The 72089-nt window shown below is 41.4% G+C and overlaps 1 protein-coding gene across 1 annotated transcript; it reads left to right on the top strand.

Moving 5' to 3' along the window:
- The first annotated feature begins 34715 nt into the window (after positions 1-34715).
- Positions 34716-65893, top strand: LOC126285172 (odorant receptor Or2-like). The gene is made up of 5 exons (XM_049984482.1): positions 34716-35572; positions 49907-50006; positions 52390-52491; positions 54610-54765; positions 65837-65893. Exons 1-5 carry the CDS (start codon positions 34716-34718, stop codon positions 65891-65893), a joined length of 1272 nt encoding a protein of 423 aa, XP_049840439.1.
- The last annotated feature ends 6196 nt before the right edge of the window (positions 65894-72089 follow it).

Genomic DNA, 72089 nt, shown 5'->3' with positions numbered 1-72089 from the left:
TTAAAGTTAAATAAGGCAGAAGGGATTGATAAGATTTCGTCATAATTTCTAAACTCACTTTGCAAAGTGACGTAAAAGCGATTACTGACGTTGGTGGGTAGAACGTAGTATGCTGGAGATAAAAATCAGAATTTCGGGAATACATCAACCACATAATTCGAAAGTTACAAGTGTTAACAAGTGTGAGAATTATCGCACAATCTGCTTATCAGATCACATATCCAATTTGCTGACAAGAATGATATACAGATGAATGAGAAAGAAAACAGACGATTTGTTGGACGATGATTTTGGCTTTAGGAAAGGTAAGACCACCAGAGAGGCAGTTCTGACGTTACAGTGGAAGCAGGAAAGAAGAAAAAAATCAAGTCACGTTCTTAGGGTTTTACGACCTCGAAAAATAAGTCGACATTATAGACTGGTCAAGATGTTCGAGATTATTAGGAACAAAGGGGCAAACTGTAAGGAAAGACGGGTAATATACAGTACGTAAAATAAGCAGGAGGGAACACTAACAGTGAAGGACCAAGAACGAAATGGTCGGATTAAAAAGAGTTTAAGACGGGGCTGCAGTCTTTCCCCCCTGTTTTTCAGCGTATACCTCGAAGAAACAATGACGCGAACAAAAGACTGGTTTAGAGTGGAATTAAAATTCTAGGTGTAAGTGTATCAGTGTTAAGATTCGCTGATAGCATTACTGTCCTCAGTGAAAGGAAAGAAGAATTACAGGATCTGTGGAATGGAATGAATATTCTAACGAATAAAGGCTGAGGGTACATCGAAGAAAGACGAAAGTAATCAGAAGTAGCAGGAATGACAACAGTGAGAGACATGTCGTCAGAATTGGGGATCACGAATTGGATGAAGTAAAGAAATTTTGTTACTTTGGCTGGAAAATAACCTACGTCGGACGCAGCAAGGAGGACAGAATAAGTAGACTAGCATTGGCAGAAAGGGTATTCCTAGTCTAGAGAAGTCTAGTAGTATCAAACATAGGTCTGTAATTTGAGGCAGAAATTTCTAAGAAAGTGCGTTTAGAGCACAGCATTGTATGGTAGTGAAACATTGACTGTGGAAAAACTGGAAAAGAAGAACATGAAAGCATTTGAGATGTACTGCTAAAGATGAATGTTGAAAATTAGGTGGAGTGATAAGGTAAGAAATGAGAAGCTTCTCCATAGAATCAGCGAGGAAACGTAATATAGAAAACACCGACAAGAAGAAGGGACAGTATGATAAGGCATATGTTAAGACATCACGGAATAACTTCCATGGGACTGGAGGGAGCTGTAGATGGTATTAACTGTAGAGGAAGACTGTGATGGATACATCGTGCAAATAATTGAGGACGTAGGTTGTAAGTACTACTCTGAGACGAGGAGGTTAACACTTGAGAGGAATTCGTGGCGGGCCATATCATACCAGTCAGAAAACCGATGAGACGAAAAGATAATCTGTCTCTGCCTCTGTAAATACTGAATAGTTGATCACTAGCTGTTATGTAAAAATAAAATCATTCTGCATTGATGCAATCTCTTTTCTTTCAAGTATTTTTTCCAAACAACGAACCCCGAGGTAATTTCCCATACCTGTTTTATCATTATTATTATTCTTATTATTTGATCCTTCCACTATTAAAGTTATTATAAGATGAACGAAAGTAAGAAAAAATTTAGGTATCATTGTTTAGGGTTCCGTCCACCAGTCAGTAAAATAGTACTCTTATAATATCCCTTTTTAGTCCGTCTCTCTGTTTGAATCTCTGTCCGACTGTTAAAAATCTTTTTTGTCAGGAACCAGTAGACATATCAAGTTTTAATTTATGTCACATGTTACATCGCATGTTAAGGTCTGCGGTCGCTTGGCGATGTAAAAAGTGAAAGGTCTAAGGCAATGCAATCAAAAGATACGCCATTTATGTCACATATTTTGATATTCGCAAACTCACTCATCAAATTTATAGATTACTTCCAGTCGGCGTAGACTCATGAAATTTGGCAAGAAGCTAAGTCTCATACCAAAACCACAGGAGAAAAACCAGAAAATTGAAAATTTTTAATCATATCACACGATAAAAAAATTTTGTTTCTTTTTATGTCTGACTAACTGACCTTCCATCTGTTAAGACCCATTTTCTCAGGAATGGGTAAAAGTATCAAAAGGGAATTCAAGCCACCTACAAAGGTCTTTGGTCACCTGATGGTATAATTAATGTCAGCTTCTAAGTCAATGCAACCATACGATATGACCATTTAATTATCATATTTTGATACTCGCAGACTGTCTCATCAGAACCTACAGCGTTCTTCTCACTCACACAGAATCACGAAATATCACAAGAGTTGAGGTTCCACACTACAACCAAAGGAAAAAAATCCAAAAATTGAAAATTTGAAATTACAACAAACAGAAGTTGGCTATGCGTTTTTCTGTTAAGACTCCTTGTTCTCAGTAACGAGCAAACGTGTCACGCTCATTTTTATGTAACGTACTAAGTTGTATGGTACCCTGGCGAGATGAAAACGTGAAGTTTCTAAGAGAATACAAGCAAAAGATTTGGTCATTTATGCTTGATATTTTGATACTCAAATACTCACTCAGGGCTGTGGGTACAGATTCAACCCCCGGTGCAACCACTATTTAAAGCGGCGTTTGGGGCTACAGTATAGACAGGGCAGCTACTCCGTGAGGTCTCGGCCAAGTGTTTATCTTTTCCTCAAAATTTTTGATTAATGTAGAACCGCATCACGTGTAAATAATTGACTATTGAGTTTCAATTTTAAAGAGGACATGGAACAAGGCTGCTTATGATATTCTAAGGGTACTGTAGTTGGTTTTACCTTGATTACAAACTTCTTTAACCTACTTTCAGTACCAAATTCGTTTTTATACCTAACGTTTCTGCATATTGGAACTGCGTGTGAGAGCTATATTTTGGGGCCCCTGAACTCACAACACTCATAGGTTGTGATACAGGTGAACCTTGTTAACATCCTTTCAGCAGGAGCTCACAGTGCCTTGGCTAAGCCGCTTAGAGTGGAAACAAAAGTGGACCTATGATGCCAGTTTCGGTAGAGCGCGGTTCCCACAAGTGTACACCCGATCGCGAGCAGACAGCAGTTGCGAGCCATGCTAGTTATCCAGAACGAAAGTGGAAATGGAGACGGATGACCTGAACAGCAAACCAATATTCAGCTGGGAGGCTGCAGGACACCACTCTAATCAAAAGAATAGGGCCTCGAGACTAATCCGTTGAATACAGCCTTGGTTTCTTCCGTGGGAAAGTGGACCAGTGAAATTTTCCGTTGACATTTCCAGAAATCTTATGAACAATGCTGACGACCGTCATACCGTGGGAACCTGGCCAGCCGGCTGCTGCTTTGTGCAGCAGTTGCGGATTGGTTAGTCTGCATTTACCAGCCTATCGGGGGCAAAATTTAGTTATAATTCGGTGTGACTTAAAGATCGCTTCGGGGCTGCCCTACGATTGCCCGTAACGGAGGGACGTGAGCGCTGCTCCAAATTGATGTGGGAAGCCGCGGAGGCGAGTACCAGCAGGAACGGCAAGTGATTGGCCATTTGTGTTGTAAGTCTATGAGTTTTTTCTTTCGAAACGGTATCTGCCTCGATGGAGCGCAGAGTCTGCAAGGGCTGCCTCCGTACGGACAATGCTGCACACGCGTAAACCAGGGTACGTCGGACCCTACTGGCGCGCAGTCGCCCACAGCGCACGAAATGTAACGGTGGTAATACGAGGGTTGGAACTTAAATATTGGATACTATTTATTCGCAACCGACACAAAAGAACTATATGCTTGCACCTGTTATTGGCCTTCAAAGTAGTCACCAACGTTGTGTAGAAACCGATGCCAGCGTTGTGGAAGCGGTAGTATACCCTTAGCAGAGCCTGTTCTGTTGATTGTGCTAGTGGAGCGGTCTACTGCCTGTCGAATCTCTGGAACAGTTCTGGAGCGAATGCCGCGAAGAGGTTCCTTCATCTGTGGAATCAAATAAAATTCACAAGCAGTTAAAATCCGGGGAATATGGTGGATGGTACAGTACCTCCCAGTCCCGTCGATCAACCACAGGTTGCGCTGTATGCCCCCGCTCATTGTCGTGCAAAATGGTCCGTGGGTTCCACAGAAAGTGTCGCCGCTTCTTTCGCAAAGCTGGCGGCAGGTGATGCTCCGATAACGAACAGTAAAACTGTCCAATGGCGGTCTGCCCTGAAGGAACGTAGTGCCTTAGGACAACACCGTCCCGGTCGTACACGAGAATCTCCATAACTTTCACCATACTGGGGCTCTGACGCACTTTCGACTTTCGCGGGGACCAATAATGACGCCATTCGTCTGATTGGCGTTTCAGTTCGGGCTTCGTGGCATTCCCCTTAGAACTGTTCCAGAGATTCGACAGGCAGTAGACCGCTCCATTCGCACCATCAACAGAAGAAGCTCTGCTAACGGTATAGTACGCCTGGTCACGGGTTCTACACAACACTGGTGACTACTTTGAAAGCCGTCCAGTGTGGCCGACTGGTTCTAGGCGCCTCAGTGAGGAACCGCGCGTCCTCTACGGTCGCAGGTTAGAATCCTGCCTCGGGCTTGGATGTGTGCGAAGTCCATAGGTTAGGTAGGTTTAATTACTTCTAAGTTCTAGGGGACTTATGACCTCAGATCTTAAGTCCCGTAGTACTCAGTGCCATTTGAACCAATGTGGCCACTTTGAAGGACAGTAACAGATGCAAACATGTAACTCTTTTGTATTGGTTGTGAATGGATATTTGCCACCATTTAACTTCCAACCCTCGTATGTAAATTAAGGGGGTGAAAAGAAAGACATCAGCGCTGTTAGTTGCATGAGGAGAGGTTAATCATCGGCGACGAGTGAAAATGGGTACCGGCACGGGACTCGAACCTGAGGTCTCCTGCTTACTAGACACGTGTGTTAACCACTGCACCGTCTGCGACACAACGTTATCGCTATTGCGCAACTACATTGACATTCTTCACGACCGATGCACATTCCCATCGAGAGCCACCTACGCGTAGGGTGTCCGTTTCTCCCAAGCTCGCCCTCTGAGATTAACACACGAGGTCAGACGTATTTGTGCATCCGCACTGATGATGGTGGATCTATTGCCCAGCTAGGCCTATCAAATTGTATGAATGAGTTGTGTCCGAAAGAACTGACACCACGCATTCATACAACGACCGTGAGACGGCGTTTCAAATGGTTCAAATGGCTCTGAGCACTATGGGACTCAACATCTTAGGTCATAAGTCCCCAAGAACTTAGAACTACTTAAAACTAACTAACCTAAGGACATCACACACACCCATGCCCGAGGCAGGATTCGAACCTGCGACCGTAGCAGTCCCGCGGTTCCGGACTGCAGCGCCAGAACCGCACGACCACCGCGGCCGGCAGACGGCGTTTCAATGCGAGAGTTTGCTGTAGAAGTCTTGAATAGTTTGGAGCGGGATCTTTTTATTAGAATGTTTAAATTCACGGGGATTTCTAGTATCTATGTAGTGTGCAACACTGTCATCCACTTCTCTTCTTGTGAGGGTAACGCATCGAATCATCCCTTACGTTATTTAATTGTGTAGATAGTCAGGACGATATGGGTTTAATGGTACCTGTCGTTCCTTCCCACAACATCTCAATTGTGAGTTTCATCCTGTTTTTTTTATCGATCTTTCAGTTTGTGAACATTGTTGTTTAACGTTTAATGTTTAATGACCGATATTTCGATATTAATTATCCAGCGGCTTCCGCTGGTGGAAACTCTGTAATATTCTATGTTAAGTAATTTTTATTTAACTGTCAAATAATTAATTTCACTTATTGTCTTATTGAATAAATTATGCCCTGCCGGATCAACATATTTCGTTTGCTAGTTATAACGGAAAACCTTTTTACATTGATTGGAACGGATTCCTTCGCCATAAGCTACCGCTTACTGCCATGATTAAATCTAGTGTTTCCCCCGTGCACACAGTCGGTTCACCAAGAAGGTTGCTAGTTTCGTGTGTGTTCTGTGCAGCACTTAATCTGCTGTTCCAGGGAAATAAACAAATTAGCTTTTCAATTGAGGAAGCGCTCGCAGAGCTGATGATTGGTTGAAAAATACTAGCGTCATGAACAATGTACCTTTTTCAGTCGAGGAAGCAGCTGCAGAGCTGATGGTAGGTTGCAAAACATCAGTGTCTTGCAACATGTTGTGAAGACCACACGCAGTGTAGGTAAGAGGGTACAACTTGATACAGTTGATGAACATTAGTTCGCCAGCTGCCGTCAAAACAAGCAAGCAGTCTTCCTCATGGCTTCGCGTGGTACTTTCCTCTCTCCATTCTTTTAAGCTCTTTTTCTCAGCTACCTTCCTCAATAAATCAGAGGGTGTACTGGTATCTATTGACAGAATGTAAGAAATAGGATCAGTCTTTAATTTTTTTGTTGATGGAGGATTTGATCTTCATAGGGCACGTCTTATGATTAAACACTGGTCAGCTAGAATATTATGGCCACATACTTAATAGCCAGAGAGTCCAGCAATGCGACGTGATCGGTAACTACGAGGATCACGAAAATGACATGGAAGGACTAGCTAGGCTCATTTAACTAACATCTTTTATCGTTTTGACAACAAAATTTATTTTTCAGATGAACAATAGGCCCCCTTTAAAAAAAAAAGGTATGGAAATTCGAAGATGATTTGCCACGTTAAATTTACACCTTAAAAAAGGTCAAGAAGACAAGATGTAACACCATAGCTCTAGTGATGTACTGATTTATTTTGCCTTTTGTTTTGTTTGATGTTACAACGTTAAGTTTCTGTAAATGTTGTTGGACTGAATCGATACCATGAGAGTGTTTATTCTTTTCTCTGTTAAAAACTTTGAGGTCTTTTAGAGTGTAGGAAGTGTAATCTCTGTAATATGTACAATATGAGCAAATTATATGTTTTGTCTTTCTCATACAATCTCTTTGGTTGTCTTTAAAATTGAATAATTTTACTTAAATAATTTTGGGTAGAACTACTAATATGTGCAAATGATATAGTTTGTTTTAAGTGATTGCTTGCTGTTATGTAAACTGCTGATGTCCACTTAGGGTTCTTGGTTATTTTGAATGAAAAAGGTGCTGTGGTTCCACTCGGGAACGGAAACATGCAGCGCGTGCAAAATGTGGTTGGCATGGATAGAAAGGTGGAACTAAGAGTCAGTCATAGGATGTTATAATGAATTCAAATTTAAGATAAATTGTAACTGAACTCTTGTGCCTAATGTGATTTATCCTCAGTCACATATCCACTTAGGGTCCCTCCCACGCTAAAGTGCTTACCGAGTGTCCTTTATTGCAAGCATATTAAAATTAATATTGCGACAGAGTGTGCTAAAAACAATATTGTTTGCTGAAAGGATCTTACAAATATCTCAATTTTGTGTTTCACTTGCAGTGAAAGTTCAGAACTGCAACTGTAGACAGTTATATGTTCACGCTTGCTAAGTGCTTGTTTCACTAATGTAGTGAAAGTGCGTTTATTTTGCTCTACTTCAGTGGCTAAGATTAAGGGCCACCCCCCACCGCCCCCCCCCATTGAAAATAATTCAAATGCACGAAGTTACTTAATTATAGATAGTTTCAATTACTCTTGCTATTCGAGTCAAAGTCTGTACAATATTGTGTTCCTCTTGTGTATTAAAAGTGCATATTAATGGTGTAACAGGATCCACAGTTTGTCTTTGTACTCATGCTAGATAACGATTAATAGGAAGACCACTATCTATTAAAACAGTAACTCTTTAATTCAAAAGACAGTGAGAGGTAATTTGTTAGTGAACTCCATTTAATTTTAATTCTAAGTAGAAAGGTGTTTAGCAAGTGAGACACTTAATCTATGCACAATAACTAATTTTGCTGTAAACCATATGCATATTTCATGTCAGGTAGGAATATGTTTGAAAAGTAATATTTAACCTATGACCAATTTACGATTCTACAGTGAGTATTAATAGTAACGTTATTGAGACCATTCAGTTTGACTAAGTGCTCAAGGTAATAGTGTGTTTCGTTATCTTTTATATTTATACAAATAGTTGGTTCTGCTATAACTGTCAGCTCCAACCTTAACGTTAACACATGCAGATGCCAGAGTTCATTGCATTCTCGTGTGGCAAAGTATAGATTGTGTTTGTCCGTTAAAGTTACTCATACCTATTTTCGTGAACAATAATGTTAATCATTCTCATGCCTAATTAGGATAGCGACCGTTTTCTTTATCCTTTGAACAGTGTGGATAGGTAAAATATTGTTTGTTACTGTTTAAATATTTACGTAATTCTGACTTTCACTTCCGATAAGCCACCTCCGTTAGGTACATTGCAGTCTACACAACGAAATTCCTTTCAGAGGGTAACACTGCTCTGTTGCTTTATACTATAATTGCTTTAGCAAGACAGTTCACTTTTACGATCTGCCTCCAACTTTTAGATTATGGTATAGCAGTAGCGGACGGCAGTGTTATAAAGACTTTAACAATATTGGATATTAAAAAATTTTAAGTAAATAAAACAGTAAATAATTAAAACTGACTTCTAGATAAATTTCTGCAAGCGTGCTCAAAACGAAGACTTCAAGCAGACGCTCAAAAACATAAATATTAACTAGGTAACAAGACATAATAGTATGCCTTTAAGTCTTACTCAAAGGACTTAAATAAAAGAATTGAATAAAAACTTTAGGACACAGTTACAAAATGTATTAAGCAGAACAATAACATTAAAAGAAAATTACGTGTACAAAGCCAATTAATCACGTAAAGGCCTCTTGTTCTACAGCAAAATTTAATATACAGTGCTAGTCAGATAACATAAGGTACTCCGGCGCAGTCAGGAAACGCGATTCCGAACAAATAGCAAGTAGCGCTAGGAAATGTTCGAGAGGCCTCGCGACGGCGGCAGGCAAGCCAGGCTCACAAGGAAGGAAGCCACAGGCATGGAACGCTCTCCCGGCAACTTAGTTTGTGCTGTCAACAAACACTGAACATACATGTCTCAGTGAATTACACAACTGAAAATTATTGTTTAACTACGACTGCAATTTAGCATCTCTCCAATAAGGTGACACGCCATACGAAATAAACCTCGCTAAAAATGTAACATACAAAAGAGAACTACTCGAAGGTAGCTGCAATTCTTCCAGGAAGAAACATAAATAAAAAACTCGCTTAGGTCTTACTATTAGCCGGAGGTCATAACATACAAAACTTAATGGTCTGAATAATAATGATAATACCAGAGAATACACCAGCTTCTGTAACAAAGTAATACAAACATTACAATTCAGAAAAGGTTTGTTTTCTCACAGAAAACAATTTGAAAACCAAAACGCAAATTTTTTAAAAACCTCATATTTCATAGGCCCCTAAATTAACTATGCATGAAAACTGGGCACATTACATAGTAACACAGATCACTATAGCAACCAGTTATGAAGCTAGACATCAAATCTCTTATACCACAAAACGAACAGTAACAACTTTCAGCTAGGCAGTACAAATCGGGGCATAAACCCTACAGCCTAAGGCCGGGCAGAATGTGAGATATCTATATCACATGAACATCTCATCGCAAGAATAATTAACCATCGCAATTTCTCAGAGATAACTCTAGCCAATAGATAACATAAGCCACAAAAAAAAACAACAGATGAGGCAGACCAATAAATTTTCCCTAGAGTCAAATAACAAAGGTGTGCTTGAAGACTCAATGAATATAAACGCAAAACATCAACTCAAACAGCTTGCGGAGTGGAAAATTGGTGTGCAAAGCTGAACAACCACATATGCACGGCATAGGCGAATCAAACCTTTTGTCATCTACCCAGTCCTGGTCAAATAGACTGATCTACGATACGCAGCTCATATCCGTTGCTCCAAGCACTGCTGTTCTACACTGATCGAAGACTACGCATGAACTGCCTGTAGTGTGCTGTTCCAAGGCCTTCCCCCGACGTCGCTCTAGCGGACGCTTTCGAAGCCTCACCGGGGCAGTGATGATCGCACGAGGAGGTAACACGCCATCCGATGACACGGCAGCTAGAAGCTATCGATGGTGGGAAGGTGACAAGAGCCGCCACAGCTCAGCAGGAATAACGACGGCGACGCGTCGTGGCATGAGACCACTGAGGCCTTGGTGAGTCGCTGGAGGGAGTTGACACCATATCTGCACACACATATCGCCTAATTCCCGTAAATTCCGGGGTGGGAGACGATGAGCTCTGACGCCACGTTCAATCACTTCCCATATTTCTTCGACCGTGATTAGTTATAATGAGTAGGAGGGGCCAGCTCTGCAACTGAAACTCGCCACTATGTTCCTCGAACCACCCCATCACAACCCTCGCCAGTGACATGGCGCACTAACTTGTTCTAAAATGCCTCTGCCGTCGGGAAGCACGACAGTCATGAAGGGGTGTATGTGGTCTGCATGCATTGAACGATATTTCTTGGCCGTCATGGTGCCTTGCATGAGCTCCAGTGGCCCCAAGGACGCCCGCGTGAATGTTCTGCCGAGCATAATGGAGCCGCCACCAGCTTTTCTCAGTCCCACCGTATCGGTCGTAACGAGCTGTACCCCTGGAAGACGACGGATTTCCACATTCCCACCGGTGAGACGAAGCAGGTATTGAGATTCATCAGACCAGTCAACGCACTGCCGCTGCGTCAACGTCCAGTGCCGATACGCAAGTGCTCTTCCGTCGTAGTTGCTGATGTTATGATGTTAACATTGGCTCGTCGGCTGCAGAGGCCCATAGTTACGAGTGTTTGGCGCACTATATGTTCAAATACACTTCTATTCTGGCCAGGATTAAGGTCTGATGTTAGTTCCGCCACAGTTCGCTGCCTCTTCTGTTTTATCAATCTGCTTATCCTACGATGTCCAACATCTATAACGTGGGGTAGCTGCTCAACCCTACGACGTCTGGATGTGGTTTCGTCTTGGTTTGATCATGTGTTGAAGATACTCTCCATAGCACTCTTCGAGCACCCAAAAAAAACATGTAGTTTCCGAAATGCTCGCGTCGAGCCTCGGGCCATCACACTATCTGCTATCGCCTGGACGGGTTTATATCGATAGTACGTCGGTGGCCATAATGTTCTTTGTTGATCAGTGTATGTCGTTTCAAAGCATCAGCCATCTCATCTCTCGAAAACCCGTCTTTTATCGATTCGACTTGTGATAAAATGACAGGAAATGTCGTATTGGTTCTTAGTACAGTCTGTTATAGTTACACGACACATCTGTGATTAAAGTTTTGCTTCATTGATATATTTGGGAGAGGGCGCCGAAGATGAAGGTTATCAGCCATTAAAGCGTTCAGAAGGCACTTAAATACAAGACGACGTGATCTGTAACAGAAATTCAGTGCCGCATAGTAAACATAAGTACAGATTTACGAAGTAATGCATAATTTGTTGAAGGTTCGCGTCCTACTACATCCATTTTTTATTCACCTTCGCATTTTATAATAGGTTCTGGGATATTCCGATCAGTTTAATGCAAGTAGATTCCACAGTAGTCCTTTCAATGCGAATGTAAGTGCTCTCTCTCTCTCTCTCTTTCTCTCTTTCTCAAGAGTGTGTGTGGTCGATTAGTTCAGCGTACGAGAGATCTTACACTACATGCAGTAAGATATTTTGCACTTTGTTGTTTGGTCTTGTATTTCATATGTTAAAGATTCTGCTACTGTAATCAAATAACTATGACCTATGAGTTTTCTTAAGTGGATAAATTATTGTCTTACTGTTTCTAAGGGTATTTTTGTTAGATGACGTCCTAAGTGATTGTGTATGGATGTTTCCTATTTTCCTTATAGCAAGTTCATGGTTTTTCTGTATGTGTACTACATAACAGAACTACAGGAGAGATGTGGTGTAGAATATTAGAGCTTTGCATATCGTAAACAAACTGTGTGATTTGCGAGCCAGATCCAGCCTACAAATGCAGCTGAACGTGCTGTGACTGAGTATATCACGATGACACTCGTGTACCATATGCACAGGCTGCATCGCCTGAGAGCGTTCAGCTGAACGGTGAGCTTGGTATGCAAGAAATTGGCGCTCGAATGTGAGAGTCGGATGCCGACGGCTTTAGTCTGACGAGGCCAGCATCTCGCGTGTGGTTGAAGATCACCTGCGGCTGCCACTAACCTGGCGCAGCCTCTAATGAAATAGAAAAAAAGAAAAAAAATATACATGGAATCTGAAGTTTCAGAAAATGAGCATTACTGAAAAACCATTTGTTTGCTGCCTAATACTTAATTTACTGAAGATGTACTGATAGTTGCCATATGTCGTTCTGCAGTCAGAACCATAGTGATATTGCAAACTAATCTGTATAATAAAATAGCCTCTTCCAGAGAAATATGATTTTTAGAACCTGAACCCCTTACTGAAGCTAAACATTATTAGAATGACATTTCATACGTTTTTTCCGGTTGGGTATATGTTCTATCGGGATAGTGCTATCTTCAAACATACAATGTGACTTAATCGGACTTGCATCATTACGAGGCATTTCATTGAAGAACTTCGCCAGCTCAGCCATTACTTAAATATACCCTGTCCGCTTCGTTTCTCAGGACATGACAAAATATTACCTGTTATATCATTATATGTAGGGTTGTCCATTTTCCAAACACTCCATTCTTATGCTATTTTATGCCTATATTAGAAGTGAATATATCATGGGCTACTTTGACTGCTTCCTTCTTTAAATCGGATTCCAACTTGTTCCTCGTCACTCGACCAAGTATGGTACACATAATTTTTGTTTCGCAGGCGTAAAGAGGACTTCGTTTCATGTTTCTCAACTATAATGACAGCATTTTTTTTAAATTGTCTGTGGTCTTATTAATGTAGCCAGGTGTATATTTATAGTGACTATATTTGAATTAGTGTTCTGTACAGTCAATGGAGTGTGACGTTTACAATTACCTATTCCCATTTAGACTAGGTAAACTGTGTATTCGTTTGGTAAATAAACGTGGAACAGTTTTCTCCTTTTTTTTTTTGAGTCATCAGTCTCCTGTCTGGTTTCATGGAGCAAGCCACTAATTCCTCACGAGCGTAGAACTTACCAAACGAGAGTAGCACTTACAACCTGTGTCCTCAATTATTTGCTGGATTTATTCCATTCTCTGTGTTTTCCTCTACAGTTCTCGCCCTCTACAGGTATTTCTACTATCATTGAAGTCATTCCCTGATGTCTTTACAGATCTCCTATTCTCCTATCCTACAGTATTTCCCACATATTCCTTTCCTCTCCCATTCTGAGCAGAATCTCCTCAATCCTTAACTTTTCAGTTAACCTAATATTTAATATCCGTCTGTAGCATCACATCTCATATGCTTCGAATCTCTTCTGTTCCGGTTTTCCTACAGTCCATGTTTCACTACCGTACAATACTCTGCGCCAAACGCACATTTTCACTAATTTCTTCCACAAATTAAGGCCTACGTTTGATACTAGTAGACTTCTGTTGGCTAGAAATGCCCTTTTTGTCAGTGCTAGTCTGCTTCTGATGACCACTTTGCACCGTCTGTCATTGGTTATTTCAATAAATAGATACCAGAATTCCTTAACTTCATCTACTTAGTGACCATCAATAATGACGTCAAGTTTTTTGCTGTTCTCTTTTCTGATACTTCTCAATACTCTCGTCTGTCTTCGAATTATTTCAGTCCACATTCTGTACTCATTAAGCTGTTCATTTCAATGAACATATCATGTAATTCTTCCGCATTTTCACTCAGAATAGCAATGATATTAGCGAATCGCACCATTGATATCATTGCACATTGAATTTTAATTCCAATCCTGAATCTTTCTTTGATTTCCATCATTGCTTGGTCGATGTACACATTGAACAGTAGAATAAATCCGAGCACTTAGTCCTTGGTCGTCCACTCCTGTTTCCCCCTCCTCGTTTTACTACATATTGTATACTACCCGTCTCTCCTTATAGCTTACCGCTATTTTTATCAGAATTTAGAACATCTTGTACCATTTTACATAGTCGGTCGGTTTTTCTAGGTCTGTAAATAGTATGAAGGTACCTTGATTTTTCTTTATTCTTGCATCCATTATCAGTCATAACGTCAGAATCGCCTCACTGGTGCCTTTACCTTTCCTAAAGCCAAATTGATCGTGATGGAACACAGCCTCAGTTTTCTTTTGCATTCTTCTGTATACTATTTTTATCGGCAGCTATGATGCGTGAGTTGTTAAGCTGGTTGCACAATAATTCTCGCAGTTGTCAGCTCTTTTAGGCTTTGGAACTGTGTGGATGATATTTTTCCAAAATTCAGATGATATGGCGCCAGACTTAAAAATTCTACACACCAAAGTGAATCTCTCAATGATTTTAGAAACTCTGACGGAATGCTATCTATCCCTTCTGCTTTATTTGATCTTAAGTCTTTCAACGCTTTCTTAAATTCTAATTCTAAATGGACTAATTTTTCTACTTCTATCTCAACACACAAATATTTCCGCTCATAGAAGCCTTTAGTGTACTTTTTCCATCTATCCTTTCTTTCTTCCTTCAGAAGTGGCTTTCCCGTTTCACTCTTAATTACCACCTTTGCTTCTAATTTCACGGAAGGTTGTTCCAGTTTCCTATATGCGGAGTCAGTCCTTCGGACAATCGTTTCTTTTTCGGTTTCTTAAATTTTTCATGCATCCATTCAAACCACTTCCTATTTATTTCATTTCTCAGTGACATGTATTTCGGTATACCTGAATTTCCCCGAACTTCTTTGTACTTCCTTCTTTCATCGATTAACTGAAGTATTTCTTCTGTCGTTTCTTCGCAGTTACCTTCCCTGCAACTACGTTCTTCTAACTTCTGTCATTTCCTCTTTTAGAAACGACCATTCCTTTTCAACTGTACCGCCTTCTGAGCTATTCCTTATTGCTGTATCAATCGCCTTAGAGAATTACAAGTGTATCTCGTCATTGCTTAGTACTTCCGTATCCAATTTCTTTGTGTATTGATTCTTCCTGACTAATTTCTAAAACTGCAGCCTACTCTTCAATACTACTCAGTTGCGATCTCAGTCTGTATCCGATCCTGAGTACGCCTTACAATCCAGAATCTGATTCCGAAATCTCTGTCTGACCATAAAATAATCTAACTCAGATCTTCACATGCCACCTGGACTTTTCCAAGTATACCTCCACCTATTGTGATTTCTGAACCGAGTATACGCTATTACTAGCTGAAGTTTATTACAGAAGTCAATTAGTCTTTCTCCTCTCCCATTCCTTACCCCAAGCCCATACTTTCCAGCAACCTTTCCTTCTGCTCCTTTCCCTACAGCTGCATTCCACACCCCCATTAGTATTAGATTTCCATCTCCCTCTATCTACTGTGTTTCACTTTCTTTTTTTCTTTATCTTCAGTTTACAACGTCGGTGTATATACCTGAGCTATCGTTGTCGATGTTGGTTTACTATCGATTCCGATATGAACAGCCCTGTCGCTGAGCTGTTTACAATAACACACGCTCAGCCCTATCTACATCTACATGTACATGATTACTCTGCAATTCACATTTAAGTTCTTGGCAGAGGGTTCATCGAACCACAATCATACTATCTCTCTACCATTCCACTCCCGAACAGCGCGCGGGAAAAACGAACACCTAAACCTTTCTGTTCGAGCTCTGATTTCTCTTATTTTATTTTTATGATCATTCCTACCTATGTAGGTTGGGCTCAACAAAATATTTTCGCATTCGGAAGAGAAAGTTGATGACTGAAATTTCGTAAATGGATCTCGCCGCCACGAAAAACGCCTTTGCTTTAATGACTTCCTTCCCCACTCTCTCCCATATTACTTGATAATACAAAACGAGCTGCCTCTTTTTGAACCCTTTCGATGTCCTCCGTCAAACCCACCTGATAAGGATCCCACTTCCCGCAGCAATATTTTAACAGAGGACGAACGAGTGTAGTGTAACCTGTCTCTTTAGTGGACTTGTTGCATCTTCTAAGTGTCCTGCCAATGAAAGGTAACCTTTCGCTCGCCTTCCCCACAATATTATCTATGTGGTCTTTCCAACTGAAGGTGTTCGTTATTGGCATTTACAACATTGCGCATTGGACGTAGCCACAAGTCTCGGGTGTACAAACTTTACAGCTTCGCTAGAATTTATTACTAATTTGAAAAAGGAGTTTAGGATTCGATCACGCCGTATCACTATGCTTCAAGCCCGAAAAGATAAGGATGGCGAAGAAGAGCTGATTGAAAGAGCTCATATCACGAGAGAAAACATCGATATTAGTTCTGAATGGAACTGTGATCGGAATCAGTTCAACTATGAACTTTCTTGTGAGAGAACACTATCCATGAAAGGGAAGAGAAACGCTGTCGCGATGTTGCAATGAACTGTGCAACACATAGTTACACGATCGATGTTGCTATATCAATGGACAACTGGCAGACAAACTCTATATTTGCTTACAAGAATCCATTGGAAATCTTGGACCCTGCGTGTCAAGGGAAATAGAAACGTGGTGCCCTCCAAATGTCGTCGTCGATGCAAGTGTGAGTGGGAAGATGACGAAACAACATCTGCAGACGTTTTCTCTGTCACTTTTGAATCCACATTTGTGGAGAAAGTTGTTAGTACTTTGTGACTCCTGGTCTGGACATAAGGATGAACGAGTACTACTGGAAGCATCCGGCGGAAAACATGTAGATTTAAAAATAATTCCTCCTAAAACTAAAAAATATGCACAACATTTGGATGTGTATTTCTTCAGGCAATATAAAATATATGCCAAGAGAATAACAGACTTAATTAAACAACGTTCCAGTAACATGCAGCCGAAATTGCACAACAGATTGTTGTTGCTGTGGTCTTCAGTCCTGAGACTGGTTTGATGCGGCTCTCCATGCTACTCTATCCTGTGCAAGCTTCTTCAACTCCCAGTACCTACCGCAACATACATCCTTCTGAATCTGCTTGGTGTATTCATTTCTTGGTCTCCCTCTACGATTTTTACCCTCCACGCTGCCCTCCAATACTAAATTGGTGATCCCTTGATGCCTCAGAATACGTCCTACCAACCGATCCCTTCTTCTTGTCAAGTTGTGCCACAAACTTCTCTTCTCCCCAATCCTATTCAATACTTCTTCATTAGTTATGTGATCTACCAATCTAATCTTCAGCATTCTTCTGTAGCACCACATTTCGAAAGCTTCTATTCTCTTCTTGTCCAAACTAGTTATCGTCCATGTTTCACTTCCATACATGGCTACACTCCATACAAATACTTTCAGAAATGACTTCCTGACACTTAAATCTATACTCGATGTTAACAAATTTCTCTTCTTCAGAAACGCTTTTCTTGCCATTGTCAGTATACTTTTTATATCCTCTCTACTTCGACCATCATCAGTTATTTTGCTCCTCAAATAGCAAAATTCCTTTACTACTTTAAGTGTCTCATTTCCTGATCTAATTCCCTCAGCATCACCCGACTTAATTGGACTACACTCCATTATCCTCATTTTTCTTTTGTTGATGTTCATTTTATATCCTCCTTTCAAGACACTATCCATTTTGTTCAACTGCTCTTCCAAGTCCTTTGCTGTCTCTGACAGAATTACAATGTCATCGGCGAACCTCTGAGTTTTTATTTCTTCTCCATGGATTTTAATACCTACTCCGAATTTTTCTTTTAGTTCCTTTACTGCTTGCTCAATATACAGATTGAATAACATCGGGGAGAGGCTACAACCCTGTCTCACTCCCTTCCCAACCACTGCTCCCTTTCATGTTCCTCGACTATTATAACTGCCATCTGGTTTCTGTACATATTGTAAATAGCCTTTCGCTCCCTGTATTTTATCCCTGCCACCTTCAGAATTTGAAACAGAGTATTCCAGTCAACATTGTCAAAAGCTTTCTCTAAGTCTACAAATGCTACAAACGTAGGTTTGCCCTTCCTTAATCTAGCTTCTAATATAAGTCGTAGGGTCAGTATTGCCTCACGTGTTCCAACATTTCTACGGAATCCAAACTGATCTTCCACGAGGTCGGCTTCTACTAGTTTTTCCATTAGTCTGTAAAGAATTCGCGTTAGTATTTTTCAGCTGTGACTTATTAAACTGATTGTTCGGTAATTTTCACATCTGTCAACACCTGCTTTCTTTGGGATTGTAATTATTATATTCTTCTTGAAGTCTGAGGGTATTTCGCCTGTCTCATACATCTTGCTCACCAGATGGTAGAGTTTTGTCAGGACTGGCTCTCCCGAGGCTGGTAGTAGTTCCAATGGAATGTTGTCTACTCCGGGAGCCTTGTTTCGACTCAGGTCTTTTAGTGCTCTGTCAAACTCTGCACGCAGTATCGTATCTTCCATTTCATCTTCATCTACATCCTCTTCCATTTCCATAATATTGTCCTCAAGTACATCGCCCTTGTATAGACCCTCTATATACTGATTCCATCTTTCTGCTTTCTCTTCTTTGCTAAGAACTGGGTTTCCTTCTGAGCTCTTGATGTTCATACAAGTGGTTCTCTTATCTCCAAATGTCTCTTTAATTTTCCTGTAGGCAGTATATATCTTACCCCTAGCGAGATAAGCCTCTACATCCTTACATGCCTGCTTAGCCATTTTGCACTTCCTGTCGATCTCATTTTTGAGTCGTTTGTATTCCTTTTTCCCTGCTTCATGTATTGCATTTTTATACTTTCTCCATTCATCAATTAAATTCAATATTTCTTCTGTTACCCAAGGATTTCTACCAGCCCTTGTCTTTTTACCTACTTGATCCTCTGCTGCCTTCACTACTTCATCCCTCAAAGCTACCCATTCTTCTTCTACTGCATTTCTTGCCCCCATTCCTGTCAATTGTTCCTTTATCCTCTCCCTGAAACTCTGTACAACCTCTGGTTCTTTTAGTTTATCCATGTCCTATCTCCTTAAATTTCCACCTTTTTGCAGTTTCTTCAGTTTTAATCTACAGGTCATAACCAATAGATTGTGGTCAGAGTCCACATCTGCCCATGGAAATGTCTTACAATTTAAAACCTAGTTCCTAAATCTCTGTCATACCATTATATAATCTATCTAATACCTTTTAGTACCTCCAGACTTCCTCCATGTATACAGCCTTCTTTTATGATTCTTGAACCAAGTGTTAGCTTTGATTAAGTTGTGCTCTGTGCAAAATTCTACCAGGCGGCTTCCTCTTTCATTTCTTTGCCCCAGTCCATATTCACTTACTACGTTTCCTTCTCTCCCTTTTCCTACTACCGAATTCCAGTCACCCATGACTATTAAATTTTCGTCTCCCTTCGCTATCTGAATAATTTCTTGTATTTCATCATACATTTCTTCAATTTCTTCGTCATCTGCAGAGCTAGTTGGCATATAAATTTGTACTACTGTAGTAGGTGTGGGCTTCGTATCTATCTTGGCCACAATAATGCGTTCACTATGCTGCTTGTAGTAGCTTACCCGCATTCCTATTTTCCTATTCATTAGTAAACCTACTCCTGCATTACCCCTATTGGATTTTGTGTTTATAACCCTGTAGTCACCTGACCAGAAGTCTTGTTCCTCCTGCCACCGAACGTCACTAATTCCCACTATATCTAACTTTAACCTATCCGTTTCCCTTGTTAAATTTTCTAATCTACCTGCCCGATCAAGGGATCTGACATTCCACGCTCCGTTCTGTAGAACGCCAGTTTTCTTTCTCCTGATAACGACATCCTCTTGAGTAGTCCCCGCCCGGAGATCCGAATCGGAGACTATTTTACCTCCGCAATATTTTACCCAAGAGGACGCCATCATCATTTAATCATACAGTAAAGCTGCATGCCCTCGGGAAAAATTACGGCCGTAGTTTCCACTTGCTTTCAGCCGCTCGCAGTACCAGCACAGTAAGGCTGTTTTGGTTAGGGTTACAAATCCAGATCACTCAATCATCCAGACTGTTGCCCTTGCAACTACTGAAAATGCTGCTGCCCCTCTTCAGGAACCACACGTTTGTCTGGCCTCTCAACAGATACATCTCCGTTGTGGTTGCATCTACGGTACGGCTATCTGTATCGCTGAGTCACGCAAGCCTCCCCACCGACGGCAAGGTCCATGGTTCATGGGGGGAGGCACAACAGATTATTTGTCATGAATATGCATTCTGTCATTTACAATCAGTTATGTGCCTGAGTATACAGACCAATGCTTCCATAAGCGTGGCAGAACGCTGGCTACAATATTGGTGAACCAGTGAACAACTTCAAAAGTGTCATTGACGTGGCGTTCAACACTGATATTATAGAATGTGCAAATACGCCATGCGATCATCTTGCATTTCTTCACTGTGCGTTTTCCAGTCATTCGTATTGATCGGAGCATTTTATTGACATTCCGCATTTACATTTATAGTTAAGATTGCTGCATTGCGTATGGCGTCTACAATTACATCTACAGTGACATCTAGAGCATGACTGCAGTGTTTTGCAGAAAAACGACACCCACCAACATATTCAGAGGTATAAAAATAATGATCCTGTTACCAAACGTTCATACAGATCTGTTTGTTCGAGCCCAAGTACTTTCCTGGTTAGATTCCTCGTAACATCTGACATGGGAAGAATTGTATTGTAACATGTGACGACTGCCAAAATAACTATATTGAAACCTTTAAAACTCGCTTCAACGAACATACGTTTATACAAAGTAAAGCTGCCCTAGATGCACAAAAGTATCTTATCATTAGTACTGACAATAGCATGGCGACTTTACATAGAGCAAACAAGGGGAGTATTTTGAAGTGCTTGAAGTACACGAAATTTATAAAGCATAAAGAAATGAATCTAAGACGAATCTTAACGAAACTAATAAATTTTCTTGTAAAGATTACTTTAATATTTTGTGATTTCTTCCCGCTTTTCAACTTACAGTAAGAGTCCTCATTGTATTTCTATTCTTATTCACTAAAATGAAGGCAAACTTGTACAGTTTTAGACGTATCCGGCGATTTTGCACTCAGTTTTAAAATATGTAAACAAAATTAAATACGTGAATAAATGAAATGTACGATACACAATATAACAGTAACATTTGCTTGTTAGCTTCTTGTGTAACGCGCCATTCATGCTAAAATTTACAGCACTAGCGCAGCTTTGGTTATCTCGTAACTAGATTCCTTCAGCCTCCTCCCCTTTTTAACTTACAGAAAGAATCCTCATCATTGAGTAAAAGAGTGTAATCAGAATAATTGCTGGAGCTCATCCAACATCATCCTACAGACTCTTATGTAAAGAGCTAGAGATCTTCACTGTAGCCTCATAATATGTATACACTCCTGGAAATTGAAATAAGAACACCGTGAATTCATTGTCACAGGAAGGGGAAACTTTATTGACACATTCCTGGGGTCAGATACATCACATGATCACACTGACAGAACCACAGGCACATAGACACAGGCAACAGAGCATGCACAATGTCAGCACTAGTACAGTGTATATCCACCTTTCGCAGCAATGCAGGCTCTATTCTCCCATGGAGACGATCGTAGAGATGTTGGATGTAGTCCTGTGGAACGGCTTGCCATGCCATTTCCACCTGGCGCCTCAGTTGGACCATCGTTCGTGCTGGACGTGCAGACCGCGTGAGACGACGCTTCATCCAGTCCCAAACATGCTCAAAGGGGGACAGATCCGGAGATCTTGCCGGCCAGGGTAGTTGACTTACACCTTCTAGAGCACGTTGGGTGGCACGGGATACATGCGGACGTGCATTGTCCGATGTTGGGGCGTGAGCGGAAGACGGCCTAACGGTGTGTGGGACCATAGCCCAGCTTCATGGAGACGGCTGCGAATGGTCCTCGCCGATACCCCAGGAGCAACAGTGTCCCTAATTTGCTGGGAAGTGGGGGTGCGGTCCCCTACGGCACTGCGTAGGATCCTACGGTCTTTGCGTGCATCCGTGCGTCGCTGCGGTCCGGTCCTAGGTCGATGGGCACGTGCACCTTCCGCCGACCACTGGCGACAACATCGATGTACTGTGGACACCTCACGCCCCACGTGTTGAGCAATTCGGCGGTACGTCCACCCGGCCTCCCACATGCCCACTATACGCCCTCGCTCAAAGACCGTCAACTGCACATACGGTTCACGTCCAAGCTGTCGCGGCATGCTACCAGTGTAAAGACTTCGATGGAGCTCCGTATGCCAAGGCAAACTGGCTTACACTGACGGCGGCGGTGCACAAATGCTGCGCAGCTAGCGCCATTCGACGGCCAACACCGCGGTTACTGGTGTGTCCACTGTGCCGTGCGTGTTATCATTGCTTGTACAGCCCTCTCGCAGTGTCCGGAGCAAGTATGGTGGGTCTGGCACACCGGTGTCAATGTGTTCTTTCTTCCATTACCAGGAGTGTATATATATATTGACTTATGAAATTTGTTATTAACAATCCGAACCATTTCAAAAGTAATAGCACTGTACATGGCTACAACACTAGGAGAAAGAATGATCTTCACTACTCAAGGTTAAATCTAACTTAGGATCGGAAGGGGGTAAATTATGCTGCCACGAACGTCTTTGGTCACTTACCTAACAGCAGCAAAAGTCTGACAGATAGCCATACAGCATTTAAAAGGAAATTAAAAGGATTTCTTAATGGCAACTCCTTCTACTCAGTAGATGAATTGTTGGATGTGGTAAGTAATTTTCCCAACCCCCACAAAAAATTAAAAATATTAATTGTCATGTAATATTCTGTGTAATGAAATATCTTGTATAGACATCTTTTATTAACCTGACCCGTTCCACATCATTACGAAGTGTCGTATTCATAATCTATCGAACCAGTACTAATCTAATCTAATCTATCTATCCTTATTCATTGAAATAAAGCCAATTCCTTGAAGTTTCTGATATGTTCGGTAATTTTTGGCTTGATTTTTAGAATTTTGTACACTATCTAAACAAAGACGAAATGTTCGATGCACAGTTTCCGGTCAGTATGTTTATAACATTTCTTTTAAATTTACTGTCGTGTAATGCAACATTCATGCTGAAATATACTACATCACCGTGTGCTGTAAGTCCAAATTTTTATGAATTCTTTATTAAGTTACATTTGGAGATATAGTTTCAATGTACACACATGATTATTCGAAAATTTCTTTCAGTGCGAAACCTTTTTTTTTTTATTTAGTTTCACACAACGTTGACAAGCTGCACTTTCCGGCGCCAGGTATGTGTGAGTTCATAATATTGTGTTGTCATTTCTGGTACCCATGAGAGATCACATTACGACATTTCTCTAAAATAATTAGTGTTATTACGCTTTTGTTCCCACCTAGACCTGAATATGATCTACAGTGCAGAGTCAAACCTGTTGTCAATGAATTTAGTACATCAATAGCGATCATTTTAAAACTACTTTTGCAATATTTTGTTCAATTAGCCCATTCAGCATCATGATATTTTTGTGAATATGATCCATGCAACATGTACTATGGTAACTAATTAGTATGAGGCACTTTGAAAGGAACACCTACGACACATCAACCAGCTAATAGAAAGCTTCTATTGCGAAAACACTGGTCTCTGAGTAAGCCTAATATGTCACTGTTCGACGATGACACCACACCTACATTCTCTGCTATGATGAGATGGGCCATTTTACAAGATCGTCTGTTAAAAACTGAATAAACAAAAGTGCGTCGAACATTGTCTAGAAAATTTCATGTCAACATCGATAAGAAGAGGGAGGTAGACACGCATATTGCAATTACGTGAATCAGATTCAGCACACAACTCTGATAAGAGATCCACTATTCTGTGAATACAGGGTGCAGGAGCTGTTAGAAACAGGTTGATCGCTCGAATTCAGCCTTCAACCTCCGTATCACAGACCAATACTACGTTACATGAGCTTCATAATAACGGCAACATCATTTAGAAGGTCACTTGTAAAGATGATCATAATACTTTACTCTTTGCGCTCATAAAGTATCACCAAACTTGATTTATCGATGAAAAGTCCCTTTATTGTTAGTTACTACGGCTGTCTAAGGAAAAATGTCTCACGAGTCGATCTTCAGAGTTGTAGTACTAAGTTGCTGCACATGTGAACTTAAGCTGTACAGTCCCCTGCACAAGAGAAGAACCTCTGATCAACTCAGTGACTGTTTAGGTCTTCCGGGCAACGCATCTGATATACGTAGAAGGAGACAAGGATCTGCGCATTTACATACAGTCTGTTCTGCTCTCTGATTACTGAGAAATACTAATTTTGTAAATGTGATACTCTATTATGTGACTGAAAAGTAAAATGTCTTTGGTTGATATGAACACAGCAAGATATTGCTATTCTTCTTTTGATGGTCAGAGATGAGATCAATGTAAGCTCGAGCCAAAAGAACTAATAACCACAGTGACCCAAGACAAAATGATCTGTCAATTTTTTGTTGACGGCTGTAAGGGTGAATTCGGTAATAACAACTATTTTGCAAACTAGAAATAAAAGAATGGAAAACCTTCACGGGGATCTGACGTGGAAAGAATGCAATACGACTGGTAGCTACGCAGTTTTTATTAGGATAGTAAGCTATCCCTTACAAGAGCGGTTATACTGTTAGACAAGGTCATAAACGTAAGGATCAAAAATGACATAAATAGAATATAAATAAGAGGAACATTTCAAGAGAAATGTATAAATTTTCTAAACCAGCCTAATGTCATGCTAGTCACGGATAGAGACAAATATTTAGAACTGATCCTCACGCGTACTTCGAATTATCGTGTGGTTGCAATTAAAGTGCCGCTACTTACAGAGATCCAGTCTGGGCTGTAACTATTGTATGCCAGCAAAATTTGTACTTTTTCTAATGCGTTAATGCGAAATCAATCACGCTGCAAATACAAGTTCCAGTTTTTGATACCAGATACAAATCTGGCGCTGTGATTGCATGGAAGACGTAAAGGAATGATCCACATGTAGGGATTAGGTACGGACGATGGCAGATTAGGTCAAAAAATTGATACAGACACAGGGTTAATTTTATTATTAATTGTCGGCTATACGATATGTTCAGTAAGAGCGCCGGAGACGTCGACTATGTATTGTATCCGTAAAACGACGTGACCAACAGTTGCTCGCATCGGTTCCAGTGGAAACTGGACAACGTGTTCCTGTTTATTCGCCTTCAGACCTGATAGATATCGGACGAGTACCAGCGAACGCCCTCTTTTAGGTATCTCCAAATACAAAAGTCATGTATATTCAGGTCAGGTGGCCTTGCAGGCCACGTATCTGATACACCACTGATGATAACACGTTCGTCGAAGGTTCCTTTAACTAGATCTTCCAACACAAACGCGCTCTTTTAAAGCGGGAAACAATGCCGTAGAAGGAGGTCTCGATATCGTGCAGCCGTCCCGGTATACCTGAAAGGTCCTATGGGTGTGCTCCCTTCGAAGAGAAACGGACCGTGAATGAAAGTGCTTGTGGATCCACACCACACAGACACAAATGGCGAGTACAGAGGCTCTTCGAGCACAACACGCGGCTCAGCAGCACTCCAGATTCGGCAGTTACGTTTATTCGCTGCACCCTGTAGTGTAAAATGTGTCTCACCACACCACAGAATAATGTATAGCAATATGTCATCAAAGTGGAATCACGGCAGAGACCGAAGAACAAATTCAGAACGTTGCCGCCAATCATGATATTTCAGTTTCTGTACCTTTTAGATCCAGTTTGTGCACCAAGGTAAAATAGGCCGCTAAACTTCCCGTACTGTTGGCGGTAGGACGGTCACTTCTTGTGATACTACACGAGCACTAACACTATCTGGGGCACTTGCTGATTGGTCACGTACAGCAACATCAATCTCGTCAACAACTTCTACAGAGATTGGAAGCCTGCCTCTTCTACGTGTCACACCCAGCTTAACCGTGTTTTAAAATTTCATTATCGTCATCTGTAAATCATTTAATGATATGAGGCCTCTCCTCAGATTTTTCACTCGGCGATACTCTAAACGCGCGCTGTAATTGCTTCCGTTCACATAAAACAGTTTCAATAACAGGCGCAAGACCTCTCTTCTTGACACACAAGTCTTCAGTCCGTAGACAACAGGTGGTCATAGTGAAAGTACGGCTGCCCACTGAGGACCAGTGAGATGACTGTGAGACATCCTTCGTGTCATCTGACAAGCCATAACACGAGTGCACATTAGGCTGCTGCGTACAGTTTTGATTAAATTTCAGAGAACAACTTTAAGTAACTGAAAATCTTCGCTTTCACGTAATGTAAGCGGTGTAAGCAGCGCACGACAGGAACGTCATCTGGAGGCATGAATGTTATGTGTTCCATACTGAGTCAACGTTTGAGTGGCATCTCATGGTAATGGCGGGAGCACATCATGGTTTAAGTAGTATGTTTACAAAAACACGCGAGACATACACTTTCAGTTCGTGCTACAATACATATATTGTGAACTTTAGAACGAACTGTGGCAAACTGTTGACACTCATTGCCGCAATTCTTTGTCTCGGTCACTTTCTGGCCGGCTTCTCCACCATGTCATCCAAAGTTTCGTGTCTTTATCGAGGTTTGATTCAAGGATGGGAAAAGCTCAAAGCTGAGTCATTTGCTGCGCTGCTGAAGGAACGTACTGCGTGTACACGAAGCGGAGTTTTGAAGTGGTTCTTGGGAAACGATTACATCTAGCATAAAAATAAAACAACGCAGATTACGGCTCCACATTTTTTTTTCTAAGGAATTGTTCTCAAACAATCGCGGGGAAGCTATAGATTAAAAATATTTTCTTCTTCTTTCGAATAACCCATTTGGAGGGTGCGATGAATCAATTTTGGCTACTCTTCACTGAATTAGATTTCTTCAGTTTACAAATTTCCTTCATCCTTTGAGAGTGTTGTTCCCTTTCTTCTTGAGTCTACTTTCGTCTAGTTACTTTCTTTCTCTCCTGAAATTCTGCCTTTTGAGCTGCCTTTCTGAAATGTGTTCTGTTTTCTATTGTGTCTATTGTAACTCCAGCATTTTCAATGTCCTTTTCAGTCTCTATGAACCATGCTGGCTTGGATTTGTAGCTATTGAGTAATGTGAATATCCGCTTGGTTAGTCTGTTTTATCCATTCTGAATATATGTCCAAAAAACTGTAGTCTCCTCTTCCTCATTACATCAGTTAGTTTCTCCGTTTTCAGATATAGCTCTGTGTTTGGTCTTAACCTGTATTCAGCATTATCGTTTCTTTTAGCTCCCAGTATTTTCCTTAAAATTCTTCTTTCGACCTTCTCTATTTTCTCAAGAGCTCCATTTCTTGTTAGTTTAAGTGTTTCTGCAGCATAGAGAGCTTCAGGTCTGGCCACTGTTTGGTAGTGTCTTAATTTCGTGTTCCAGGACAAGGATTTCTTATTATAAACGTTTTCGGTCATATGAAACACTCTTTCCATTTTGTGTACTCTAGTTTCTATAGCTATCTTTTCTTTGGCATTGTATGTAATCCACTCTCCTAGGTATTTAAAGAAATCTATTTTGTGTATTGTATTGTTGTCAACTGCAATATTTTGAGGAGCATCACAGATGTTTGTCATAAACTTTGTTTTTTCACAGGATATTTGTAGTCTTACATTGGCTGCTTGTTTTTGTAGTTCTCATATTTGTTCTTGGGCATTGTCTAGTGAATCTGTAATCAATGCCATGTCATCTGCGAAGGCTAAACAGTCGACAGTGATCTTGTTTGGATTTCTCCCTAGTTGAATCCCTTTAGTATTGATGGCCTTCCTCCATTCTCGAACTACCTTCTCCAAGACACAATTGAAAAGCAGAGGTGACAGACCATCTCCCTGTCGAACACCTGACTTTATTTCAAACGATTTTGAGAGCTCTCCCCTAATATTTACTTTCGATTTTGTATTTGTCAAAGTACCTTTAATTATTGCAGTTGTTTTAGCATCGAGTCCCAATTCTTTTAAGGTATCAAGCAGTGTATTTCTGTCAATTGAATCATAGGCTTTTTTTAAATTCACAAAAGTAATTACATATTTTAAGTTCCTGAGTTTACTCATTTCTATTATGTTCTTTAAATTTAGTATTGGTTCTGCACATGACCTTTCCTTCCTAAATCCAACCTGATACTCTCCTAGCTGTTTGTCAAGTATCTCTTCTGCTCTTTTTAAAAGCGCCTTAGACAAGATCTTATAGGTCACTGGTAAGAGGGAGATTCCCCTATAATTGCTAGGACATTTTATTATTTCAAATTGCAAGTCTCGTATCACAGCCTGATGACGAAGTGGTTATCTTTCGTTATTGGTCATACTTATTACGATATTTCGAAGTTGAATAACGTACTGCCCGTTATTCGAAGAATTTCCAGTGAATTCAGAGTGGAAATAGCGATTGCTGTTCCGAGGGACGCTGAAATTGGCACTCTGAAATTGTCGCCATATTCCGAAATGTGTATCGCCCAGCATTTGATCGCACATTCTTTCGTTTTCCAGCTACGTATTTTACCACCGGAACATCACACACACACTGTACGTATTAATGGTTAGTCCGCATGTCCAGATGGAGGCAAGCAAGCAACTGCAGGTTACATACATATAGGATATTAAAACAGATATTAGAATATGTGAGAATTTGGAAGTATCTTGGGACAGGTGTATCAAACGTGCCAACCTACCATATAGTTTATTGACAGATAACTTAGTAGTTACTAAAGCGTAATTCGTGAGAGAATTTTCGCTTTAAAAATAATTAATGTGCTGTGCTATAAGATGTCTTTCTCAATTTATGGGAATCACTTGACGCATCTACACACTGCTGATCAAAATAAATTACTTGTTTACGGATATCGTAGCAGATACGGAGAGGACGGAAGGTATCATAGAATAAAGCAGACGGATAAAAGGCATCCGGTTAAAACAGGTGTTAAGTGCGTGTAGCATGTATGATACGATTGCCACTATCCGTAATATACTGCATAGATATATAATAAATAGGATATCTATACCCGGGCCGCTGAAACATTGAACTTGACGTTTGCGTATGAAGTTGGCAACGTAACAGAGTAACAAGTGAAGAACGATAGGCGCTAGGCGTTCAGCGTGGGGCACCAGCCAATCACAGCGCATTGAGCGCTGCTGTTACTCACGTGCTGTGACGTCAAAGTTGCCGCGTTGCCGGCTCTGTTTAGTGAATGTGTATACAACGTGAATTGTATGTTGTTTACCGCGTGTTTTAGTTGTACTGTGTGCTAAATCGTTGTGACTTTTCTTACGTTGTGAGTTTGCATACTTGGAAAATTCCACCGAAAAGACTTCGTTCACCTAGTGACAATCCTTTGTGTCGAGGGGTGCCGCTAAACAGCCAGGCACTGCAGTTACTATGCAGAATTCGTGAGTTTTACGAGCAGGAGAAAAACTACGTAAGCATTTATGGACAGCCATCAATTCCTGCCGTGGAATATATGGCAAAAACTCTTGGAATTAGCGCAAGAACTGTAGTAAGTAAAGCAGTATTAGTACAAAACTTGGAAGATCCGTTACGATTCCGAGCTGTCTGTATCAAGTAATACATTTCTAACAACCCCGGGAAAGAAGAAAAAGCAGCCTAGTCCTATCACAGATTTAGCTTCTTTCCAGACTGTTGCAATTCGTAGGCATGTTTATGCTTACTACAGCAGAAAAGAGTATCCAACTGTAGCTAAGTTATTAGTCTCTTTAACAGAAAGTAAACTCTTCAGGGGTGGTAAAACATCACTGAAAATTGTGCTAAAAAATAGGGGTTTCCGTTACAAAACGCTAGACGGACGCAAAGTACTGTTAGAGAGGGCACATATTGTTAACGCTGGTAGAATTTTCTTGCACAAAATTGTGGGCAGAGACATTCATTCCATAATTTGGCTAGACGAAACGTGGGTTAATGCCGGGGAAGCTGTCAGTAAATGCTGGACGGATAACACACCCAGTAGCGGCCATCAGCCGATGGTAAGAGGAGCTAGAGTAATTGTGGTCCAAGCAGGCTTCTCCAGTGGTTTTGTCCCTGACGCATTTCTAGTTTTTAGATGAAAAAAGACGGTGATTACCCTGAAGATATGGATCACACACGAATTTGTTGAGTGGTTCAGGAACCTTTTAAAACAATTTCCTGTCCCTACAACAATTCTAATGGACAATGCTCCATATCATTCGGTGATACAGAACAAAACCCCAACAAAAAATGATCGGAAAGAAGTTATGGTGCAGTGGTTACAGGCTCGAAGTATTGCAGCGGATATGAGTATGACAAAATAACAGAGGTGGAAAAGCTGTTGCGTGAAGCTCTTGTGAATGTGGATGCAGCCTCATGGAGAAAAAAAAGTAGAGCATGTCGAGAAGCTTATACGAGCAGCACAGACAATTGAAGGCATTATCAGTGACCCATGAACAATTAATGATTTGTCTTGCTGATGACGACGATGAAGACGATTTTGGCGATGAATCGGACAACAGCGACGATTGCGAGCTGGATGGAATTGCGCCATTATCGCTGTAAATTGGTGAGTGAAAAATTACTACTATTGGTTATTTATTGAAATCTCGGTTATTATTTGTTTTGTTAACTACGTACATTGTTGTCAACCTAACTAGACAAAAAGCGAACTGTCAAGCTGGAGTTGATGCGTAAACGAAACGAAACGATAGACACCCGCAGAGCATAAGTTCCGGAATAGAAATAACCACAGATTCTCGTAAAATAAGTGTTAACAATGTGCGTATAAATTACCGAAAAGAGTCTACGCTTACTATGCCACGTGGGTCATTGTAATGTCGCAACGGTGAAATATATTAAAACTTTTTACTAGCAACAACTTAACAAGGGACGAATAGGGAACTTTGTTCACCAAACTTGTGTTAAAATGTATTTCATTGGTTTCACGCGAAATGTATTGTTTAACTCAGTAATTTGCCATCGCAGCTGTTTGAGGATGAGGTCTGTAAACTATTAAACACAAAATTCAGTGGAGATGTGTGATACACAAAACTGAAAGTACTGTCTATCTCTTAAATCTAATGAGGTGTACTCAATTTGGAACGCCAATAGCTCAGCTGGAAAGAAATGTGAAGGAACTCAGTAATGGTTTTGGTGGAGAAAGCATCTCGGATTCGGGTGATTTGAAGGAAACAAACGCACTGCGTACAAGAGCAAGTAATTCTTGCAAAACATTTGACTTGTAGTTTCATTTTTTGTATATGTGATTAGAAATATTATCAACTATCTTTTTTAATAATCACAGAAACTGCGTGCAGTGTTAATAAATCTAGAAGCGGTATAATCATTTATGATATGGAAGTTTGGTGTTTTATTTGCCACTCATAGCTTACACTGCGGTATGAAATGTCATCATTTTTTAACGACGTAATTACCCTCCTTGTTGGAGACTTTATTCAATACATGGCAGATTATCTATCATTTAGGTAATTGTAATGTTGAGTTTGTTTATATTATATAACTAGGATCGAAGAGCAGCAGAGGAGACTAAATTAATCATCCCCTGAATGCTTTAATGTGTCTTGATAATTCAGAACTTTCGTCTCTGGCTGCAGATGTTACAAACTGCTGTCATATGCATATATAAAGAACATCTTCCAGTTCGATGAAGTTAAAAGGTCGAGGAGAATGTTGAATCGTTCAGTTCTTCCTTGTTGTCAGCTTGTCCCACTTCTCTTAGTTACAGAAGGTATCTGATTAGGATCCCAGCTGCCTAAAGGCTACATAGTCGTTGAAGTCCACGTATAGTCGAGTATAAGCATGCGCTACCTGTTTTCTATTTGTGCCGCTAACCAGGTGCCAACCTATCGACGAGAAGGTGTGGAAAAACCGCTGTCTTGGACAGAAAGCGGGCATTCAGTCCTAAAACTGAACATCCGCCACCTGTGGCTTATGGGAATGTGGCCGTTGGGTCACTCTTCAGTGTTCAAACTGTACACCGCCTTCACATTCACACTGGGCTTGTGGAGCGTTGTGGAGTCTCTGCTAGCAGTTTACTGCACTTTGGGGAAGCTTGAGGAAACCACTCTGCAGTTGATGATCACTTCGACTTTGATCTGTGGCTTCATGAAGATGGTTCTCTTTGTGAGCGACCCAAATAGTTACAACTTGATGGTACGGGATATGGCTGGTCTCATAACGGTACAGGACGAAGATAGCTCCAAGGATCCTACTTTGGCGGCAATCCTGCACGACTCTCGCAGACGTGCGTCCCGCATTACTATGGGAATGCTGCTGTTTATGCTCTCACAGTGCTTCGTCTGGTATCCCATTCCCCTTGTTGTGCATGCAGAAGATCGGCGGCTTCCGCTTTCGCAACACGCGTGGGACAACAACAGTAACTACTACCCACTGTCGTACACTGTCCAGTGCGTATGTGGCCTGTATGTGAGCCAGATCAGCTTCGCTCTGGACTGCCTGTTCGCGTCCATCTTGATCCTCGTGGTTGCTCAGCTGAAGATCCTCGGAGAACGTATTTTGAAGTTGAAGCAGGAAGTGAATCTAGTAGAGGCAAACGAAAATCCTCTTCGGTGGGATCAGATGCCGACAGACAAACATTATGACGGAATGTACAGAAGATTGTGCGTTTGCATCGACAGCCACCAAAAGATTCTCAGGTACGTTAGTGATTAATATGTGTGTCAAATATGGAAACCAAAATGCAGGTTTGCAATTCGAAGAGAATCGTCCAATTTCACAAGATTATTTCTTCAACAACAGTGGAGATAGGAATTTGGCATGAATGTTAAGTAACGTATCGAAATTCAAAGATTTCGTTAACGCTAGATGTGAGTTTCAAGCTCATGTAGTTCTACCTCGCTCAAATGTGCCTAATCGAGATGGAGGACGAAAACAACAAGTGGAGTTTTGCACACTCATTTATAACAAGTGTCACTCAGTTACAACTGTGCACCATAATGTTCTTAGTAATGAGTGGTTCAGGAACCTTTTAAAACAATTTCCTGTCCCTACAACAATTCTAATGGACAATGCTCCATATCATTCGGTGATACAGAACAAAACCCCAACAAAAAATGATCGGAAAGAAGTTATGGTGCAGTGGTTACAGGCTCGAAGTATTGCAGCGGATATGAGTATGACAAAATAACAGAGGTGGAAAAGCTGTTGCGTGAAGCTCTTGTGAATGTGGATGCAGCCTCATGGAGAAAAAAAAGTAGAGCATGTCGAGAAGCTTATACGAGCAGCACAGACAATTGAAGGCATTATCAGTGACCCATGAACAATTAATGATTTGTCTTGCTGATGACGACGATGAAGACGATTTTGGCGATGAATCGGACAACAGCGACGATTGCGAGCTGGATGGAATTGCGCCATTATCGCTGTAAATTGGTGAGTGAAAAATTACTACTATTGGTTATTTATTGAAATCTCGGTTATTATTTGTTTTGTTAACTACGTACATTGTTGTCAACCTAACTAGACAAAAAGCGAACTGTCAAGCTGGAGTTGATGCGTAAACGAAACGAAACGATAGACACCCGCAGAGCATAAGTTCCGGAATAGAAATAACCACAGATTCTCGTAAAATAAGTGTTAACAATGTGCGTATAAATTACCGAAAAGAGTCTACGCTTACTATGCCACGTGGGTCATTGTAATGTCGCAACGGTGAAATATATTAAAACTTTTTACTAGCAACAACTTAACAAGGGACGAATAGGGAACTTTGTTCACCAAACTTGTGTTAAAATGTATTTCATTGGTTTCACGCGAAATGTATTGTTTAACTCAGTAATTTGCCATCGCAGCTGTTTGAGGATGAGGTCTGTAAACTATTAAACACAAAATTCAGTGGAGATGTGTGATACACAAAACTGAAAGTACTGTCTATCTCTTAAATCTAATGAGGTGTACTCAATTTGGAACGCCAATAGCTCAGCTGGAAAGAAATGTGAAGGAACTCAGTAATGGTTTTGGTGGAGAAAGCATCTCGGATTCGGGTGATTTGAAGGAAACAAACGCACTGCGTACAAGAGCAAGTAATTCTTGCAAAACATTTGACTTGTAGTTTCATTTTTTGTATATGTGATTAGAAATATTATCAACTATCTTTTTTAATAATCACAGAAACTGCGTGCAGTGTTAATAAATCTAGAAGCGGTATAATCATTTATGATATGGAAGTTTGGTGTTTTATTTGCCACTCATAGCTTACACTGCGGTATGAAATGTCATCATTTTTTAACGACGTAATTACCCTCCTTGTTGGAGACTTTATTCAATACATGGCAGATTATCTATCATTTAGGTAATTGTAATGTTGAGTTTGTTTATATTATATAACTAGGATCGAAGAGCAGCAGAGGAGACTAAATTAATCATCCCCTGAATGCTTTAATGTGTCTTGATAATTCAGAACTTTCGTCTCTGGCTGCAGATGTTACAAACTGCTGTCATATGCATATATAAAGAACATCTTCCAGTTCGATGAAGTTAAAAGGTCGAGGAGAATGTTGAATCGTTCAGTTCTTCCTTGTTGTCAGCTTGTCCCACTTCTCTTAGTTACAGAAGGTATCTGATTAGGATCCCAGCTGCCTAAAGGCTACATAGTCGTTGAAGTCCACGTATAGTCGAGTATAAGCATGCGCTACCTGTTTTCTATTTGTGCCGCTAACCAGGTGCCAACCTATCGACGAGAAGGTGTGGAAAAACCGCTGTCTTGGACAGAAAGCGGGCATTCAGTCCTAAAACTGAACATCCGCCACCTGTGGCTTATGGGAATGTGGCCGTTGGGTCACTCTTCAGTGTTCAAACTGTACACCGCCTTCACATTCACACTGGGCTTGTGGAGCGTTGTGGAGTCTCTGCTAGCAGTTTACTGCACTTTGGGGAAGCTTGAGGAAACCACTCTGCAGTTGATGATCACTTCGACTTTGATCTGTGGCTTCATGAAGATGGTTCTCTTTGTGAGCGACCCAAATAGTTACAACTTGATGGTACGGGATATGGCTGGTCTCATAACGGTACAGGACGAAGATAGCTCCAAGGATCCTACTTTGGCGGCAATCCTGCACGACTCTCGCAGACGTGCGTCCCGCATTACTATGGGAATGCTGCTGTTTATGCTCTCACAGTGCTTCGTCTGGTATCCCATTCCCCTTGTTGTGCATGCAGAAGATCGGCGGCTTCCGCTTTCGCAACACGCGTGGGACAACAACAGTAACTACTACCCACTGTCGTACACTGTCCAGTGCGTATGTGGCCTGTATGTGAGCCAGATCAGCTTCGCTCTGGACTGCCTGTTCGCGTCCATCTTGATCCTCGTGGTTGCTCAGCTGAAGATCCTCGGAGAACGTATTTTGAAGTTGAAGCAGGAAGTGAATCTAGTAGAGGCAAACGAAAATCCTCTTCGGTGGGATCAGATGCCGACAGACAAACATTATGACGGAATGTACAGAAGATTGTGCGTTTGCATCGACAGCCACCAAAAGATTCTCAGGTACGTTAGTGATTAATATGTGTGTCAAATATGGAAACCAAAATGCAGGTTTGCAATTCGAAGAGAATCGTCCAATTTCACAAGATTATTTCTTCAACAACAGTGGAGATAGGAATTTGGCATGAATGTTAAGTAACGTATCGAAATTCAAAGATTTCGTTAACGCTAGATGTGAGTTTCAAGCTCATGTAGTTCTACCTCGCTCAAATGTGCCTAATCGAGATGGAGGACGAAAACAACAAGTGGAGTTTTGCACACTCATTTATAACAAGTGTCACTCAGTTACAACTGTGCACCATAATGTTCTTAGTAATGACGCATAGGACCCGTAGGAGTCATGGCACTCCAAGGTCACGTGATTTGACGATATGTGATTTTTTAATGGGGAAATTGAGGAAAAATAGAACGCGTCCATAGCCTTCCCTGTCAGCTTACAATGCTACATAGTATCATCTGTCGAGGCCACTTCAGATATCTTGGAAAAGTATGGTTCTGAACTTACTTATCGTCTGAATGTTTGTCGTATGAAGGATCCGGTGATATTTGTGAAAGATGGATGAATACTTTGCTGCCAGAACAAACTGTAAAAATTACTCCAAGATTGCATCTGTAACGTTCCAAAAGATATAGCCTTGGGAAATCAGATGAAGCGTTTTGAAACCACAATACATTGTACACTTGATCTATTCCCGTGAATGGACCGATTACAAAGAATATTGTAAAAACTAGGTAGTTATTCGTAAAATACAGGCTTACGGGGCCGGTATTTGCGTATTGCGTTTCGTCTTCCATAGATCGAAGAGCAGCAGTTACCCATAATGTTCCTGCGCCATAGTGTAACGCCTCATTAGAATTTAAAACTGCTTGTTGACTCGAATGACACAGTTTCTGGGAGGTGGGTATACCGCTGTCATAGCGTGGCCCCCTTGCTCTCAGGATATGGCTAATTAAACTTATTTTTGTGGCCTTACGTTAAGGACTGCCTGTACGAGACACTAGTCAGTATTTCTACTATTCGTGCACAAATCAATGAAGCAATAGGAACTGTTGACGCTGGACAGCTGACTCTCACGTGGGCAGGGCACGGAATTTCCTGCACTACGGACAGAAAATTTGAGAGCTGCTAAACGTTCTACAAGGAACCACGATGCTGTATCAGTAAGAATTTCCGAGTTATGGTATTATGAAATGATAGCCGAACTTCACGAATGCCTTGCATATTTCAAGTCAGTTGCTGCTGAACTTCGTTACTGACGAAACCAGTCGCACCACAACGACACACTTCAAGGTAAAAACATAATTGTGAACTAATATACCGCGAAGAAAATTGTTCCTTAGCAATATTTGTATAATACTATACATCTATACTTCGCAGCCCGCCTAATGGTGTCGGGTAGACGATACGTTGCGCACCAGTATAATTCTCAGAAGGTCTCCGTGATAACTCGATCCCTGTAATTTTACCTTCATGGTGTTTTCGCGAGATATACCAAGCAGGAATCAGTACATCGATTGTCTGCTCTAGGAAAGCAGGCTCTTGGAAATGTTACTGTAAACCACACCGCAACGCACAGTGCACATTTCGTATAGTCTGCTTTGGAAGTATCACAGCAATGTAGCGACGCTTTCGCTCTTAGGAAACGATCATTTGGCGAAATGCGCTGCTCTTCCTTCGTTCTCCTCTATTTCCTGTGTCAGTTTAATGTCGGACGAGCTCCCTACTGACATATCTTGCTAGGCTATGTAGTATGCATTTGGGACTGACACATAAATCAAAAAATGGTAAAGCGAATACTATCGTAGCTCTAGGCAGACGACGTTATCGTTCCATTTCGTACCGTCGCTTGCGTCAACAGGTTACACCAGCTTGGTGTAAGAGCTTGAATTTGAGATCCCACCCAAGACAATTACTGTGGTAGGTCTTTTTCCAAGGATGCGGTGTTTATGCTACCTATTGTCGTGTCACGCGAGGCTGTCCTCCATCTATAGTGACCTCGCCGTTGCCGTTTTTTACTGTAGCAAGTAGACAATTAATAGCCTACTTAGAAGCTACATTGCACCTAATACACCGTAAAATCATCATTTTCTTAACATTCGTACATCCATATTTAAATTGGATGATCGTATAATTTTTATTAAAAATGAAACTCCTCCAACTGTACTTAAGATTTCATATTTATTTGGCTACTAGTTTCAACATTGCGTCAATGCCATCTTCAGGCCCTATATTCCTACATAACGCACCTTACATAAAACAAACAATGTGAGACATCAGTAGTTTGTGAGCTGTTGTACAAGATAAATGTACTATAAACATGTTATATAAAGAATGAATTCATTAAAAGTAGTTACATTACGTTCATTTTCACTAAGACGCAATTTACCTTGACATTAACAACTTATATGGTACAAACAAGTACAAATGAGTTTTTATATACACACCGCTATTTCCGTTATAGATCAATACCAGACATTTGAATAAAAATAAGGGTATATATAAGTCTAGGTGACAAACCATTACTCTTAAAGATAATAATATAGGCGTGAAACAGTACTAAATTTTTCTTACAAGCTAATATTAATATTGTAAACCCTACTTTACGTGCACAGTTTAACTACGAGGAAGGAAAATATGCATTGCCAGTCAGACATATGTAAGGTATGATTCCATTGTTTATAAATAGTGAAAGGAGGGAAAGGTGTCGCTTTGGACTCGGAGGCTATATGTGTTCCCTACATTCTTCTACAAATCGTTTCTGTTCCTGGATTTCGTGGTCCATTCTTCTTTTCTCGGGCCCATCCGTCACTATCCTTCGTTCTTGTCCGTTGTCTTCCTCGGACCGTTCTGTCCCCATCGTCCACCACAGTCCCTGTCACACACGGATCTGGAGAATGCTGCTCGTGGTAGCCTTTCCGCTTCCTTCCTAATCAGATGTCCTTCGCACATAATCTTCTTTAGTTCGTCCTCCGGATAGTATCAACTTTCGAGTTACTGGTTGTTTGATATCCCCCAGTCCTGAGATGGAGCTTCCCTTTTGGGGCTAAATATTTTATTTAATAGCTTCCTGTAGACGACTAGCAGTTTTTGTACATCTTGGTTCCTTAATGTAAATGTTTAGGCTCACACAGAGCTAGCGGGAGAGTTGTAGTCCGGTACAGTCCAGTTTTAAAACATGTCCTTATGAAACGGCTGTAGTGCACAGTTGCACAGTACGTCCCGAAAGCCAAAACAGGCTTTCTTTGCCCCTGTGGCCCTTGCATTTTTCTGAATTTCCCTTCTATTCCTTTCACTAAAACTCCACACAAAATATTTCAATGTGTCCATTACTTTTCAAAAGTGAATTCGTCAGTTGTCGCTGGGGTTCCGTCACTGGGTATTTTCAACACGAAAGTGTATTTTGTTTTCTGCTTGGTAATTTGCAACGCTGCTTTCCTTGCAATATTGCCGTAGAAACTTGTCTTGAGCTACGACTTCTCTTTGCTATCACTTATTAGAACAACATCGTCCGCATATGGAACCCGATTTATTGTGTGTCATTTCAGCTAGGCTTCCATTTTTGTGTTCTCTGTCTATCTTTTCTAAATATCAACGAAAGAGTACCGTAGATAAGACTTCTACTCGTCTAACACCAATTGTGGCTACAAGATGCTCTGACACTCCTGTACTGATCTTCACTCCGCAATAGGTTTCCACTAAACATGTTTCTGCTGGACGTACAAACTTTTGTTGTAACAAACTCTTTGAAAGTATTTGTGATTGTGCCCTTATGCATGCTGTCATAACCTTGTTTTAAAGTCAACGAAAACGACGTGGCTGTCGACGTAGCGTTCCCAACACTGCTCCGTTGCCTGATTGATCGCAAAACGGTGGTCTGTATTTCTCTACGTATGATGTCTGTTGTTTCTGAGGTGAATGTCAAACAGAAAAGACGCCATCTTTCTATAATATATATACGCCATAAGGCGTTACGATAATTCAGTACATATCCTCAACAGTATCGGAATCCTTGCAGGAAGACAGACTGCGAACAAGTGGGTTAGTGGATAGGGAGAACAGTATATAGTGTGCACCATATGGAGATCAGGTTCAAAGGTGGAACATGCTAGGATACCTAGCGTAAAGTGGGAATACAGTTTCGACACCCGGTCCGGCACAAGTTATCATCTGTCACCACTGGCTTTGCTTAATGCCCCACTGCAGCGAGAACGTCGGAGATACCCAATTCAGGGAAATACTTGTTCGACTCCTGGTTCAGCAAAAGTTTTCATCCGTCGCCGCTGACTTGGCTCAATGCCCCACTGCTGCTAAATGTCGGAGGTTTCTTATTTCTTCTAAAACCGCATTGACAATCGTCTGTAATTCCTTCTACATTGTTGTGTTCATTCTCTCCAGTAGATTATCTCTTCATGTCATAATTTACGAATTTCTTAGATTACTTTAAGAAATGCAAATTTTGTATAATTCTTACATAGCAGTGCATCGCTATTTTTAGTTTATAGCCTAGTCCTTTAGTTTGTCCATTTTGTTTTGTTTTGTGATTAGCGGTCCTCTAGTTCTTATTAGTTCTCCTGATATTTTATCTTGGAAGAAGGCCTTCTTGTTTTTATGTTTTCATTATTTGTTGTATTTCTTCTTCTTTAGGCGTTTTTACTATGCTGTCCAATGACCACACACTTCACATGGAAGAGAATCACTGGGGTCATCACAGTTTAGTAATACTGCGAAGTACTCAGCCTATCGCGTTGTACTTCAGTGTCATTCGTGAAAAAATGGTTGGTTCAAATGGCTCTGAGCACTATGGGACTTAACATCTGAGGTTATCAGTCCCCTAGAACTTAGAACTACTTAAACCTAACTAACCCCCCCACATCACACACATCCATGCCCGAGGCAGGATTCGAACCGGCGACCGTAGCGGTCGCGCGGTTCCAGACTGAAGCGACTAGAACCGCACGGCCACAACGGCCGACTTCGTGAAAAATTTTCCCTTCTTTCTTTAAAAAATTTTCCTCTCTCTGTTATTTACTATGTTACTTTTTGGTATATTTGTATTGTCCTGGGACGGATATAGCCCTCTTTCCCTTCTTCTATCGGCTCCTTGTAATATTTCCATTCCTCCGGCTTTAATATAGTTGTTTCCTTCCTTATTTTGGTACGCCTGTCTATTAGCCTCTGGTCTCTCATATTATCTAACCTCACCTTCGTAATCTACCTCTCCTCTTCAAATTTTGCCTGCCATACTTGATTGAACTACATCTTGTCTGACATCAGCGTCTGCCTAGAGTTTCGGTGACTATTTAATGTATCCCTTTTTTTTTTGGCACCGGTCACTGCTCATACCCTGATTTTCTGCCGTTTCCAGACATTTATTAGAGTTTCTGATGATGTTGACCCACATTTTCTACATCTCTCCGTCTCATTTCATCTGTTTATATCACAATATTTAGCCGGCTTAGCTTTTCTTCACACCTTCTTATATCTGACATTCATGTTACATATCACCAGTGAGCCGTGTGCAGCTCGTGTTCATTCCCTTTATTGTTTGTTATCTTCTCTTACCGTACGGGAGCCTCGTTTTCTTATTCCATTTACTGGCGTCACTAACTTCCTACCTTACCTGCCCGTGAGTGGCCACAGCAGCGCTTATTGATAAGTGCTCTGTCGTAGCGACAGCTTGTACTTCCGGGTCGTCGTCAGTTTCTAGCTCAGTCGGGATTTGAGTCGGGGATGGAGCGCCAGTGACGTGCAGGCAGCCAGTACTGGCCGACCGCTGGCGACACGCATGTACTGTCTAGCGCAAAGAGATTGGAGCGGGACGATCGTTGTTTGATCGTTCGGTTGCTCGGCTCATTGGGCAACCTGTGTTTGGTCTTTTGACCGTTTTTAGGCCCCGTGGTCTAGGGGTAGAGTCTTTGATTCATAATCGAAACGTCTTCGGTCCCGGGTTCGATCCCCTCCACTGCCTAAATTTTGATAAATAATCAGCATTGGCGGCCAAAGACTTCCGGCATAAGAAGTCAGCCTCATTCTGCCTACGGCCTTGTCAAAGAGGGCGGAGGAGTGGATAGAGGTTCAGGGCACTCTCTTGTCCTAGGGGAGGGAAATTGCCCCTAAAGGCGGAAGAATCAGCAATGATCAACGACATGAGGATGCAGAAGGCAATGGAAACCACTGCATTAAAGACACGTAACGTGTATCCGCAGGACATGTGGCCTGTAGTTGAAGAAGTGTCATGATGATCTCTCCATTGGCAAAAGATTCCGCAATAGTCCCCCATTCGGATCTCCTAGAGGGGACTGCCAAGGGGGAGGTTACCATGAGAAAAAGATTGAATAATCAACGGAAGGATAATGTTCTACGAGTCGAGGCGTGGTAGGGAAACTAGAAAATCTGAAAAGGGAAATGCAAAGGCTTAGTGTAGATATAGTAGGGGTCAGTGAAGTGAAGCGGAAGGAAGACAAGGATTTCTGGTCAGATGAGTATCGGGTAAGAAAATGGTATAACAGGTGTAGGATTCGTTATGAATAGGAAGGTAGGGCAGAGGGTGTGTTACTGTGAACTGTTCAGTGACCGGGTTGTTCTAATCAGATTCGACAGCAGACCAACACCGAAAACTATAGTTCAGGTATACATGCCGACGTCGCAAGCTGAAGATAAACAGACAGAGAAAGTGTATGAGGATACTGAAAGGGTAATGCAGTATGCAAAAGGGGGACGAAAATCTAATAGTCATGGGCAACTGGAATGCTGTTGTAGGGGAAGGAGTAGAAGAAAAGGTTACAGGAGAATATGGGCTTGGGACAAGGAATGAAAGAGGAGAAAGAATAATTGAGTTCTGTAACAAGTTTCAGCTAGTAATAGCGAATACCCTGTTCACGAATCACAAGAGGAGGAGGTATACTAGGAAAAGGCCGGGAGATACGGGAAGATTTCAATTAGAATACATCATGGTCAGACAGATATTCCGAAATCAGATACTGGATTGTAAGGCGTACCCAGGAGCAGATATAGACTCAGATCACAATATAGTAGTGATGAAGAGTAGGCTGAAGTTCAAGACATTAGTCAGGAAGAATCAATACGCAAAGAAGTGGGATACGGAAGTTCTAAGGAATGACGAGATGCGTTTGAAGTTCTCTAACGCTATACATTCAGCAACAAGGAATAGCGCAGAAGGCAACACAGTTGAAGAAGAATGGATGTCTCTAAAAAGGGCCATCACAGAAGTTGGGAAGGAAAACATAGGTACAAAGAAGGTAGCTACGAAGAAACCATGGGTAACAGAAGAAATACTTCAGTTGATGAAAGGAGGAAGTACAAACATGTTCCGGGAAAATCAGGAATACAGAAATACAAGTCACTGATGAATGAAATAAATAAGAAGTGCAGGGAAGCTAAGACGAAATGGCTGCAGGAGAAATGTGAAAACATCGAAAAAGATATGATTGTCGGAAGGACAGACTCAGCTTACAGGAAAGTCAAAACAACCTTTGGTGACATTAAAAGTAACGGTGGTAACATTAAGAGTGCAACGGGAATTCCACTGTTAAATGCAGAGGAGAGAGCAGATAGGTGGAAAGAATACATTGAAAGCCTCTATGAGGGTGAAGATTTTTCTGATGTGATAGAAGAAGAAACAGGTGTCGATTTAGAAGAGATAGGGGATCCAGTATTAGAATCGGAATTTAAAAGAGCTTTGGAGGGCTTACGGTCATATAAGGCAGAAGGGATAGATAACATTCCATCAGAATTTCTAAAATCATTAGGGGAAGTGACAAAAAAACGACTATTCACGTTGGTGTGTAGAATATATGTGTCTGGCGACATACCATCTGACTTTCGGAAAAGCATCATCCACACAATTCCGAAGACGGCAAGAGCTGAAAAGTGCGAGAAGTATCGCACAATCGTTTAACATCTCATGCATCGAAGCTGCTTACAAGAATGGAAAAGAAAGTTGAGAATGCGCTAGGTGACGATCAGTTTGGCTTTAGGAAAAGTAAAGGCACGAGAGAAGCAATTCTGACGTTACGGCTAATAATGGAAGCAAGGCTAAGGAAAAATCAAGACACGTTCATAGGATTTGTCAACCTGGAAAAAGCGTTCGACAATATAAAATGGTGCAAGCTGTTCAAGATTCTGTAAAAAGTAGGGTAAGCTATAGGGAGAGACAGGTCATATACAACATGTACAACAACCAAGAGGGAATAATAAGAGTGGACGATCAAGAACGAAGTGCTCGTATTAAGAAGGGAGTAAGACAAGGCTGTAGCCTTTCGCCCCTACTCTTCAATCTGTACATCGAGGAAGCAATGATGGAAATAAAAGTAAGGTTCAGAAGTGGAACTAAAATACAAGGTGAAAGGATATCAATGATACGATTTGCTGATGACATTGCTATCCTGAGTGAAAGTGAAGAAGAATTAAATTATCTGCTAAACGGAATGAACAGTGTAATGAGTACACAGTATGGTTTGAGAGTAAATCGGAGAAAGACGAAGGTAATGAGAAGTAGTAGAAATGAGAACAGCGAGAAACTTAACATCAGGATTGATGGTAACGAAGTCAATGAAGTTAAGAAATTCTGCTACCTAGGCAGTAAAATAACCAATGACGGGCGGAGCAAGGAGGACATCAAAAGCAGACTCGCTATGTCAAATAGGCATTTCTGGCCAAGAGAAGTCTACTAATATCAAATACCGGCCTTAATTTGAGGAAGAAATTTCTGAGGATGTACGTCTGGAGTACAGCATTGTATGGTAGTGAAACATGGACTGTGGGAATACCGGAACAGAAGAGAATCGAATCATTTGAGATGTGGTGCTATAGACGAATGTTGAAAATTAGGTGGACTGATAAGGTAAGGAATGAGGAGGTTCTACGCAGAATCGGAGAGGAAAGGAATATGTGGAAAACACTGATAAGGAGAAGGGACAGGATGATAGGACATCTGCTAAGACATGAGGGAATGACTTCCATGGTACTAGAGGGAGCCGTAGAGGGCAAAAACTGTAGAGGAAGACAGAGATTGGAATACGTCAAGCAAATAATTGAGGATAGGTTGCAAGTACTACTCTGAGATGAAGAGGTTAGCACAGGAAAGGAATTCGTGGCGGGCCGCATCAAACCAGTCAGTAGACTGATGACAAAAAAAAAAGGCCTCGTCAGTTGGTCATCTTTCCGGACGTGGGTCAGTTCCTTCCTTCTGCAGAGATGTCGTGGCCAATGGGCAAGAGTTACCTCTGCATGGGTGCATCCGAGCCAGTGTGGCCGGGTCGCCGTGTCTCCCAATTCCGAACGGACATCGAGTTGAGTCGGGTTGGAGCTGCAGTCAGTTTCGGACAACCAAGATTCACCCAACCATTGCCGACACACATATCTTCAGTGGGAACGACCTGGTCGGTCGTTCGGTCGGCCGTCTCATCAGACGACATGTATCTGCTTGCCGACCGCTTGTGGAAACACTCTGTGTGTCGAATTGATTCGTCCTTGTTGTTCCACAGTGATTGCTTTTACGATTGTTCGAGTTCTTGTGCAAGTGTGTTTACGTGGAACCGTGTGTAGCTTCTGTGATTTCCACTGAGCAGATGACTGCTGTCTGCGAACTTTAGTAGTCAGTCGGTCGGTTGAAGTAGAGCAGCGAGTGTGACGGGTGGAAGGGAATTGATTAGGCTGTTAGTTGGTTCCTCAGCCGTCCCTGGATCGTGTTGCCACCCGACTGTTCAGTGTTATGCTTGGCTGCCTGTCTCCCCAGGCCGATCCTTGGAACACTCTACAGAGTGTGTCATGACAGCTCATGGAAAATCTGACTGAATGATTATCGGGAAGTAGTGTATTTAAATTATTTAAAAATCTTCATTCTGGGAGGAAACACCAGCTACATCCCGTAGATAACTTCAAGATAACATCACTATTAGCGATGGTCCCATTTCGTAGGTGAAGGAAACAGATGAAAGGTGCATTACAGACTACAAAAAATAATCTTGCCGTCACTTCCCAATTAATATTAGATTATGGGTCTCTACCTGAAGCGCCTCTTACGTCGAAGGTAGACTATGTGATCAAAAGTATCCGGACACACCTAAAAACATACCTATTTCATATTAGGAGCGTTGTGCTGCCACATACGGCCCGGCCGATATTTCATATCAGCGACCTCAGTAGTCATTAGACATCGTGAGAGAGCAGAACAGAGCCCTCCACGGAACTCACGTACTTCGAACGTGGTTGTATGTCACTTGTGTCGTACGTCTGTACGCGAGATTTCCACACTCCTAAACATCCCCAGGTCCACTGTTTCCGATGTGATGGTTAAGTGTAAATGTGAAGGGACACGTACAACACAAAAGCGTACAGGCCGACCTCATCTGTTGACTGACAAGAGACAGTCGACAGTTTAAGGGGGTCGTAATGTGTAATAGGCAGACATCTATCCAGACCATCACACAGGAATTCCAAACTCCATCATGATCCAATGCCATTACTATGGCAGATAGGCGGGAGGTGAGAAAAATAGGATTTCATGGTCGAGTTGCTGTTCATAGGCCACACATCACGCAGGTAAATGCCAAACGACGCCTTGCTTGGCGAAAGCAGCGTAAACATAGGAGGATTGAACAGTGGAAAAACGTTGTGCGGAGTGACGAATCACTGTACACAATATGGCGATCCGATGGCAGGGTGTGGATATGGCGAATTCCCGATGAACGTCACCTGCCAGCATGTGTGGTGCCAACAGTAATTAAAATGGCTCTGAGCACTATAAGGTCATCAGTGTCATCAGTCCCCTAGAACTTAGAACTACTTAAACCTAACTAACCTAAGGACATCACACACATCCATGCCCAAGACAGGATTCGAACCTGTAACCGTAGCGGTCGCGCGGTTGCAGACTGTAGGGCCTACAACCGCTCGGCCACCCTGGCCGGGGCCAACAGTAATATTCGGAGGCGATGGTGTTGCGGTGTGGTAAGTTTTTCAGCAAACCCCTTGTTGTTTTGTGTGGCGCTATCAAAGCAGAGACCTACATTGATGTTTTAAGCACCTTCTTGCTTTCCACTGTTGAAAAGCAAATCGGGGAGAGCGATTCCATCTGGAGCCCCTGTTCATAATGCACGGCCTGTGGCGGAGTGATTACACGACAATAACATCCCTGTAATGGGCTGGCGCGCACAGAGTCCTGATCTGAATCCTATAAAACACCATTGGGATGTTTTGTAACGCCGACTTTGTGCCAGGCCTCGCCGCCAGACATCGATACCTCTCCTCAGTGCAGCTCTCCGTGAAGAATGGGCTGCACTTCCCCACAAAACCTTCCGGCACCTGACTGAACGTGTGCCTGCGAGAGTGGAAGCAGCCGTTAAGGCTCAGGTGGGCCAACACCATAATGAATTCCATTATTACCGATGGAGGGCGCCACGAACTGGTAAGTCATTCTCAGGCATGTATTCGGATACTTTTGATCACAAAGTGTATATTGTACAAATTATTGACTATGAGACACTTGACACAGAACAATCATCTTTAGGTTAATTGTTACCGTCTCAGTTACTCAGTTACTCTGATGAACTATTCAAAATTGATTAATCATCTTTTGTTTGGACCTGAGTTTTAATGATAGTGCACAACTCCAACTATATAAATTGTGTCGCATGAAAGATCTATAAAGAGTACGAATAGATAATTTTCATATGTTTTCCTAAGATGATCCCTTAACGTAAGGAAGAGTGTTTTGAATAAGGAATCACACTTTTCATGCTATTATAGTGTGAAGCGGTGTTTTGAGTCAGAACTACGAGGACGTGCTAAGAAGTAATGCCTCCGAAATTTTTACTCTTTCCCGAGAAGTATCTATAATTTCTCTCGTTCTCATTGGCATGCGTATTACTCGGTCGAATTCCCCGCTTCATTGAAGCAAGTTGCAGTCACTTGCCGCAAGAGGGCTCCACATTGTAGGCTGTTTAACATGTGGGTGTGTAACTTAACTACGTCGTTGCGTGAGAAATAGCTTGTAATCAAAAATCTAATTGTAGAAAACTTCGTCGACGCGTGGGGAGCACCCTCTCCTGCATACCTGTGTGCTGCGAAATCAGCACCAATGCGACGCCTTGGATTCACTGTTATTGATCATCCTCCATAGAGTCCCGAATTAGCCGCATCCGACATTCATCTGTATCCAAAAATTAAAGAAGAACTTCGAGGACCACTTTGACAGTGACGGAGCTGTGCAAGCAGAGGGGAGGTTTTGGCTCCATCAACGAAGTCCAACAATGTACAGTGACGGTATCAACAACTAGTCTCTTGGGAGAAATGCCTTCGTCGCTAGGTATATGTAGGTATTAAGAATAAAGACGTAGAATGTTAATAGCGTTTGTTTTATTTAAAAAGCTTTAACCGCACTCACATAAATGGTTCTGGGCCATAACTGTTCAGTACGCCTTCGTAATAAAAATATTTTATTTGTTTATTTTCTACTGATCTTCGGATCACCATTTGTTCTTCCTATAGAGTAATATATTGTAATTGGAGTTTTAGTGCATTACTTCCGTCAGAATCGTAAAAGCTAAACAGCACATCAGGTAAAAAACAGTGTCTTCTTACACCAGTTAATCAAATTTCCTTTTTTTAATTTTCGAAATTCTTATTTTCCTTTACTTGAATAGTTGAGTTTCGCAGTAAAAATGGAATACACTTGGTGTAATAAAAACGTTGGCGCAGTCTTACACGGCTGAAAATACACGATAATAGAAGCACAAATGTCAAGTAAAAATGGGCTCTAAAACGCATACCTTAAGAGCTATAAGAAATTCTTAATTTTCAATATTGTGAAACAAATTTCTTCTTCTGCTCTCGATATTTGTGGAAGTGTTAGTATGAATCAAAACAAGAAAAAAATGTCAAGTAAACATGCGCTCTAAAATGCGTACCTTATCTGCTATGTGCACCTGTTCATATTCGCTGCTTTGGAACACAACTCTTCTACTGAACAAGTGCTCATGACTTTTAAGGTATGCGTTTTAGAGCACATGTGTACTGGAAATTTTTTTCCTTGTCTTGGTCCATACTACCACTTCGCAAAATATGGAAAACAAAGAGCTTGCAGTAGAAGAGATTTCTTTCACACTATTTAAAATCAAGAATATCTCATAGCTCTTATGGTATGCTTTTTAGAGCCCATGTTTTCTTGAGATTTGTGCTTCTATTATCTTGTACTTTCAGCCGTTTAAGTTTGCGCAATCCTTTTTGATACACCCTGCATAGACCCAAGTCGTTACAAGTTTTGAGACTACCTAAAATATAATGTTCTAACGAATTTAGATTCCGAATCAGAGGAATCTTAAAACGTTCATGTTAGGTCTGGAAAGAAATGATTATATGGGGCAATTGTACATTGCACGACCCGTATACGCACAGTGAATCAGAAATTTTAGGACACGATATCTCTCCTTTTGTCTTGACCAGACAAAACCGATCCATTACAATGAAACACTGATATTTCCTTAATCAGCTGATTCCATCCATGTAGAAAGCAGTTCATTCCAATAGATTCCAAAGAAATTGCCAGCGAAAAGTTGTTTCAAATCTTAGTCATGGATTTAAAATTCTGGTCACCTCGGAAGCTGTTTGGCCCTATGTTTCACATTTGACCTTCAGTGCAGTGGTTTCGACGTTAAAAATTCTTTTCCTTGGCCTGATACACCTCAAGGTAATATTCATACTTCATGATCCCCATATATATATTGAAACTCATTTATGACAGACTGTGAACAGCATTATACTTCTGGTGCTTAACAACTAGGTTTTCCCATCGAGACAGCAGACTACGAAGTCAGACTCACATTATGACGTTACATACCATTGTAATTATGAATTGCACTGTAAGCGCATGAAGAATACACAAAAGTGCAAGAGTGAAACCGGATATTTAGTGATAGGTTCTAAAATCTATACTGATTCACGTATTAGACAAACTTTATGAGACTATGGCCTTTCAGACTTTCACAAGACGTCCAAAACCAATTGTTGGCATAGTTTTAAACGTAAACTTACGTATTGTTTTATCGTTTTCCACGGTTTATGCTACTATCATTCACTGCGTATTCTCGTATTTTCGGTTAACAATGGTAAGAAATGCAGATAATACGAGCTTGTTACCCGGGACTGAAAGAACCAATTCGTCAAATAGGACGGAGGAATAATTTCTGAAGAAGATGAATACAGTAAATGGTTGTCCATTGTGGTCCTACATAACGATTCTTCTCAGTTTTAAAGAAAACAGTAGCACAGTTCCACTGACATTTCACATAGCATTTACAATTACGTCCTTGTTCCAGGTTCGTCAAGCGTGTACAAGACGCCATGAGCCCCATAGCTATGACGCAGTTTGCTAGCAGTGTTGTCATCGCATGTATGGGGCTATTTCAAGCGACATACGTAAGACCATCTCTTTTAAACTAGGCATATGTGTTTCACTTTATGTGATCATGTGTAACACTTCTAATCAAGAACGAGTCACTACGTACTAAATTACAGTTTGTGATTTTGGTTTCTTTATGGCCATCTTACGAAAATTAGGAGCTCTGATATATATATTGTGTGAAAAGGAAACTAAAAGGAAGGAAGAAAAAAAAAAGCATGAGATCAGTTCTCTCGTGACGTATCTTACGACTTTCTCATACATTACGTTCACGTAAAAAGCCACGACAATATCTTTAAAAATTCTTAAACTATCAGTAACGTTATGTATACTATGCAGCTTTCAGTCCGTTAACATTACATTACGTCTAACAAAAAGGCAGGAACATTATCTCAAGGTAAATTATACAGTCACTCGTTCACGGTCATGCCAGTTGACCCAAATCTTCATTACGGCTCCCCCACGAGTATACCGACACCTGTAGGCACTGCAGTCACGTAACGCAAAAAGGAACGTACGAGAGCATGCTGAAAATTAGTGCCTTCGAATTTTTTATATTTTAAATAAAAAATTATTAACATTCCACATCTTTATTTTTCATGTCTACATCGGTGTTTCTCGACGTAGTCACACGGGTAATAGACTTCTTTCTCCCAACGAGAGACAAATTTGTTGACGCCGACACTGTAGAAAGTTAGCCATTGGTGACGGAGCGCCGGTTGGTGTGGACGAGCGACAGCGCGACAGTTACGGTCGCAGGTTCGAATCCTGCCTCGGGCATGGATGTGTGTGATGTCCATCGGTTAGTTAGATTTAAGTAGTTCCAAGTTCTTGGAGACAGATGACCTCAGATGTTAGGTCCTATAGTGTTCAGAGCCATTTGAACCATTTGTTGACGGAGCCGCAGCCTCAGCCATCCTTCCACCGCTGCATCGCTATCAAAGTGAAGTCCTAGAAGGCGTGCTATTAGCTTCGGAAACAGATGAAAATCAGATGCAGGTACGCCGGGACTGTATGGAGGATGATGGATCGATTATGATGAACCAAAGGCGTCGGATTGTTGCAGATGTCGCAGCGCTGGTGTGTGGTCTCGCATTGTCGTGCTGAACGAAAGGGTGCCCCATGTGTGGACGAACTCTGCGAATTCGTGCTTTCAGTTTTCTGAGCTGTTCCTTACGTACCAACATAGTTACGGTACACACCGCCATGTTACATGCTGCAGTTCAGAGCCCTCTTGCGGCAGAGGGCTAAAATTTTTGTCGAAGAAACGGGAAAGTCTACGGAATAACATGCAGGACAGGTAATACCTCGACCGATATTGAGAATACAATAAAAATTTCGGAGGCATTGCTTTTCAGCATGACCTCGTATATAAGGGGAGCAGAGATGAATGGGAATTAAGTCTAATGACGACAAGACATGTCGATTGGGAAAATCAATGAGATAAGCTGTTTCGACAAGAGGCAGACTTTTATAGCCCCGCAATCTGGGAACCAGCGTCTCGCTGATGGGGAAGCTCGTCGGTCTTTAGTGCACTAATGTGAATCTCTACGCAGAGTGCTAGTTCTATGATGAGACCACGAGCGGCGACCAGTTGTTACGTTGAGGGACTACACTGATCAGCCAAAACATTACGACCACTACCCACCACTGCCCATTACACGGTTGGATGCCTCATGATGACGTTGTGGGCCCACGAAGCAGTAATAAAAACATGTAAACTGATCAGTGACGGATGGAGGATTACTCTAGGGAAGATATGCTCTGAAAATGGAGAAATCCACTGAGATAAGCGACATTGCCATAGATCAGGTCATTGTTACGCAGAGCGTGTTAACGAGTATGTCTAAAACGGCGAAGCTGATCGAATGTTCACGTGCTACTACCGTGACCATCTACAGAAACTGGCAGAAGTGCAGTGAATCTACAAATAGACGCCAAGTAGTCGGCCGAACACGCGTCGTAACAGAACTTGGGGTTTGGAGGCATGTCTCCTCTGTAAAGTAGGGTAGATGGCGATCTGTGACAAGCAGAATCGGTGATACTGTGCTACAAAGATGGCCCAAAAACCGTTAGAAGGTGGTCATAACGGGGTGGCTCGCCAGTGTATATCAACTGATAGCTTGTGTCATATTTTGTACAACCAAAACCAGCGTCGTCAAATTATTGAAACAGCGATTGGCGACTATTTCGTATTAGGATCAAAACCAGTTTATGGCGATCATGGTCTTCGACAAATCCGCTTCATAATCATAACTGATGGTTAACAACAAAGACGAAGATACCACGGTGAAAACTTACTACAACTTAAAATTATGGTCAATATGGGCCTTAAAATCGCCCCTAAAGTAAACAGCTAAATCGGTGATACACATATGTTTAACTGTGTTTCATTTACAGGGAGAGGACATGAGTGTCGCACTGAAGTGCGCTTCTTACCTTCCCATTCCAGGAGGGCAGGTGTACCTCTATTGTTGGGCAGCTCACAGCGTAACTGAAGAAGTAAGTATGACGCCACAATTCGAAGAGTAAAATGTTTTTCTCTTTATTCACGTCTCGAATTCTGTACCCAAAACTGTTCTTTTCCGTTTAGTGTGGCATGCACGTTCCTGCCATTCGAAAATTTGGCAGTTATAGTGATACAGGAAATTTCTTTCTGCGACGCAATAGGAAGCTCTTATCTGTACATTATTCGTTTCTAGACCTCAATTTACTGTGTAAACTTCCAGCGAGAGTAGCGTCATTGCTGAAGACAGTTACCTCATGGAGCGGACATGAAGAGTATCTACTTGGCCTCGATTTTGGTATGATTGAGTTCGGTCAGGACTCTGACATCATTTCTCCCTCTTCAGTGACTCTTTTCAGCTTTCGACGAACTTTTACACGCTTGACGCCTGCAACGATATATTAGAACCGAGTATTTCCTTATCAAGGCGATTTGTTCGCTGAAGAAATCCCTCTTCATAAGTTCATATCTGTTTATTTGTTGCTCATTCATCTTAGTAAAGTCCAACATGCAAGATACAATACAAATGAAACTTCCTGGCATATTAAAACTGTGTGCCGGACCGAGACTCGAACTCGGGACCCGGGTTCGAGTCTCGGTCCGGCACACAGTTTTAATCTGCCAGGAAGTTTCATATCAGCGCATACTCCGCTGCAGAGTGAAAATCTCATTCTGGATACAATACAAACAAGAACTATGTTACTTCTGGACTTAATGGACAGCTGTAGGATGTAATATGTATTGAAGGTAGATCACCACTTTGACAATATTTTCTTGCTTGTTTCTGCGTGTTTTTAGAGCGCTCCTACTCGGAAATTGTGTGCTGAATTATTGTTATCTACTCCAGTCATTAAAATTTCTTTATTTACACCATGACCAGTTTCGACTGTTTTTTGAAGCCATTTGCTTGAATCTATAACTGGCAATACAAATGCAGCCAAACGTTGTACTTAATGGTGTAATGAACAGTTAAAACAGTATATAATAGAAATGTAGGAGTTTCTTCATGAAATAAGTACAAAAGTACACATGTATAGTATAATACAGAAGAAGTAAAAATAGAATATATTCTACATTACGCTTTGCTGAACAGAAGTGAAGTGATTGACATGTCTCAGCATCAAAAGGAGCTATATTTTGACATCTCCGAAATTTTAAAGAAATGGTTGCCTTACCAATGTACATTTTTGGTAGCTATTTAGATTTTAAGAACTTTTAAAATATTTGCGGTGGAATATGTGTGTAGGTCAAGCGCAAAGCTATATTCTTTAGCTTAAGCGGGTAGAGGTTGAAAGAAGGGGAACAGCAGTGGCAGCTAGCGTGGCATGGCTTCTACGTGTGCAGCTTAAAAGAACATGTTTACTAACGCAGCTATGAAATTTCAGTGTGTCTTTGAGGAAAGATATCAATAACGAGTCATATATCGAGAAAACTGGGTTGCCTTACTGTTCACTTGACCGTCTTTTCACTTTATTTTTGCAGGTGTGCATCATTATCTGTTTCGTCATTCTTGTCCATTTTGTATCCCTTCTTCATTGTTTGAAGATTTTAGAAGTTTTTTCATTACTGTATAAGGAAATGTGTTTTCTGCGTATCTCCACATTTATAAAGTATGTTTCTTGTTGCGAGTCTTAAATTTACTTCCCGTTTGTTAGTTCTGGCTAGCTTTACAGTCAGAGCTGTAGATTTTGCAGCAGTCGCCACTTTGTTTGTGCTGATGTTTGGTGTCAAAACACGTAACAGTGAAGGTAGCCACGTGCACATCGTGTTCTTTAAAAAGATTGCTTCGTTTAAATGAGACATTGTCGTGGAAAGGAAGCACACACGATGCGCTGAATCCAACAAAAATTTATCGTATCATTTATAAAAAGTTTGTTTGTATAAAAATGCCAGTTTCAGATAACACTAAAAAAATGATTGCGATGTAAAAGCCGAAATTGTTGTGGAGTAAAATGAAGAAGTTTTTAGCACCTAGACCTGTTATTCGTTAAGTCAGTGACATTTTAGTGTGATCCAAATACTTCTTGCACACTATGCGAGTTGGGTGGCACTAATGTTTTGTGCTTGTGTAAACATCATGTTACAGTGGAATCGTTCTACACTGGTGTTCACAGGCAGCGTCGGTGTCCACGGCGGCGTACAGCTGCTCCTGGGTGGAGGGCAGTGCGAGATTCAGGCACGCTCTGAGAATCCTCATCGTCCGAGCACAGAAACCGCTGGTTCTCACCGCTGGACACCTCTACCCCATCAACAGGGGTGCCTTTCTCTCGGTAAGCGAGTGTCATTATCTCAATCCACTTGCGTCCTCTAAATTGGTGCTGAATAGTTAATCAAATTCGGGATAATACGAGGAAAATGGAGATGAGCGTAATAAGTGCGAGTGGCAGTCGGCATTTAACGAAAGTATGTTGTGCTACCTACATAACAAAGGAGTATTTCCTGGTTGTTACTAGCATGGGATTCACTGATAGCAAAAACATGTACATCAGATTCTAAAAGGTACAGAGCTGACTATACTTCAACGAAAAGTTTGAAATTTTAGAATAATAACTTACTTAAACTTGCTCCTCATGGATAGCAACGTCCAGTCACCTCGTGCAGCCACGTTAGATTAACTTCTCACAAAGAATGTAACCCAGCATTTAGAGTGCCTAATGATATCTCCAGAAAAGAAATTTCCAATATATGTTAGGGGTGCACTGGAGGAGGTGAGTTGCAGACCTCCAGAAATAGAACCCAACAGGTGTGCTCAGTGGAGAAAGAGATGAATGTGCATTAAAAGACTGAAATGTAGAAATAAAGTACAATTAAGATATAGTTCGGTTTTATAGCCTTTATCAATTGTATCTTATGTTTCTGGAAACTTGAAGTTCCATTCATTAAAAATCGCCACACACTATCGATTGGGACAGTGACCAACACGGTGAGATAAACTTTTTAGCTTTGGCCTATAATCCCACATTTATGTGGCCTCTTGGCTGTATGTTTCAGTATCAAGTATCATCATCAGGCCATTCCGTGGGAGACGGTTGTCAAATTCATTTCTGAGGTATGTGTGCCATAAATTCACCTACTTGGAAAGTGAACTTCGGACTGTGCATCAGAGAATGATCAGATTATGGTAGCCTGCTGCTAGAACTGGTACCCTCTAGGCAAAAAAAAATAAAATAAAATAAAAATAAAATAAAATAAAATAAAATAAAATAAAATAAAATAAAATAAAATAAAACTGCGATTATAGGATGAAGCAAATACTTTTTTATTTTAGTTTATGTCACAACTTTTGACATAGTAACATATATATTCCCAGCCCTGGCAGAAGGAGAAAGTTCATTTCGAGATGAAGAAAATTTCATTCAGTGCTCCCTATCGTCTGTTGTGTTACGGAACTGCGGAAGAGACCTGTGAGCAATACAGGAGACATATGTCAAGGTAGGATGGTGCAAGAAACCGAGGTGGTCTACCGAAAGAAGCAATATTCAGACTATGCACATACTGGGGAATTCGCCACCAGGATCTTGTGAAAAGTGAAATTGTGACACTACCACACCACGCCAGAGCGGCAGTACAGCTGACATAGAGAAAAGACGGAGCCACCGAGAGGCTGATGTCACGAGTGCTCAACTATTATGCCTCATGTCCTCTTGTGCTGTAGGAAAAACACTGACGTTTCAGGAATAGTGGTAGACTGAACTAACATAATTACCAGCTTGGTCAACAAGCATCAACAGTCACCACCATAAGCTAAACCAGAAGCCTATGGCACTGCACGTCCCAAAATGGTTCATCAAGCTGTCGCTCTCATCCAATGTTTTCACCATGGTGTAGAATAATAAGCGCTACCAGTCACAATAGAAGGTGGTTCTGCCCATGTTGAAGTCGTTTACATCTAAGTACATGTGTCAGTGTCAATGTTGGAGATCACTTAATACAAACCAGAATATCTAATCATGACTAAATAGACCCAACTGAAACAGCTGGAAGTTGCTAGGGGATATATTTTGTTACGTGTTGTAGTACTTACGTACATATGGAGAATACATGTCGTTTCCACATTCATTCATTTCATTTTATACAAAAATAGCTCAATCTTTAAAACATTAACTGTGTATTTTACATCATAGCAAATACAGGTGCTTCCATGTTAAGCCTTTGAGTCAGTAGGTGTTAATACCTTCGGAAACACATAATCTCTTCACATAAATAAATGTTTACGTAGGAAAACCGGGGCTGTGGTCAAAGACCATATATCTAAGAAGTTCAAAGCTGTTAGACATATATATAAACGTAAGAGATATTACCGATTATGTAAATGAAATTGTTTCACGAATATGGAATCATACTGTCGTTTAAAGTGTATAGAATAGATACTAGTAAATTATATAATGTTGAAATTATTGCCTTTCTTAGAGTAGCACCTTAATAGCACTTTTAGTTTGAAAATTTAGCATTAAAGTTGTGTAGAAATGACCTGTTTGCCAGGTCTGCTTCTTCATTTACAGTGAGGTGTGGTTTGGATGTAAATTTCTAGCTGTACAAGAAGATTTGTTTTCTGTCGTTTGCTGACAGTGAGTAGTACCTGTAGATAGTCTTTAATACTTGTGACTGAGTGGCTCTATTCTTTCTGCTATGCTGAAAAAGTGGATGTATCAAAGTTATTTAGCCGTAAAGAATCCTTGTTATTCCCATACCTTATAGTGAAACTGTTTCCTGTCTGGAAAACATAGAACTGGGGAAATTTTCATATGAAAGTTTATTGATACCTGATTTGTTGTGACATTTCCTGTTTGTCTTCCTGCAGTGAATGAGGCGCTCTTGTAGCTTATTGTTAGTGCTTAGGATATTTGAATATCACAGTTACGAAAAAGGTCAGGAATTTGGTATGCAATTTCGAATGAAAGAAGACACTAGAAAATGTATTTTTTCAGTAGCAGTCTGATTTAGGAGGTGTGCATTGTTTCTTTTTGGTTGTGTTGTTAATTTCTTCAGTTATGTCAGTGTTGTGTCCATTCCTGTGTCCAGTTCACTTCATAATTTTAATTTCTTTTTGTTCATCAAGAGGAGTGAATGGGGCATTGTATACGATTCACCGTAGATCAGAAGAATGCCATTTTGTGTGGTGTTGGGTGACAGGAAGAGTTGTTTATGGCAACGTCACTAGTTGGGAGTTTTCGGTAATTTTGAAAGGCATGTTCGTTATTTACATTATAGGTCGTAATATCAGGAAAATCAATTATTTTATCTACTAGATGTTCTACTGTGAAACTATGTAGCAAATCCTTCAGCACTAACAACAGGTGGTTGACAAAGATTACAAAGTTATATGATTTGCCAGTAACTATTACATATATTATAAAGTACAATGTGAGTGCCATAATCGTGTCCCCATTTCATTTTCATAATTTTTGATATCTGTTATAATTCTGTATGTATATAATCCTTGAAACCTTTAAACGGTTCAGAGGAGGATGATTCATACAGGTCAAGTTCAGATGAGAGCCTTAAGAATGCCCCCAGTATGATGGCAATAAATGCAGATGTGGAGCATTTAGGAAGAGCAGGGAGTATAGCACCAGAAAAGTCGTTATTATAATTCGAAGAGCTAGTCTATCCACCCACCATTTACACCCAATTACGTAAGAATTCATTAATCAGTTTGGTGATACTGGCCTGTAGAATAGGAGGACAGGTTCTGTTGATCTATTTTGAGTTACTATAACAATAAATATACATTTAGAATAGGAGGACAGGTTCTGTTGATCTATTTTGAGTTACTATAACAATAAATATGCATTTATTTTTATCATAAGCAACATAAGAAAACAAACAGTTTTAAAATATGTTTGCAATGTATCTCACAAAAGCATCCTGCACACATCAAGTTTTTCAGAATATATACTTCTTGACCACAACCCTTAACAGTGTCAGAGGAATTAAGGAAGAAGACTTTTGACGAAAATCGAAAAGTATATCTAAAATTGGCACCGTTGTAGAGAATAGACAAAAAAGTATTTATAAAGAAAAGTTAAAAGCCGAATTTAGAAATTCTTATTGAACTGCGAAATTTAAATTTTCAACGCACATAGCTGTAAAAATTGAGAACAATAGCTTCCCTTTTAATTAAAGCATCGCTGTCTGCTGTTTCAGTAGGCTGCCATTAACATCCACCATGGTAGAAGATTATCTGTCCCTGTCCTCTCAAACGTTGTACAAGAAAGCTAACAAAGCAACGATTCATCCAAAACAATTCCGAATTAGGTACAGAATACAGTAATTCTATATCAACAATAAGAACACGAATGTAGTCATTCGCGCACTACAGTTTATCTCTGATAACACATTCAATTATAACTGTCTGCAGAATTTACAAAACTATTCAGCGGACAGTCGCATTTACACAGTGTGGTATGAAATCTGTAGCCAAAAACTAAAATAATAATTTATTCAGGCCAGTCAAATTAATGCAGTCAGTTATGGAACTATGCCTTTCATCACAATGTTTTTTGAGCATTTGCAAAGCAACAGCTTCAGTATCAAGAGGTGGCACTGTCTTTCTTAGTACAGCTAGGCCTATTCACATACTAGTCATACAATACCATTCTGTGCTCTAAATGATAGAAGACACAAGCACCATAGCAACTTAACATCTGCGAGCCACATGTTGAACCACTGCTAATGTCCACTCTGCCCACTGAGCAACAGGACAGCTGCGCTGGGGGTGGCTAACCACCAATGTCAACAAGCCAGCACTCGACTCGCATCAAACTTTGCGAGAGTTGCCCATTCTTGACAGTCAGCAAACTCACAGCTCGACTCACACTGAACCTAGCCTAACCTAACCTAACCTAACCTAACCTAACCTAACCACTGCCAGGTGTTATATCTTCTGCCAGAGCGGGTATAACATCGTTGTCCAGCGACTTACCGACGTACAATAGTGCCAACCGTGGTGTAGAAGAATTAATAGCACAGCATTTGGCACACCAGCAATTGAACGATGGCACCAGTGTGGAAACCAGTATGTGGGGAACAGTTATCGCTACAGTACCAAAAAAATCATTAGATGGTAATATAAATACAGATTCCGTTGTGATTTCATTACTTGAACAGAAGGGCGATTGCATATGCGAATCCAATACGAAATACTATGGAAATCCTGGCTACGTTGAGAGAGTGTAGATACTTTTCCACAATAGATCTGAAGACTGTAGATCGTCAGTTAGAAGTGATACAACAAAATACTGCATTTGCAGATCCTTGGAGTCGTTATCAATATAAACCAATGCTGTTTGGTTTAAAACAGCCACATTTCAGCGGTTGCTGGATGGAACATTAACGCATTTGAAGACGAGACAATGCGTTGTGTACCCTGATGATACTACTCTGTTTACAAAAGATGTAGAAGAACGTGTGTAACAGCTGAAGGAAAAGGTCATTTTCACATCTGACCATAAGCATGGAAAAGTCGTAATTTACCACTAAAAGAAGTGACAGACTTAGGACATATGATTATTCAGGGTGGAGTAAAAGTGGATCCGAGAGTAGTACATGCAATTTCCCAACACCACCGATAAGTAAGGATTTACAATTCTAGCGATTAGCTGTTATTACAGTAAGTCTGTAATGGAATTTGCAGATACTGCTTAACCACTAAAGCATTAGTAGGAGAAGGATGTCAAGCTGCAATTGACAGCATAACGTCAGTCCATGAGCCAGAATCTGAAGGAGGGAACAGCTAACCATGTGTTGATCTTCAGATTACGAAAAATATCTTTCCACGTGTTCCTTGGACCCATACAGTGGTTGTACTCTTCATAAGAAAGTGTAAGGTAAGGCGCATCCAACTGCTTATGCTTTATGACGGTTGAATAAGGCTGAAATTATTTAATCTGTCACTGGAAAGGAGCTTGATAAATGGTGTGACAATAAATGGTGTGACAATAAATGGTGTGACATACTTGTGACATTATGTGTTGGGCAAGAAATTTATAGCACTGACTGATCACTGAATGGGGAACGGAGAGTTATGTTCCAGGGATTCATGAAACAGTTTTACACAGCGGGCATTAAAAATAAATGAATTTGACTTTGAAATCTTCACAAATTGTGTAGAATACATGATAATGCAGATGGGTTTGGCACAAAGATTGTTGTAATACGAACAGTTGGTCATAGATTTTCAGAATAGAAGAGACAACTAGGCGGTCAAGAAAACTGCAAGCTGCTCACAACACAGGCACAGTTTAATTTATTATGGTGTGATGTGCAGGATGTAATGTGCAGGATGAATGGCTTGCACCACATGTGGTAATGCCTGCTGCACTGCAGGAAGAAATATTATAAGAAGCAGGTCTAGGAAGCCTAGACTGGAGTGTAGCTCAACATGACAGTGGCGAAATGAAAACAAGATGTAGATCAGTATATAAAAGCCTGTGTCATGTGCACAATGAGCAGATGTAAGTGAACAACGAGTTTTCACTACAGATGTTTCCAGAGGCATCTAAGTCATTCTATATTACTTCCTACAGATATATCAAGATCTTTTAGTGAGACGCCAGTGGGAAATCGGTACATACCAACTGTTATAGATCACTTCTTCCTCTATGTAGTAATGATCAAGCCGAAGTAGCACACGTAATGCTAAATAAATGGCTAGTAACATTCGGCGTTCCAGTGACAATAATCATGGAAAAGCACAGGAAAATTAAGTCAGACCTGATGAAGCAGTAATGTAACCTGTTACATATTAGTAAACTGCAATCCGGTCTACTAAACCCACAATATAGCCGAAGGATGAATTCCTTTCATCACACCGTAATAACAAACTATAAGAATTTTGGGTAGGCAGTGGGAAAAGCCGACAAACAGATATACACTGAAAGGTAAGACAAAAACATTCTTCACTAGGTACCATGGTGGGTACCATGCTGTTGAAGTGACGTCGTCATTGAATGTAAAATTACAGTTCCTTGCATGCACGGCAGTTGCCCACATGGGGTGCCTTTGCACTTTCTAAGGATTGCTGAAGCAGAAGCACTCACAGAAGCCACTCGCAAAATGCTATGTTTTTTAACAAAGAATAATGAAGTGTTTTGTTTTTAAATGTATTGGTGAGATTACGATAGCAAATAACGTTGGGTAACGTAACTGACTCTTGTATACAATCGGTAGTGTGGTAATGGGTATGGATCTTCGCCAATAGATAATACAAATGGGGATGCCAGAGTATTTTCAGATTCCTTTCTCCAGATAGTATTACTAGAAATGTATATGACGAAATTGCTTAATTTTTTGAGAGATTGTGTCCATTCTCCATAAGAAATTTTGTGTACTGGCGTTTTTTTCGCGTGTGTGATATTTTGTGACTGCGGTAATCAGAGCGTCCTTTATATACTTCGTGTGTACATGTTTTTCATGGTGGTGATGTTTTTTTTCTATGGCAGGAATGTTTAGTGGGTTACATTGTCATCTCTTGTGGTGTGGTTTTCTCTTGTGCTAAAGTGCAGTGATGGGAATGTAGGAGACTCATGGTGCAGCGCTTTTAAGCAATTTTTGTTTGGTGATTCGTATGAGACTAATAATATTTACAGCAAGTTAAGGATTTGCCAATCATTATGGGTAGAGCAGAGTATGGGTTTGGAGGAATCAATGCTAACCGCAGTAACTCATCGCGAAAATTTTATTTTTGCTTGGGTGTTTGTCTTGTGAGGAAAGGGAGTTGTCGACTGCTCATTTTGATTTGCTTCATTTGGTAGTGTGCTTGAGAAGGTGTTTACTTCATTGTAATTAAGACGTACCTATGGTGACCTGCATGGAAGTAACACACCGGGAAGGGCTTGAAGTATAAGCACTATCTAAGTTATCCAGATTACTACGAAAGCATATGAGGTACAATTATTCCTTGGATGAGCAGGAGCAGAAGTATTCCCATGGGATGTACTGGTACGGCAACCTCATTTGCAGAGCGGTGATACATTGGATACATTCCATGTATGAGCCCAAAGTGATTAATGTGGGCTGTTATGATCAAGGTCATCCTTGGAGCACTGTACCACCAGACCTGCAAGGCGATGCTTTGACACCTTCGGACCAACGTTTCAAGACCCGGATACAATAACCAGAAATACGGTTGTGGATATAGTACATCCAAGTTTTAAAATAGCAAAATCCTTGTTATACCGCCCAGATTAACCATTGAATGTGCGCCTAGCCCAGAGCCTAATCTACCTCAATGACAGCTTGTATCCTGAACTTATTCACTCACTGGACGTACTAATAACAAATCTGATGGTACCTATTAATGCAGAGCAGCTGCTCCAGCTTGTACAGCAATACTATAATTATTAGTACCATATATTAATGATGATAAGTGATCCCGTTTCGGCTACAGTTGTAGTCTTGATTTTACTTTGTACAGGTTGATTTGAAGCGAAAAACCTTTCACAGACCTGAGCGTCCTTCACACTGGATAAGCAACTGGATCAACTTTGGGAGGTATGGATTAGCTAGTAAACTGGCAATGGTTCAAGCTGAAGTAGGACAAGAAAAATCTAAATTGGACATACGTTTGCTTAGGGAGTGAGAAATGTGTCCACACCTCTTCCAAAAGGATAGGCAGTTTGTGATTTGTGGACTGTATCTTGTAAAAGGGGGGGGGGGGAGCATGTTGTATCATTGTGCAAGAGACGTCTGACTGACTGAGCAGACCGATCTCAAGCCAGGGTAGCGCAAGAGCCCCACCCCCCAGTGAGAGATTTCCCGCGAAACAAACTGCATTAAGGCTATGCTGGCACTGCACAACTCACCACCTGTGTCTACTGAAAAGTGAAGCTGAAACACTGTCATGGCACATTGGTGCTGCAGGACCACTGACACAAAGGAATAGCTATGCCACCAAGACAGTGATATGATTGCCCACTGACACTGCGTGGTGCCTCATCCTGCTTCAAGAGAGAGTGGCTGACCAAATTTACGTGCGTACTTCCATTAGTCACCAACAGGAGTCCGCTAAGAGGTAAGGCCTAGGCCAATCTACATCAGTCTGTCACTGCCAGAGACTGTATTCACTAGTGGTAAGTTTTGCAATCATGCCTAAGTACAAACCCTGCTGACTTGGTGCCTTACAGCTGGAGGGCCATCAGCTGGCTGGCTTACATCAATTATCAGCCGCCTACCTTGAAGTCAGTTGTTTGTGATTGGGCCACTTAGCCAACCAGTCGTCACTGCCTTGTGTGGGTATACAAGGCATCTATTTGTCTCGGCCCTCTGTGCAGTCAAATTCTACTCCTGTTCTTCGCCATGTGCAGGGAAATTCTCCAGTTATTCCTCACCTTGTGTGGGCAACTTTCTTGGTTGCCAGCCCTGATGCTGCCGTCTGCACTGTGGCCCACTGCTCAACAGTGTCTTACGGCATTCTACACTTCTGGAAATGGAAAAAAGAACACATTGACACCGGTGTGTCAGACCCACCATACTTGCTACGGACACTGCGAGAGGGCTGTACAAGCAATGATAACACGCACGGCACAGTGGACACACCAGTAACCGCGGTGTTGGCCGTCGAATGGCGCTAGCTGCGCAGCATTTGTGCACCGCCGCCGTCAGTGTAAGCCAGTTTGCCTTGGCATACGGAGCTCCATCGAAGTCTTTACACTGGTAGCATGCCGCGACAGCTTGGACGTGAACCGTATGTGCAGTTGACGGTCTTTGAGCGAGGGCGTATAGTGGGCATGTGGGAGGCCGGGTGGACGTACTGCCGAATTGCTCAACACGTGGGGCGTGAGGTGTCCACAGTACATCGATGTTGTCGCCAGTGGTCGGCGGAAGGTGCACGTGCCCATCGACCTAGGACCGGACCGCAGCGACGCACGGATGCACGCCAAGACCGTAGGATCCTACACAGTGCCGTAGGGGACCGCACCGCCACTTCCCAGCAAATTAGGGACACTGTTGCTCCTGGGGTATCGGCGAGGACCATTCGCAACCGTCTCCATGAAGCTGGGCTACGGTCCCGCACACCGTTAGGCCGTCTTCCGCTCACGCCCCAACATCGTGCAGCCCGCCTCCAGTGGTGTCGCGACAGGCGTGAATGGAGAGACGAATGGAGACGTGTCGTCTTCAGCGATGAGAGTTGCTTCTGCCTTGGTCCCAATGATGGTCGTATGCGTGTTTGGCGCCGTGCAGGTGAGCGCCACAATCAGGACTGCATACGACCGAGGGACACAGGGCAAACACCCGGCATCATGGTGTGGGGAGCGATCTCCTACACTGGCCGTACACCTCTGGTGATCGTCGAGGGGACACTGAATAGTGCACGGTACATCCAAACCGTCATCGAACCCATCTTTCTACCATTCCTAGACCGGCAAGGGAACTTGCTGTTCCAACATGACAATGCACGTCCGCATGTATATCGTGCCACCCAACGTGCTCTAGAAGGTGTAACTCAACTACCCTGGCCAGCAAGATCTCCGGATCTGTGCCCCATTGAGCATGTTTGGGACTGGATGAAGCGTCGTCTCACGCGGTCTGCACGTCCGGCACGAACGCTGGTCCAACTGAGGCGCCAGGTGGAAATGGCATGGCAAGCCGTTGCACAGGACTACATCCAGCATCTCTACGATCGTCTCCATGGGAGAAAGCAGCCTGCATTGCTGCGAAAGGTAGATATACACAGTACTAGTGCCGAAATTGTGCATGCTCTGTTGCCTGTGTCTATGTGCCTGTGGTTCTGTCAGTGTGATCATGTGATGTATCTGACCCCATGAATGTGTCAATAAGGTTTCCCCTTCCTGGGACAATGAATTCACGGTGTTCTTATTTCAATTTCCAGGAGTGTATATTGAGTTACGCAACTGTCTAGCTAATATAATCAACACAATGTAGCACCACTTTGCAGTCACGAGTGATATTGTATTATTATTGTGATTCGTCACTGAATCTCGGTACCCAGCTTAACTTACCACATGGCTGTCTTCATCAGTGGGTGATCCAACCCATTCTTCGTACTGAAACTTAGCTTACGATATCTGTATTTCACTTCGCGACGTTGTAAAGTAACTCTCAAAATGTGAAGCCACCCCTTTGTGAAGCTTATCTGTTAGATGACACATCACCCTCGGTGTATGTAATCGTTCCAGCATCAGTGAGAAGAGTTTTTCATGGTGCTCTTCAGATGATCCATCCCATAAGAGTTATTAAAAACGTGAAGCCTTGTTGTGGCATTCTTATGTAATGTAAACTCTGAATGCTTTGAAATTTGTAAGCTGAAGTATTAAAAATAAATTCTAAGCAAACTGTAGTATTAGCATCATGTTTTATCTCTCTTCATCTCTGTTACAGTTGGTGAACGCGTCTTACTCCTACTACGCTCTGTTGGGCCAAATGAACAAGCGCTAGATGAAGATCTCACGCAGCAAAGTTAAATGCCTTAGACCTTGTATGGATAGTCTTAGATTAATGATTTCCGTGTCCTTTGCAAATGTTTATTTATGAAATAATTTCCTCGGAAAGATATGACAAACATTTCTAAAGGTTTGATGTAACATACCTAAAGAACAAGGAAGATTCATTTACACATAAAATATAGGAAAAAGAGTTTGTATTCATTTGTGTTTTCCTACGCCTCAATTACCTACTTGCATAGCTATAGTCGTGTTGCACGTAAATTTTAAATTACGCTTTATATGTGCATCAAGTGATTTTATACCTATTGCAGAACGTAGGACATAAAATTTAAAATAATTCTAGAAATTTTAAACTGAATAGAAAGTAATTTCCAACTTTCTCAAATATGTTATTCTCATTCATGCGCAACGTTCATATTTCTGTAATATAACGTGTAAAAAAATAAATAAAAAACGAAAATAACTTGAGATATGTTACAGTATATGTTTCTATAACTTCGGTGCAAAGAGTTGACTGAATCATAACTACTCATTGTGAAGTTAAGAGTGAGTTATTAGTGATAAGTCAGACAAATTTACAAATGTTATATAAGAGCTGTGTACCAGACTTTCACAACTGTTATTCTTGTAGGTGTTGCCGAGGCATTCAGTCCGAAGGCTGTTATGATGTAGCTTTGACGCAACATGTTGGATGTTCATGTCGATTTGTAGTCTTCCTGCCGCCTTGAATTCATTTGCTTGGTGACGTTTTGCCAACTGGGAGCGTTGGCTGTCTGAAAGAGTCGTTCACCATTGGTGATGGCTGACAGCGTTATCATGATGTAGTTCCTCTGTCGTCTTGTGGTAATGAGTACTGTAACGACCAACACCTCCCTACAAAGGAGAATCATTAAATTTCATCGTGATGTCAGAGAGTGGCATTGTATATCGTGCGCTGAACGACACTTGGAGCTCTGCTGACATGTGCTACCGTTCGGCATTCATTACCCTTCTGATGGGTAGCAAAAATGCCCAAGAAGTGCTCCACAGTTCTCTCGAAAATATCTCATCGTAAAATAAAACGGAAACTGAAGGTAGGAAATCAGAAATACTGAAACTCGTTTCAAATGTTCCTTTACTGCTGCTTCAAGGGAATGTGTCGTTCCTTGGATACTAAACCGCGAAACATTCTGTGCTTTTGGTCGTCTAGTGACCGATCTTAGAATCACACGACGGAATGCGCAGTACAGACCGCCATAAGCAGATTCCGCCATTTTCTGCAGTTTTTGTTTTTGGTAGAGATAAAGTTGTGTTTTGCGCCGCATTGGTAAATGTTTCAAGACTTGTGCTTTTAAGGACTTATGATGTATTCAAATGAACTGAGCTTATTCAATGTCTTAGCTATTTCACCTGGTTTGGAAATGGGGATATATGCTGGTTGCCAATAGCTTCTGTTTCAAGATGTATTTAACTCGAAACTAGAATTTGCTAATATTTCTGATTAATTTGTTTTCACATACATTTTATTTGTGTTTATCAGAGTAATAGCGCAATAGGAGCACACTTCAATGCAGTACTGTTATATTTTCTCAATTACAACGCTTGTATATTTCAGTCCAATATTTGTTCCTAGATACATGAGAGAGTTGTGCCTTGGAAAGTGATTTATCTTTTAGAAATACATATTTGTAATTTCACAAAAAGATTGCAGCACACAACAAGTAAATGACATAATTTTATGAAGGAATAAGAAAATAAGAAGAAGAGGTAGAACTCTGAAAAGTGGAAAAGCTACAACACTCTCCCCTACCGCTCCAGTTTTAGCATCACTGAAAATTATTGGTCATGTAGGTATTAATATCAGTGGGATTCAAAAACAGCTCAAATCGCAAAAATTTAACAAGGCTCCATGGTCCTATGGGTCTCTGTAAGGCTCTGAGCGTAGTTCCTCTTTTATCCATAACTAGTGGATACAACCGGCGTTGTCCAGGTTATTTATTTCTAGCTGCTCGTCCACGCTCGCACCAACTTCTGGGTAAAGTTTGTGACGTCACATTTCCTGAACTATGTGTTTTACAATGGTGTAGTTTTGTAGGTACATTCAGTGGCATTTGTGGATATTGCCTGCAAATTGTGTTGTGAATGAAATTACTGGTAACGAAGCAATAAATTTAAACGTCAAGTACGACTCAGCAGTTTCTCACCCTTCTCATTGTTCATAAAACCCTATAATTTTGGACTTACATTCAGCTGTACGTACGCACACTGTCTATAAAATTAGTAGATAACACAGTTAGTAGTAAGGAAGTAATAAATTATTATGTCATGCCTCATACATCACTGCTACCGCATGGACAGCGGAAAAGTGGCAGCCGATAAACAATTTTCCTTTCATAAATTTGTAGGGGTTCTTAGCCATACAAAATTGTGTAAGGGGGCTCAAATTATGTGAAAAGTTCGTTGCAAGTCACTAAGAGCTCTCATTCTCAAATATTGTACAAATAAAATCTAGGAATTCATGCGTCGCAGGTTACACTTCTTATCGCACTCCCTCAACCTCTTTCAATAGTAGGTCGTTCTTACCCATATATCAATTATCACCTCAGAATAAGGTATATGTGTACGAAGATCTGTTGCAATCGGTCCAAGGTTTAGGAGAAGTGGATATTAAGACCGCCGACCTACTGTCGATGTAAGCTCGCCCACGCGACAGTAGTGTCAGCTGGTGAGGAATGGTTGCTAGTCAGACGCACGCACGGTTCATCTAGTGTCACTGAGCGTGCTGTCCGTGTGTAGAATGGGGAAGGTACGCGATCTATCTGAATTTGACCGAGAGCCTAGAGGCGCGGCACAAGGATTTAGGAAACTGCACGACTTGTCGGGTGTTCAAGGCGTGCTGTGGCGACTGGTTTCAATACGTGGCGAAGCTACGTCAAGACATCATGGGGTTGGGCGGCCACCCCTCACTACAGATGTGGAACGTCGTAAACTGGGGAGACCGGTAAAACAGCAACGGCGTCGAATGCTGGAGGAACTAAATTAGACTTTAATGCCGGGTGGAGTACATATGTTTCTAAACACACAGTGCACTGAATGCTACAAACGATGGGCCTCCGCAGCTGACGAACTGTGCATGTTCCAATGTCAACACGACGACATCGGTAACTAGAACTGAAACAGGTACGTGGCCATCGACACTGGACGTTGGCGCAGTGGTAGAACGTTGCGTGATCTGAAGAGTCCTGATGCCTTCTTCACAATGCCGATGGGAGGGCGCGAATCCGCCAAGTGAACAACTCCTTGTAACCTACACGGCGGGACGGAGGCAAACTGGCACCGGCCCTGTTATTCTCTGGGAATCATTCATCACGGGTCGAGTAGAGGTCGTGAAAGGCAGCGTGACGGCCAAGGAATACCGTACACTGGTTGCAGAGCACGTACACCCCTCCATGATTCTCATGTTTCCCGACAGCAGTGGCATATTTCAACAACACAATGCGTCATGCCACAAGGCTAGAAGGAACACAGTAGCGAGTTACAATTCATGTGCTGGCCCCCAGCTTGCCAGATCTGAGCCCGAACGAACACATCTGACAAGGGAACCTCCCCATCGCACCCCCATCAGATTTAGTTATAAGTTGGCACAGTGGATAGGCCTTGAAAAACTGAACACAGATCAATCGAGGAAACAGGAAGAAGTTGTGTGGAACTATGAAAAAAAAAGCAAAATATTCAAACTGCGTAGTCTATGCCCAGGATAAGCAACATCAAAGTCTGAGTCAGTTCGGAAGCGCCATCGTCCCGTGGTTAGCGTGAGCAACTGCGGAACGAGAGGTCCTTGGTTCAAGTCCTCCCTCGAGAGAAAATTCTATCTTCTTTATTTTCGCAAAGTTATGATCTGTCCGTTCGTTCATTGATGTCTCTGTTCACAGTAATAAGTTTAGCGTCTGTGTTTTGCGACCGCACCGCAAAACCGTGCGATTAGTAGACGAAAGGACGTGCCTCTCCAATGGGAACCGAAAACATTTGATCGCAAGGTCATAGGTCAGCCGATTCCTCCACAGGAAAACACGTCTGATACATTCTATACGATACTGCTGACGGCATGTGCGTCACATGGCAGGAATATGTTGTCGACCCACCTAACTTCTACACTTGGCGAATGGGTAAAAGATTCTTCTACCTTGCCCGATTTAAGTTTTCTTGTGGATATGTTAATCACTCCCAAAAAAGTGATGAAAAAAAATTAAACCAAGGACCTGTCGTTCCGCAGCTGCACACGCTAACAACGGAACCATGGCGCTCCTGAGCTCTCTCTCTCCTTGATGTTGCCTATCTTGCTCATGGACTACTCAGTTTGTTAATTTGCATATTTTTTTCATAGTTCCACAAAACTTCTTCCTGTTTTCGCGATTGATCTGTGTTCAGTTTTTCAAGGCCTATCCACTGTGCCAGTTTATAACTAAATCTGAGCGGGGTGTGATGGGGAGGTTCCCTTGTGAGAAGTAATTGAACTTAATGTCATACCTCATAAAGCCGCTCCCCGGAATTTGCGGGAATTAGATGAGACATGCGTCCTGTGTGCAGGTGAGGTGCCAACTTGCTCCAGCTACCTACCAAGGCCTCATTGCGTCCATGCCAGGAAGCGTCGTCGCTGCTAACCGTGCGAAACGTGGACATACCAGCTATTAGGCATGTGATCATAATGTTCCGTCTAATCACTGTACATTCATACATAAATATTTGTAGTATGTATGGATTACAAATCTCCATCTAACAAAATATTCTGCACTTTGACTGGGTGTTAGTCAGCGGTCACTCTGCGACAAGGATAGGAGAAGACAACCGCAAAACTACAATTCAGTCTTATTGAACTCAATCTGTTTTAGAATCTCACACCATATTCTGAGTTCAAACATAGTGCAATATCTCTAAGAGAAATACTTCTTTCAAGCACATCACCATGGCTAACGAGAACACAGGTCATACGAAAGCCAGCATTCACATTTTCACATCACGTCGTAAATGGCTTGGATCAAGGGGTTAAGGTAGAAGCAGTATATCGTCAATTCCGAAGAGCATTTGAATTGGTACTACATCGACAATAGTTGGATCGTACAAGATATCAAAGGTATTTTGTATCTCGGTTGACAGTACCTTGCTAGGCATGGTGCAGCATGTTACTTCGTATTTAGAATCGTCGTTGAAAGTCGAAATAACGTCAGGCATGCCCTGGGAAAGATGCACTTGTTGTTACTATTGGACATTAATGGCCTGACAGGCAATGTTGCTAGCAACCACAGTTTTTTAGAAGTTGATACAGTTACCCATAATATTATCTGAAAGAAGCTGTAGAAATGTTCAATCGGATCTTGATAAAATTTCTAAGAGTTGAATAAAACTAAACAAGTTCTAAATATACAAAAATGTACTTCAAAAAAACGAAAAAAATGTTATGTGGTATGTGTATAATATCACTAATTCAAAATCAGAATTATGTCAACTCATACAACAATCTGAGTGTAACAATTTGTGGACACATGAAATGGAAAGGTCCCACAGGCTGGGTAGTTGATAAGAAAGGTGACAGACCTTGGATTACTGGCAGGGTTCTGGGAAAATGCAGTCAGACTACACAGGGGACTGCTTACAAATCACATTTCTATATCATCTGAGAATTCTCCTAAAGTACGTGCGACCCGAATCAAGTAGGATAATAGGGATGTACAAAGTGCACCAATCGGGCAGCACGACTGGTCATCGGTTTATTTGCTAAAAAGCACAGCGTCACGGAAACGTAGAAGATGCTGAAATGGCAGACTCTTGAAGATAGAAGCAACGTATCTCACGAAAGGCTGTTTACAAAAATCAGCAACCACCATTAAGGGAAGAACGTGAAGGCATTAAGCTTGCTACCTATTGTTGTTGCTGGGACCGAGAAGACATGATTCAAGTAATTACGTCGCGCACAGAGGCACTTCAGCAGTCATGCAAAGATAAGTTCCCTCTGCCATGTACTTCACAGCGGTTTGCGGTGACTGTGTGCAGTTATAGATGTACTGTTGAAGACACCTAACCCTGTACGAATGTGCCCAATCTCACTTCAGATTTATTGGACTTTACAAACTAAACCAACGATTGTCTCTTGCCCTACGGACATGACAGGTCTTTTCATTACAGTAGATTTATCTCATTTTATTCATTTCATT

This window comes from Schistocerca gregaria, chromosome 8 (genome assembly GCF_023897955.1).
Source record: "Schistocerca gregaria isolate iqSchGreg1 chromosome 8, iqSchGreg1.2, whole genome shotgun sequence".
Lineage (NCBI taxonomy): Eukaryota > Metazoa > Arthropoda > Insecta > Orthoptera > Acrididae > Schistocerca > Schistocerca gregaria.
This window is presented reverse-complemented; position numbering and strand designations above follow the sequence as displayed.

Bases quoted from the DNA above. Each gene is read 5' to 3' on its own strand.
- LOC126285172 (XM_049984482.1), top strand. From the start codon at position 34,716: ATGCGCTACCTGTTTTCTATTTGTGCCGCTAACCAGGTGCCAACCTAT. The intron at 52,492-54,609 runs GTAAGTATGACG...TGGTGTTCACAG, and splicing joins CTCACAGCGTAACTGAAGAA to GCAGCGTCGGTGTCCACGGC. The intron at 54,766-65,836 runs GTAAGCGAGTGT...TCTCTGTTACAG, and splicing joins ACAGGGGTGCCTTTCTCTCG to TTGGTGAACGCGTCTTACTC.